General features: G+C 38.5%; 1 protein-coding gene across 6 annotated transcripts; it reads right to left on the reverse strand.

The window, feature by feature from the left end:
• Window positions 1–6,511: 6,511 nt before the first annotated feature.
• Window positions 6,512–46,678, reverse strand: CD200 (CD200 molecule). 6 transcript variants are annotated; one of them, XM_040224701.1, is made up of 7 exons: window positions 25,234–25,386; window positions 24,879–25,015; window positions 20,714–20,795; window positions 17,119–17,439; window positions 14,259–14,531; window positions 11,880–11,987; window positions 6,512–6,630 (listed from the first exon to the last, which is right to left on the reverse strand). In XM_040224701.1, the coding sequence occupies exons 3-7, from the start codon at window positions 20,730–20,732 to the stop codon at window positions 6,623–6,625; spliced, it is 729 nt and encodes a 242-aa protein (XP_040080635.1). In that variant the 5' UTR covers window positions 20,733–20,795; window positions 24,879–25,015; window positions 25,234–25,386; the 3' UTR covers window positions 6,512–6,622. The 6 variants fall into 6 exon arrangements, 5 of the variants coding, with proteins under 5 accessions (XP_040080635.1, XP_040080644.1, XP_040080626.1 ...); XM_040224710.1 differs by lacking the exon at window positions 24,879–25,015 and adding an exon at window positions 17,581–17,779 and having other exon boundaries at window positions 25,234–25,345; XR_005718401.1 differs by lacking the exon at window positions 24,879–25,015 and having other exon boundaries at window positions 14,259–14,526; window positions 25,234–25,377.
• Between the last annotated feature and the right edge of the window lie 25,411 nt (window positions 46,679–72,089).

A 72,089-nucleotide genomic window follows, 5' to 3' on the forward strand; every position in this document is an offset into this window, starting at 1 on the left:
TTGCCTCAGGCTGTGTAAGAGCCTTTAGTCTGTAATTATAGAAGGAGTTCCCGCTCCTGGTTCTTTCAGATGTCCCAGTAAAGGAGTGAAACTTAGTGGTTTTAGTGAATCAGGTGGCATTCTGAGGCCTGTTTCCTTATCCCCAAAAGCTCTTTTAATTCTGACTTTCCGTGATTGTCACACAGTTTCTTTCAATGCCTTTTGGCATGCATCAGGAAACGTCAGCTTACCCAGGGCATGCCAGTCAGTTCTTGAGGTCTCAGGAATGGTTGCTGACCTTTGTTTACACAAGATGGTGGCTACTCATGACACTTTGGGGATAGGAGCCTGTCAAATCAAATACAACTTGGTGGGCCTGGAGTTCCCTTGAGGAATACATTCTCTCTTTCCAAGGGATTTGTAGATTAAAGTTAGCTCTAACACAAAGTAGAGAAAAGTATCTCCTTCTCCCAAGTGGTTCCAACCAAGCCTGGGCAGCTGCAAAACTAGCTGGGACAGGGAAAAGGGAGATAAAATTTTAAGCCATCTTTGAGCTGTATGCTGTATTTCATGAACACTGGCCTGGGCCAATGCTACCCACCCCTAAAGATATCAATATGTTTCCACCCAACTGGTCACTGTTTCTGAAATTGTGGTGCTTCCTGATGTTTCTTAACTAGAAACCACATGTTTATTAATCAATATACTACTTAAAAGCACTTAATTAAACCCATTGATACTTACAATATTGTCAATATTTACAATATTACAATAAGAAGGGAAACCAAGGTGAATACAAGTTTAGGGGATTATTATATACAAAGCTAAATAGCAACAGCAGATCCAGAATCACATGGCATCTGAAGTGCATCATCAGGGCAGCTAGGCTTCACTGACTTTTGCCCTTGAATTACAAAGTGAAAGCTGCTTTCAGGAAAACACAACTCGCTTTTTGAGTTCCAACTCTTTGATTTGAGCACTCCCCTCTAGGCTCACATGATTTAGGTGAAAAGCATCTAAATATCTGTTGAATTCTCTGGAACCTTTCAAATCCTAGAAAGGTCTTTCCATCAAATCTGGTGAAGCAACATAATTCTATGGCGAGCTTTCAGGTGTATCAGTTTTTGCATCCTTTTTAAGTATTGGAGGGCTCTCTGCCATCTCTGATGGAAGATGGTGGCTGTTAATACTCTGGAGCAATGTGGCAAAACTATATCCAAAAAGCTGATGCCCAGTAGAAAAGATTTTAACTTTTGTGGGTTTTTATTCTTTTGGGTTTTGTTTTGTTTTAATAGAGTGCCAACATGATCAAGGGCTGGGAGGGCTTTCTCCTTGGCTTACAGAAAACCACCTTCTTACTGACCAGATGCACTTTGCCTGAAACGCAACAAGTCAAAATGCTAAGACACTGACTTTTGTGTGTTCTATTCTTTTGGTCTTATCCTCAGCACAAAGAAAGGCCACGTCATCCTGGATGATGTATTAGGGTCCCTGCTTCTTTTGAAACAAAGTCCAATAGGTTTTCTCTCTGCTCAGCCAGCTTCTACTGCCAGCACTCCAATCCAACCCCAGATCCACTTCCAGACAAGGGTGGAGCTGACTATGAGAAGGAACTAGGAGCAACTAAGGACATGAGACCTGTGGTGTTTTAGTGTGGGTTTTGAGGTCACAGAGCAGACATGCTTCAGCAGTAAGCTTGCATATGTTGAGAGCTATACTCCTTCTCACCTGAGCCTTTATAGATACTCCGTAAGACAAACTTGGTGCACTCTCAATTTATAGTTGAGGACATGTAAATTCAGAGATATTAAGTGACTGGTCAAAGATCACACATTATTGAATATCAGGGATGAAATTTAAACACCATCCTTTTGGTCCTAAATCCATTATACTTGTCTCTATGCTTCATGATCATCAATTTCTAAAAGTCCTCTTCTATTCTCTAGTTCAATTGTATTCTCTCATAGGGCAGGAGGGATGCTCCAGTGCCAAAGGTGTTTAAACTACTCCTCCCTCCCTCCCCTAATCTATTGTTACAAAATTGATTTGCTCAAGAAATATTCCTTGGCTGCTTATACTAAGTGCTAGGGAAAAGCAAGCCAACAGATTAAAACCTCTGCCCTCATGAAGCTTATGGTCTATTGGAAGGTGACAGATAATAAACAAAATAAATGAGAAAAGCAGATAGCATGCTAGATAGTGATGGGTGCAAGGGAGAAAAATGAAGCAGAAGAGGGAGAGAGAAAGGGTTTGCTGGGGAAAAGGCTTATGTGGCCACCTTCAGGAAGAACACTCTAGGCAGAGAGAAGAGTTAAGTGCCAAGGTTTTCCGGTGGAAATCTGTCTAAATATTGGTGAAATAGCAAGAAAAGGGTAGTGTGGCTGGCAGAGTATAAACAGGAGAAAGAGCAGTAGGAGGTGATTTTAGAATATCAGGGAGCCCAGTCGTGAAGGTCCATAAAGCCCATGTAAAGACTTTGTCTTCTTCTCTAAATAAGATGGGAAGCACTTGGAGATTTTATGCAGAAGAATGACAAGATCTGTCTTGACCTATATTTTAAGACAGATATGAGAATAGTCTAAAAGGGGAAGAAAGCAGAAGCAGGGAGATTAATTAGAAAGCTATGTCAATATATACACTACTATGTGTAAAATAGCTAGCTAGTAGGAAGCTGTTGTATAGCACAGCTCAGTGGTCTAGCATGACTGAGAGGGGTGGGATGTTGGGGGAGAGGAGTTGGGAGGGAGGCTTAAGAAGGAGGGGATATATGTATACTTATGGCTGAGTCACATTGTGGTACAACAGAAACCAACACAACAAAGCAGTTATCCTCCAATTAAAATAAATTTTAAATTGTTTAAAAATAAATTTTTAAAAAAGGAAAAAAAAAGCTATTAATATGTCAACAGTCTATGAGAACGAGAATGACACTTTGGGCCAGGTGGTAAGATTAGAGGTAAGCGTTAGATTCTAAATATACTGATAGAGCAAATAGGAATATACTGACAAATAGGATATCAGATGAATGAAAGTATAAGTGGAGGGAAGAGAGAGGGCACTGGGCAGGAAGTCTAGGATTCTGAGTTGGAGTTTTAGTCCCATCTTATGTCCATAGGGTCACAAAGAACTGGACATGATTTAGTGACTGAACAGCAATAATGTGTCTTCAGTGTTACCCAAAGAAAGTTACTGAAAAACTTAGGGCTTCATTTTTCACAGTTATAAAAATAGTCTTGAAAACCTTCCCCACTTCACACGGTTCAAATGTGTATGATGTCTATGCAAGAGTTGGCTTGCTTACAACTGAATCACAGCGCTATGTGACCTTATCCAAGTTCATTAGCCTAAGTGACTGTGGTGGGGAGACTGAAGTCAAATCTGGAGCATTTTGAGAGCAAATGAAAAAAAAAATTACAGTTGCCAGGAATTACTTTCAGTTCAGTTCAGTCGCTCAGTCGTGTCTGACTCTTTGCCATCCCATGAATTGCAGCATGCCAGGCCTCCCTGTCCATCACCAACTCCCAGAGTTCACTCAGACTCACATCCATCGTGATGCCATCCAGCCATCTCATCCTCTGTCATCCCCTTCTCCTCCTGCCCCCAGTCCCTCCCAGCATCAGGGTCTTTTCCAATGAGTCAACTCTTCGCATGAGGTGGCCAAAGTACTGGAGTTTCAGCTTTAGCATCAGTCCTTCCAAAGAAATCCCAGGGCTGATCTCCTTTAGGATGGACTGGTTGGATCTCCTTGCAGTCCAGGGGACTCTCAAGAGTCTTCTCCAACACCACAGTTCAAAAGCATCAATTCTTAGGAAGCTTCATTTTTAAAAAGTTAAATCTCTTTCTCGATGAGCTAAATAACCATAGAAGAAAGTTGGTCCAAGAAAACTCTTTTAGCCAAAGCCTCATAGTCCCTGGGCATCATGAGGATTTTGTATTTTTTGTATTCTTTGTATGAAATGTTATCTAGTTGGTAGTTAAAAAGTTCCAACCCCTCCCCCTACATTCTCATCTTGAGGTTTAGTTCTATTTAAGCACAGAAAAATTCTTTTGCTTTCCCTTATCTCTGAGCTCATTTTACCATCACCCTGGAAAGTTTATAAATTTTCACTGCCAAGAAAATTTTGTGATTGAGTTATTCTAAGTGACTCAAATGTTTACAACTTTCCCAACCTTGATTAAATATACAAAGCCCAAACTGTCTTTCTCTAATTCACAAATTCAGAAAAAGCTCTCCTAATTGAAAGAGTCAGGATGAGTTAAGGGGGACCTGGTGAGCCCCTCCTAAGAGCAAGAGGACAGCACCCACAGGGAAGCACTGGTACTCCACTCAGACCTGCCTTCTTGGACTCAGGCACTCTGAGCCAGGCCTTCCACTGTCTCTCTTCACTCTCTATGACCCTCCCAAGTCTTTCCCATCAAAGTCTATCAATTCCAAGTCCAAGTCTCTCAATATCCTCCAAGATAACTGATTAGCCATTTAATACATGAATTTAATTATTAGGAAGAAGGGTTAGACCAAGACTTCTTTGCAGGGGAATTCCCAGAAAGGTAATGGCCTAAATAAAATTATGGTGGAATGCTTGGGCACTGTGAAGATAGCTATTTCATGAAGGAGTGCCTTTGGGCACTCACGAAATCTCATAAGATAGTCTCCTTCTTTGCCTATCCTTTAAGTGAGCAGTTCTTAAAATTGCCCTTGATACCATTTCAGTGGCTCCACAAAGTCAAAACTACTGTCATAATCACATCAATTTCTTATTCTCGATTCTCTTACAAATGTGTTGTGGAGCTTTCCAGAAGTTACCTGATGTATAATGTTACTATCACTCTGATGACCCAATGAAAGGTATGCTTGTAGGTTTTTGTTTTATAGTAAATATCAACAGACAGAATTTGCTATATAAGAAAGCTCTTTGGGGTCCTCAATGATGTTTTTACATGTGTAAAGGGGCCCTGAGACCTTTAAATGTTTGGAGCTACTGCTTTAAGTTACACGATCTGATCTGGCAACTGAGATGCCAGAATATAGCAAAATCAGAAGCAGGATATTAAATCCTACCAAATTCAAAGCTGTGTGAGCTAATTCATTTGAAAAGGTTAGTATCTGAAAGCAAAATCAAAACAGCATATTATAAGGAAGTGCTCCCAAAATGACTGGGTCATATCACCAACATGAAGGAGCTCTCACTGGTCAGAAAAGGACATCTGACTTATGATGTGAGAAATTAGAAATGTCAACAGCATCTTTTAAAAGACTAAGAGAGAGAGGGGAGGGCTTCACACACAGAGGGAAAATATAAGTATTATCATTAATCTCCACATTTTCCACATTCCCCAAGAGAATATCATGAACCAAATAGTTAGAGTAGACACTTTTAATTATTTAGTATGTTAATACAAATATACGAAATAATACATAATTAAATAACATACAAAAAGCTTACTAAATATATAAATATTCAATACAACAATAAAGACAACTTAAGGTTTAGTTCCTAGGTCACTGGATACAGACAAGAAAGCAAAAGATACTGAAAAAGTCACCAGCTTGGTCCAATGATGATTTAAGAGTTCAAAACTGTTCCACTAGTTAGAACAATATGTTTATGACAAAGGAATTTGTACAGCCATACATGCTTCCTCTGCTATTGTGACAAGTTACCTTATGAGAAAAAAAGTTGGGGGAGGCAAAGCATTTGAATTAACTGACTGCTATTCAGAAAACTTTCTAAACACCTCTTTTCATAATATATTTCATTACACTAGGTTGAATTTAGAATGATTAAAGTAGGGCTGGGTCATATTATGAGACAAACGGATGAGAAATGCATGCTTTTTAAAAAATGCAAGCTGCTGTCTAAGACTAAAAATATTTAGTCTGCTATAAAAGCAGATAAGCAAAGTTAAGGTTGCCAATGTTACTTCACAATAAATTGAGTTCCACTTCCATTGTGGTAAACATCACAGAAGTACATGAAGAAGAGCAGTGAAACTGAGACTGCTAGAAAGACCAGTTAATAGCAAAAACAGTAAGCAGGCAGTGGACAAGATACCCAGTGATGAGGAAATAGACTTATGGACCAAACAAGAAGGGAAGAAGAGATGGCATATCCACAGAAAGGCAAAAGGCAGTCTCAGGAAAGTTCTTTGGTCCCTACCTTCCTGTATTCTTCTCTCTTTCATTTCTTTTCTCTTTATCATTTTTTTTCCCCTGGAATCGCATCTGTTTTTAGAGAAGAATGGAAAATTATTTGGTCCAACTTCTTAACTTTCTGGATGCGAATGTGAAAGTTCATTGAGATATGATTAACATAGAGTTGCCACCAGTTGGGGTCAAAGTCAACCTCCGAGCGGTGGCTCCTGGCTCCAAGTCCAGTATCCTTTCAACAGCACAACACTGCATCGTTTTACAAAACCAAGTCCTACAACAGACCTGAGGGGTAAAATGACTTCCTCTGGGAACTCACAGAAGCACTGGGTGGCCTACGTGGCAGTGGAAAGTCTTGAAATTCTTAGGCCTTTGACTCCCGTGTTTTTTTTGCTCTTTTAGGTTCCTTGGAGAATGACCCTCTTTCTTCTGCTTGCCTCCTGAGTCAGATTCAAGTAGACCAGGAAATAACTTTCAGGGTTCTGTGTGACTCCTCTAGGGCTCTGGGTAAAAGAAAGATCAAGATATGAACTTTGAACATCTATAATTTCTATTCTAATAGATTTTCAGAAGACAGAAAATAGAAGGATCAATAAGCACAGAATTCTCCAGTGCATATTTCATCAGCAAAGAGGAGGAAGTAGATACCGCTGACCCAGTGTGCTGTGAGGCACTCGGACTCTCTTTTAAAGGATATGAGCAGTTCTAGGAAATAATAGCTTATTATTCTTAGGCAATGGAGAAGGAAATGGCAATCCACTCCAGTATTCTTGCCTGGAGAATCCTGTGGACAGAGGACCCTGGTGGGCTGCCGTCTATGGGGTCGCACAAAGTCGGACACAACTAAAGCGACTTAGCATGCGTTCTTAAGCAAGACTGTATTTGCTTGATAATACATGTAAGACTATAAGTAAAAGAGCAGGCTCAAGAATTCCAAATGATCCACATGTATTTTATTTTTAAGACCTTGAGCTTTGTTTCCTGTGGATACTCACTTACTAGCCATCAAGGTGGGAATGGTCAGAAACTAGACAGATGAAGGCCCTTACAAGACTACTAGCTTTCTAGCCCTTAGGCTGGGAGAATGTGGGCCTCCCTACAAGGCAAGTAAACAGTGGAGTAAAAGATCTGGGATTTTATCTTGGCTCCAAATCTCACTCTCTGTGTAATCTTAAGTAATTTTTTCACCAGAACCTGAAGTTTTGCATGTTTTAACTGTATCAGCATTTCTAATACCAGTAATCTGTTCCATGGTGAAAGACACAGAACAGCTCAGGCAAGAATGCTCAGACTTGCAGGTCTGTTAACCACCTACATTATGACTGGATTTTGTTATGACATTTTGATATGATGGGGGCATTGGTACCTATTCAAGCATAAAATTTTATAGACAGATAACCTTGGGATGCAAGATTTCTCCCAGGAGTTCTAACCTAGGTTGTTCAATAATAACTGCTTCACACTTTTCTCATTTAAAGCGTCCCTTCTTCTGCTTGAAACTATAATTACACTGGGATGGGCTGAGAGTTACCACTCAGCCAGCCTTCATCTGGGAAGCTTAAGTACAATTATTAGTAAAGCAAAGATTTTTATTCCTTTGGAAACATGTATCTTTTATATTATTCTTGCAATTAATCTCCAATTTCAGCATCACCAATTATTTACTGAGTACTGCTGTTATTTGATAGAGTTCTAATCTTAAAATAGGAGAAAATGACTTGATTCCACCCAGGATATAGTGTTTTGCTAACATTGCCATTATCATCATTGCAGAGAACCCATTTATAAGGTTAGGTTATTGTGAAGCAAAGTGGGAAAAAAATCAAGGTAATTATATAGATATGAGTTTAAATAAATCACTTTTACCTGACATAGTTAAATATTTTGAAGAAAAATGAAGTTTGGAATATGCATTTCACATGATTGTCTAAGTCTTCTATTGGTTTCCAATTCAACCATGACCCAAACAATAGAAGACTGCTACTCACAATAAAAATTTCTAAAAAGTAGGTGATAATCCATGATAATATGCCCCAAAGTGAAGTTGTTTCTGAGAAGCTTGTAATCATTGGTGGTTTGGCTAATGAGAAATAAAATATTATTCTTAACCTCAAATTTAATATTTTTATAGTATATGTAAGTGGCAAATTTATGACATCAACTGGGCTTTAATAGAAAAAAATTATCAAGAAATTTCCCTGGGAAATTTTAATTTTTTTTCACTTTCTATTTAGTAATACAGTACTGATTCATAAAAGAAAAAAAAAGTTCTTTGAAAACCTATTAATCTATTATCATATTGTAGTCGTCTTATGAGAAGCAACTGTGATGATATCACTAGAAATGGTACAAAGAGAAACTGCCTCTAACTCATCACACCTTCCTCAGAGAACAGCTTTACTGCTGGAAAAAACCCAGCATAATACTCTCTGGCATTACACCAAATCACAAGAAAAGGGGCCTGACTTCTCTATGAAAATAACATCTGCCATTAGAGATTACCCCTCTGTCTACAACCTATAAATTTGCTAATGTTTTTGTGAGCAATAAATCAGTGATTTTAATCTACAATAAATACTTTGGTTATTTATATAACAACGATTTGAACTGAACTTAACAGACTTTTCTTACCAGATTTGTCTTACTACTGGCAGCTCCATGGAGATGATTCTTCGTCTACTCATATTCAATAAGCTCAAAAACTAATTCATCTCTACTTTTTCTTTCCCTACAAACTGATCTCTCTCTCTCTCTCTCACACACACACACTCACACACACACACACACAAACACACTCACTCACTCACTCACTCACTCATTCACTCTCAGTTCCCCTTCTCCACTTCCATTTCTGTTCACATGACCATTTTTTCAGGTCACTGAGGTCCAGAATCTTGGGGTCATTTTGACTGATCATGTTTCCCTGTCCATCCAAAAGTTTTATGTTTCAGAAGATAATAGAAAGAAAAAGAGAGGAAGAAAAAAACACAAAGTAAGGGTAAAGAAAGATATTTTGTAATAACCTAAATGGGAAAAGAATTTGAAAAAGAATAGATATATGTATAACTGAATCACTTTGCTATACACCTGAAACTAACACAACATTGTAAATCAACTATAATCCAATATTAAATAAAAATTAAAGATGACAAGCAAATGTAGTAGGACTACTCACTTTCATCACAAATTAATAATCAAAATTTTTTACTTAAAGAAATTTTAAAAAGTCACTATATTTGATGATTTTCTTCCTTTTCTCCAAATTTTTAGATTACTTAAGTTTTGGTCTTAACAAACCAGTATTTTCTCAGCCTTGAGAGTTTGTCTCCAGCATAGCTAACACTTGATTTTACTAGCTATTTAAGTATATGGGACCAAATAACCTTAAGCTGACTCTTCACTTCAGCAACTGAATAAGGTATTGAACAATTATATTTCCCAGAAAATAAGAGACTTAATAAACAAAGGACAATTATTTTGCAAAAGTACCTTTCTAGTGAAATTTACCTTGGGCTTGAATGGACTATATTATGAGATTCTTGTTCAAGGGGACATTTTAAAATGAATGTGAACATGTCATACTTTTCTGCTTATACATTTACAGAAGTATAGAGCAATATCAGCAAACACAGGTTGAAATAAACACAATTGACAACTGTGCCTTTCAAGTCAGGAAACTATAACTGGAAGAATATTCCAGCAGAGGTCAGAAGACAAGGATTCTAACTTTAGGCCTGCTGTTAACTGTGTTAGGGGAAGGAAGTCAACTTCAGTTCTTAACTGGAAAAGCAAAATGTCTGAAAAAAGTAGAGTCAACTGGCTTTCTGCCTTTGACATTTTGCAGAGAGCTAAGGGCTTTCCAGGTGGCTCAGTGGTAAAGAATCCGTCTGCCAATGCAGAAGCCTCAGGAGACTGGATTCAATCCCTGATCTCTGGGTTGGGAAGATCCCCAGGGGAAAGAAATGGTAATCTACTCCATTATTCTTGCCAGGATAATCCCATGGACAGAGGAGCCTGGCAGGCTACAGTCCATGGGGTCACAAAGAGTCAGACAGAGCTGAGTGACTGAGAACAGGGAGGTCTGTGGGCTTAAATTTATGTGCAATAAGATTATCTGATTCGCAATCTCCTGTTCCCTACAGGACAAATTCTTTTGTCTGCAAAAGGTCGTTGATGGTGGTGATCTGTTGTTTTTCTTACAAAATCACAAGAATTCATCTAGTGTTTACATAAGGCTTATGCAAAATTAAATGTTCTAAAAGCTTAGAACATGAAAGATATTCATCTATGAGATATAAAGAGAGGGAAAAAGGTAGCACATGAGTGATACTTTTAATAGAAATATAAATAACACTCAAAGTGAACATTTTTCCTCCCCTTTCTGTCAGTCATGTGAGCAAGAGAAAACTCTCACAGCACCACTTCATCCTAAAAAATTCCCACTACATACAACGTAAACTGCACCTTTTCATTAGCTTTAATAAATTATGCAGTGTCTTCGGAAACCAAAGAAATTTAATTCTTCCCCTCTGGCTGACTCCTCTTGTTTGATAGTGTCTCTTATTTTCTATTCTTTTACAATGTTTAGACTCAGCATCCATGAGGTACTGAATCTGCAGTTTAAAAAGTGGAATAGAAAAAATCCCTTTGAAAATCTACTCTCCCATTCAGTCATTCATTCTTTTAATGAACATTTAGTGAGTATACATAAGATACTGTGATAGATGTGGTAGGAGATGGAAAGAAATTAACAGTGTATAAGGGCAGGATGACATGACGCGGTTATTATCACCTGTGTATTGCCTAGAGTGTCTGAGCCATAGTGAGCATATAACATAGAAAACACTATTCAGTTGGTGATCACATTGGACAAGTTCACAGTCTCTTCAGTGGGATAGCTGACCTGTTGTTCAGTCGCTCAGTCATGTCTGACTCTTTGTGACCCCTTGGACTGCAGCACTCCAGGCTTCCCTATCCTTCATTGTCTCCTGGAGTTTGCTCAAACTCATATCCATTAAGTCAGTGATGCCAACCAACCATCTCATTCTCTTGTCCCCATCCCTTGCCCTTGATCTTTCCCAGAATCAGGTTCTTTTCCAGTGAGCTGACTCTTCACATTAGATGGCCAAAGTATTGGGTCTTCAGCTTCAACATCAGTCCTTGCAATGAATATTCAGGGTTGATTTCCTTTAGGAAATTGCCTGGTTTGATCTCCTTGCAATCCAAGGGACTCTCAAGTGTTTTCTCCAGCAGCACAGTTTGAAAGCATCAATTCTTTGGTGCTCAGCCTTCCTTATGGTCCAAATCTTATATCCATACATGGCTACTAGAAAAATCATAACTTTGACTATACAGACCTTTGTCAGCAAAGTGATATCTCTGCTTTTTAATACATTGTCTAGGTTCATCATAGTTTTTCTTCCAAGGAACATGTGTCTTTTAATTTCATGGTTATCACCCCTTATTTAGGAATTCCCTGGTGGCTCAGAAGGTAAAGAATCTGCTTGCAATGCAGGAGACCCAGGTTTAATCCCTGGGTTGGGAAGATGCCCTGGAGAAGGAAATGGCAACCCACTCTAGTATTCTTGCCTGGAGAATCCCACGGACAGAGGAGCCTGGCGGGCTACAATTCACAGGGTCACAAAGAGTCAGACATGACTAAGCAATCATCCCTTATTTATATCTTCATTTGAACCCCAGATTGTCATTAAACAATAATTTTTTCCTTCTTTTTACTTCCCACGGGACTCACCTCGATCTTGGTTCCGACGACGTTTCCAGTAGAGTAGAATTGAGATTAAGACCAGAAGAATTACCAAGGAGACGATGCTTAACAGCAGTGGAACTGAAAACCAAAAGCCTGTGGATATTGATAGGAGAAATGGAAAAACTAGTGATAAGTGGAAGCTGTAGAGGTAAAAAGTAATAAACAGATAGTTGTAATGAGTTTTTACTAGAGTTGTGCTTTTGATGGAAATTATTCTTACGTATATAAAGGTCTACATTCATGACCTTATATTATTTTAATAGCATTTAAATAATAATAACAACATGTTTTATGTGGTTACTATGTAGTAAGAACTTTGAATGTGTTACCTCCTTTAATCTTCAAAATAGCTTGAGTTAGGTATTATTATTACTATCATATAACAGATTAAAAAAATAATTGAGGCTCAGAGAAGTTGGGTAAGCCCCAAATCAGTGTAGTAATTGGTAGAACAAGGCTTGGTCAGAGATCTGTTTGCCTTCAAAGCAAATAATCTTTGCCATACTGTCCATTAAAGTAATGTGTTTATTTAGGAATTTTTGGAAAATATAGAAAAATATAAAGGAAAAATAATGAATCTCATGATTCTAGCCTCCAGGAATAATTCATCTCCATGTTTTAATTGTGTTCCTTCTAATCAATGTCTTTGTTATTAAACTTCTTTCTAGTAGTCAGTAAATGCAACTTAGCCTAAATATCAGTTCCTCAGTGTCACTGCGTAATACAAAGTCAGAAAAAGCACTGATTTGGGAGTCTCTGGCATCTTCTCCATACCTTTATAATGGGATTTGTCATATCAAATTTAACTGAGCACCTTCAGATTGGTCTCACTAGTGTTAGACACTAGTTAAGAGTTCAGATTTGTCTTCAATAGATCTAGTACTTGACATAATGGTTTAACTGTGAAAGATTTTTAGTAAATGCTTGCAGAATAAACAAATATCATACAAATGATATATAAATGTTATAAATGATAAGAAGTCAATTTTGGCACTCTTGGAAAAGAAGACATGTTCCTTTTCAGATTCTTGCTTTTCAGGGAAATTTACCCTTCAACTTCACGAAATCTGAGGATCTTGTCATAAATGTCCAAATCTAACACCACAAACATCTTGACCAAATTTACTTAAAGTTGACTTTTTGATTAGTTTGCTCTTTCAAGGACCCCAGAAATGACTACAGGACATGTTCATTAGAGACTATCTGGGCTTCCCAGGTGGCGCAGTGGTAAAGAATCCTCCTGCCAATGCAAGAGACATGGGTTTGATCCCTGAGTTGGAAAGATCCCCTGTGGTAGGAAATGACAACCTGCGCCAATATTCTTGGCTGGAAAATTCCATGGACAGAGGACCCTGGTGGGCTACAGTCCATGGGGTCGCAAAGAGCTGGACATGACTGAGCAACTGAGCACGTGACAATGAGGCATGAACTTTTTGGGGTTCACAATGTACCCTGAAAAAAGCAGCAATATCTTTTTATAGGAGGCTTGTTAACGGAGCGCCTCATTCAGAGTCAGTGCTTCAAAACTACACAGAGAAAGGCAACTACGGCTGCTGTCACTGAAGTGTCTTGCCTCTAAGACCACTGCTTTTCTTATTCTCTCTCCCATCATCTTACCTCTTGTATCAGTGAGACTCAGAGATAGCAGTTTAGATGGAAATACAAGACAGCAAAAGAGGTCCTGAGCAGGAGGCAATTTATTTTAAAATGGGGTTGGGAAAATTCAGATTGGCCTCTTTCCTGAAAGATCTATTGCCCCTTTCCCATAGCGTAGATTATGCCAAGGTTTCGCCCCAGATGTGACTGCTTCCCAGAAAACATTGTAATCCCTCTAGACTGAGCTGATGCTCCTTCTCTGCATTCTCAATCTTCCCATGTTATACCACAGAATTCTTTTTTTTTTTTCCCTTTTATCAGTGAATGGTTTGTTGCAGGGTCAAGCGAGGAGAATGGGTGGCTCCTGCTCAAAACCCCCAAACTCCTACCATAGCTTTCTTATTGAAGCATTTAACCCGCATTTTTACAACTACCCAGCTCCTTCTGCATTCCTTCCTGGACTAGAAGCTCCCTGTGTTTGGGGACTGAGTCCTTGCTGTCACATTTCTGGCATAACAAATATTCAGAAGCACAGAGAATAAATCAATGGATGGATCTCAGTAAAAGCATTCAGTGTGTGAGCAACAGACCACAATTGCCAAAGCAATAAAATAGGCTATACTAGCTTCCTCAACTCCGTTTTTCTTTCCCTACTTATCCAATTCTCTGCCTTATCAGCTTCTCTGCTAAGAGGCCAACAAGCTCTGCAGAGCTTTCACCACCTTGCAGGTGTATGTCCACAAACGTACCACAGAAAACCTCTCTTACCTTTGTTCACAGTTTCCCTGTAGTCGGTCACAGTCCCCAGGTGTAGCACCTGGCAGATCACATCCTTCCCCACCTGTCCCTTGGGGTCTTTGATCTGGAGGATGCTGATGACAGATGTTGTTCCGTTGGGGTGTGAGACGATCTCGGTACTGTTCTCAATCCCTGACCCAGGGACCTTCCAGGAGATCATAGGGGCTGGGCGAGCATTGGCAGAGCAAGTGATATTTAGGTGATCTTCAGATAATTTATAGTGAAGGAATACTGTGGGCTGTACTGGGACAAAAAAAAAAAAGATCTGCCATCAGTTATAAAATCCGGGGTGAGTCCCACACTCTCCTCGGAGAGATGAGAGAAAGATCTTTAAAGAAAGACAGTGGGAGCTAGAGAGCTAATGTGGCACATCCAGTCCAAACTAGGGCCTTCTCTTCCCATCTGATTCTCTGAACAGCAGGGTGGAGACTGGCCGATACAACCCTGTGACAAGAATGATCCTCTATGGAGTCTGTCTCTAAGAGAATTAGCTAGATGGACAAAGGGTACCTTTCCTCCCAAACAGTGCAGAGAACAATTTTCTTTTCGCTTTCATGGGCAATGCAGTATCTCTGCCTTCTTCTGAGTATCCCTCTCAAGTAGCTGGACAACATCTATCAATCAGCACCTCCACCCAGGTGGTCTGCACTTCTCAGAAAAGCAGAGCAGTTTCAGAACAGAGAGCCTGTAGAGGGGCTGCCACTTAGAAAAAGCCTTTTTCTGTTTGGAACTGGGCCTTAGAGATGATCTATGTCACACTTATGGTGCAGATATATAAACTCTGGTACACCATGGACAGGACTCTTCCAGGGTCACGTGACTCCTAATGGCAATGTCAGGTCTGAACCATGGCTCTGCTTAGGGAGAATTTATCCTCACTATGGTCCTTAGTTTACTTTTGATAACAACAGTATTCTTCAGGGCAAAGATAAGAATAAGAGGCATATATAGTATTGTAAAGTAAAATAATGTAAAAATTAAAATTAAAAAAAGAATAAGAGGCATGGAGAAGACTTAGAAAGTCCCTGTTTGAAATACCTATACAAAATGCAAATTGTATATTCACAGTCAGTAGTCAGAAAAATCACAGAATGACAGTTGTAAGGACCTTGGAGATCACCTTATGGAGTTAACAGAAAATAAACAGCTTATGAAAAAAGGACATTTTTAGGTCAGCTGTACCCTGTTCCCTTTCAAAAGTCCCTTGACTAATGAGTTCATTTTCTTGGAATATACAGTTTATCTCTGCTGAGCAAATGCAAACGTCTTTCTATGGTTGGCTTTGGAGCCCACAACATAATTAAAGGGCAGTGCTAAATAAAAGCTTGTCTGTGTTTAGAAGTTCAAGAGGTGGGTGGGTGGGAGTAGGCTGGAGGAAATGAGCCTATAGGAGGACTGTGGCTCTGTCCAAAGTGCCCAGATTACTAACATCAGTGAGCCCTGGGGGAAGAGAAATAAAAGTAAAAGAGGGCCAGTATGGCTGAAATGGCTAGCCTGGCTAGCAGGGTTCTCTGGTGTATCAAAGAATCACTTGGATGAAAGCTATTCCTTATGGTGAGAAAGTGTCATTGTGGAAAAGAACTACAGAATTACCAGCTAGAAGACACAGAGGAGTCTGTGTTTCAGGCATACAAATTATTCAAAGATCAATGAGTAAAGAAAGGGAACAAGAGAGAAAGATGAACAAAAAAGAGAAAGGAAACAACAGAAATGAGAAAAATATGACACAAGAAGGAAAAGGAAGAAAATGATGGAAAGAAGGAAATAAGGGAGGGTGAAAGGAAATGAGGGAGGGAGGGAGGGAAGGAAAAAGAACAAAAGAGGAAAAAAAACGAAGAGGGAGGAAGGATTGGAGAAGGGAAGAGACACTGAAAAACAGGGAGACAGGAGACAAAGGAATGAGAGAAATAGAAGTCAAGAAGAAAAGCCTGATGCAAGATCCTGCAGAGATGACTCCTGGACAAAATAAGTGAAAGACACGTGTTATCTGGTGTCGTCCTACCGCCTTTGCATTCTTATTCACTGAGCCTCTCCTTATCCCTTGTCCAATATTCTTGGTGTGTTCAAACTCTCCTTTTAACACTCCCAATAACCTTAAGTTTGGCTTTTCCCTTCTAAAGCCACCACCAAGTGTGCATCCCCCAAAGCTACCTCTTATTCCTAGTTCTCAGTTCTTGATCCCAGCTGAGCATCAGTTAACAGGAAAGGAATCCTGTCAAACTAAGCCTCTTAGCTTTTAGAAGAATGCTTATTTTTCAGTTAAATCGCTAGCAGGCATTGGGTATGAAGAACCTCTCTGCTACTTGGCTGCTTATCAATTTTGCGAAAGCTCCGCTGAAGCAAAATGAGAGGGACTCCCATAACTGGCTCCAGTTTAGCCCGATCTGGCTTTGTCCTTAGGTTAAAAAATATGAAAGCTCTTAGGGACCTTAGAGATGATCTATTTCACACTTATGGTGCAGATAAATAAACTCTAGTACACCATGGACAGGACTCTTCCAGGGTCATATGACTCCTAATGGCAATGCCAGGTCTGAACCATGGCACTGCTTAGGGAGAATTTATCCTCACTATGGTCCTTAGTTTACTCTTGATGACAACAGTATTCTACAGGGCAAAGATAACTTCAGGCAAAGGTTCAACATAATTCTATGAACTCTCCAAATAACCATAACCACAGTTACATAATAGGCATGAATGGCCAAGAGTCCTCCAATGAACCTTTCTGGGGCTAGGATCCTGAAAGACTAGGTACTACTACCACTACATTTCAAACATTCTTCAAAATAACATTTCAAGCTAGAGACAATGTATTCTCAGAGACTCTCACCAAAGAGAGTGAGGCAGGCTATTCCTGAGATCTTTCCAGAACCAAAGGTATTAAAGAGGCACTTGTAACATGCCTCATCTTCCAAGGTGGTATTCCAGAAGGTAATGGTTGAGTTCATGAGTCCCAGCTGGGTGATGTTTATCTTGTCCTTGTAGGCAGGCTGGACTACAACCCCATGGTTCTCGCTGTAGGTGATCATGTTTTCTGGGCTTACAGCCTTGATTTTTTGCCATGTCACAATCAAAACTTCCTGGGGATTTTGCAGAGAGCATCTTAAAGAAGCAGGTGTGTTCAGCAGCCCTCTTACATCCTGGGTCACCACTTTCATCATGGAATCATAAAAGAATATTTATGTTTTATATTTTAATACATACACAAATATACATTTTTGATTAAAAAAATGCATGTTCAAAGTCAAATTTAGAAAGAAAGAAAAAGACAAAAAATAAAACATTTACCTACCTTCCTGATGTTGCTAGAGAAATATAAGTTCAAATATGTTTGTTCAGTCTTTAAGAGTAGCAGAGTAGAAAAATAAGAAAGCAAACTCCCAGTGACCAGAATTTACATGAAGAATCCCTGTAGGCTGGAAATTAGGTGAAATAGGTTTGAAGATGGAAACTGCCAGATAGGATAGAAGTATCACCAAGTGAGTTTATGCCTGGAACAGTAACAGCTAGGAATAAGAAAGGGCCAGTGGACAATACGCAGTGATTAGTTTAAGTGAAGAAGTTACAGCAGCCCTATACATTCCACACACACATCTGAAAAGGAAGGGGCAACAGTAGTGATGTCTGCTGTCTGCCGTCTGCCGTCAGGAAGCAGTGGTAAATATAGGCACGTGGACAGAGAGATGTACAAGACAATGCTCCAGGAGGCTGATAGTACCAGAGAGCTTTGACAACCAAATTAGAATCTATACAGTCCCCCATTTTTACTGAATGTAGTACAGAATATAAGGTATGGCAATAATTTCTTCCTCCTCCAATGCTGGCTACTCATATTGATAACGATAGATGACTCAATGGGAAATCTCAGTATGATAATAGACAAACACTTGAGTAAGCTAACACAATGATAGAGGAATAACAAATTCTACAAATGAATAAATAAACATTTTTACATGAACAAATGTGATATCTTAAATGTGAAAAGGAACCAGCACTGTAAATAGTAGAATCCCAGGGGCGGCGGAGCCTGGTGGGCTGCCGTCTATGGGGTCACACAGAGTCGGACACGACTGAAGCAACTTAGCAGCAACAGCAGCAGAGATGTATAAAATGAGAAATATAAACTCTTTTCACAATCTGGCTGCCTTAGAAGAATGAGTATCACTGAAGACTAAATGAGTAAGTAGGAAGACCAGATCATAGAATTCTTCCAGAATTGGAAGGGTTAAAAATACAGAAAAGATTAAAGAAATATTGAAAGACTGATATTTCAATATTAGTCCAAGTAAGATTTTTAAAAGGAAAGAGAAGGGGAAATGGAAGACAAAAACACTGTAAGAAACAAAAATGTATTTTTCAAAATGATAAAAGGAGGAATCTGGAATAAGATATATCCCTCATGAACCTTCATGTGCCTAACAACATAACTCTGAAATATATCAAAAGCTAATAGAACTACAAAGGAAAATGCATAAATCTATAATCATAATGGGAGAATTTTTCATTGTTCTCTCAGAATTTTCACTTCCATCTATTAAAAAAATAAGAAATAAAATCAAATACAAGGATATAGAAGACTTTAAAAACAAATATTTGTACATGCAATATGTGCATATGAGTATATATTTATAAAACTTTACCCAAATGAAAACATACATGCTTTTCAAACCACGTGTGAAACATACCCTCAAATTAAACTTGAAGTAGTATACCAAAAAAATGACCTTGAACTCAGTCCATAATGCAATAAAATTAGAAATTTACATACTTTTGTCTCCTTAATTACACCAGAAATCATAACAAAAGTTATAAATCACTATAAATGATAATAAGAATATAATATATTAAAATCTGTAGAGGCTTATAAAGCAGTTCTCAGGGGGAAATATTTACTCCTAACTTATTTGTTGGGAAACAGGAAAGATTGAAAAATGAATACCTACATGCATTCAAAATTCCCACACACCAAAAGTTGATAAAAGGAGTGAATTAATAAAGTTAAAAGCACAAATTAATAGTACACAAAATACTGACTTAATCAAAACACCAAAATCTTGTTTTTTTTTAAGACTAATAACACCGATAAAATGACTAGAGTAATTAGAAAAAAAGAAGATATGCTCTACAACATCAAGAATGAAAAGATGGGCATAGCAACAAATACAAACTGAAACTGCCAAGTGTTGCAAAATTCCAATTTTAATGAGGTACACTCTTGATAGTTACAAAAAATTCTAGGGGAATAGCTGTTGTTATGTGGGATTTCCTAAAGGTTTGCTAAGTGCAGAGCATAGATTTGAATAAATTGCTGCTTTTAGAATAGAGGGTAAAAAAGGGATCAAATATAGAGTTTTAACTTCTAGGGTGATTTTTCTCCTTGACTATGCAAGAAATAATTTAATGGAAAGTTTACAATTATTTGCTGCTTATATGAAATTCCATTTAGGGTACCCCAGTTGGTAAATCCTGAGCTATACATGGTGTGAAGCATCCCTTTTGTACCCCTGTGAAGGCTGATGACTATAGTACACACCACATTGTTGTGAAAGTTGCTCAGTCATATCCGACTCTTTGCAACCCCATGGAATATACAGTTCATGGAATTCTCCAGGCCTGAATACCGGAGTGGGTAGCCTTTCCCTTCTCCAGAGGATCTTCCCAGCCCAGGGATTGAACCCAGGTCTCCCACATTGCAGGCGGATTCTTTACCAGCTGAGTCACGAGGGAAGTCCAAGAATACTGGAGTGGGTAGCCTATCCCTTCTGCAGCGGATCTTCCCAACCCAGGAGCTGAACTGGGGTCTCCTGCATTGCAGGCGGATTCTTTACCAACTGAGCTATCAGAGAAGCCCATAGTACACACCACACAAAAGGTAATAAAAGGCCAGCAGTAAGTGAGGTATGGTCTCCTATGGAACCAAGGAGAAAGGTCTGGCAGAAGTAGGAAATTCAGCAGATAAGTGGACAGCACAGGTGTGTTTTATATAATAGACTATGTGAACCCATGTATTTCACTATTTTTAATATTTTGCTGTAAGAGGGATACACCCAGTTTTAAGGCTTATTGCCAGATTACTTGCCCTAGAGGCCAAGTTCATTCTTGCTCCACCACGCATTCCCATGTCTTCACACACATAAGGAATTATTATTTTAAACATTATGCGCTTTAATAGGTGAAAAATGATGTCTTAATTCAGAAAGATTTTTTTTTCATGTCTGGTTTTATCTATGAAAAGTTTCTTAATATTAAAGTTTTTGAAAACAAAAATTTGGAAAGCAGAAAGAACCACTCCCAGTCTTCCAAACAAATTACACAGTTAAATAATTCATGCAGACAAATGAACACAGCATAGACAAGAGTGGTCAGGTGTCCACTCCAGAAACTGTGTTTCCTGGATTCCACGCAGGGGAATTGAGTATCTTTACCTTGTGCCCTGCATAACATCAGTGCTGCCAAGAACCAAATCAGTTGGAAGGTAGACAGATGACAGACGAGCCTTCTGAACACCTGAAGACAGAGAGCAAGTACAGAAATGGGCATTTGAATGTGGACAAGCTAAGGGGGCTTCAATCTAATTGCTGTATCAGGAAAAATAGCAGCTCAAGTTTTAACCACTGGAAGCCTTTGGTTTTGTGGAAGCAGAACCAGGGACTATAAATAGAAGAAATAACAGAGGGTGCTTAGGATGGGACGGGAAAAGCAGCCATGTGGTTCTTTCATTATGGCCATTCCTAGCAATTTGAGGCTGTGCTCCCAAAGCCACCACTGTCAAGACTGCTGAGAAAACAAACTGCCAAAAATATCCCCAGAAAACACAGACTGCAAATGTTGAAGAACATTTACTCCCCAAATAATCCAAATAATATTAAAAATGTAACTCTGGTGTAACCACTTTGTAGGACATGCCTTGATATTTGCTGAGGGAGATTTTCCTGCAAATTCTGCACAATTTCTGTAAATTGTACCTTTTAAAACCAGTATTTGGCTTTTTTTCTTCCCCCTTGCTTTATTTTCATGTGCCTGGGCAGAAATCCTTGGCCTTGTGTGTGTGTTTTAACAAATCATTGTAGTATTTAAGAGAGCATTACTCTGGGAATCATTTTGCTATGAAATGAAGAGTGGAATGGAGACAGATTACTCCGCAGCAGTCCCACAGTCTTGGTCTACATTAGCGTGTTCATTGTAAGGTAAATTTTCCCTATATTTCTATATTTTTTTATAACTGAGGTGTTTAAGAAATGTAGATTTCCCTGTATCTTTCTTTAACTGAACTTCAATTTTATTTCATGTTGCTATTCTACTAGAGATGGAGACTAAAGTTCAGTGAATGTTACATAATCTCTGTCTGATAGTTCAGTTCACTGTCACTTCAGAATTGTCCCAGTCTCTGGCACTGCATCCAGTCTTGGGACAGGACTATTAACCTTTGGTTACAACATCTATCCATCTTGGTATTGTGCTCCCTTCAAGTCATCCTCCGGATCATCAGTTTGTGCAATTAAATCCTGTGCTTACAGGGTGTTCTCTCATGCTTCCCAATTCTCTGGATTCTGTGCTCCTGGATCCTTCCTATGCTGAACAAAGGAGAATTAGGGTCTCCGCCTAGACTCCCATGTATCTATCCATCTCTGTTTTACTGTTCCCTTGCCATGGTGGGTAGGCTTGCCTCTTCCCACAGTTGCCTCTAGGAAAGCAAGGAACAGCTGTTTTCTGTTCTTTGATTTCAACACCTACCTGTAAGTTCTATTCACCATCCTCCTAAACTCCCCACTCCTGGGGCCAGGCACAGAGCATCCTTCTCAGGACACAAACCAATGCTAATCAGTCTCTCTCTGCTCTCCCAGCCTAGGGTCAGAAAAGCTGCTTCCTCCATCACCTTGTATTCTTCGCATCAGCTTTTTCTTGGATGAATGCCTGTCCTTGGTCTTTCATCATTTAGGCTTTTAAAACTCAAATGCTTAGGCTCTTGTTATTTCAAAACTTTGGCTTCTGAAACCAGAAGTTTTCTTTGGCATTCTGATTCCACACCATCACGCCACATGGAAATCCAGGCTCTAGTAAAGGCTGTGATGAGGAATGCAAATAGTTTAGCTCTCAGAGTAAAAATCTGTATTTTAGGATAAGAGAAAAGGCAGACACACACCAAAACACAAGATGTGGGAACTGGGAGACAGTAACATTTAAGAAACAGAAGGACAGTGATTGAGGTGAAAAGAATTAGAAAGAAAGCCTTGCTATTAATTAGGCACACATTTCTTCTGGCTAATTTGAATTCAGGCTAGCACACATACTAGGTGTGTAAGCTTAGACAAATCATTTTACCTCTTGGAGACACAGAAAAAAAATAGTACCAATCTTCTCTGTTAACAAGGTTAAATGAGATGGTATATGTAAAGCTCCTATAAAGTGACTGATACAAATAAACACTAAATCAGTGTAGCTGTTATCTCATTAGGTTATTGTCTGTATCTCACTATTTGCTAAACCCAGGGTAGGCAAGACGTGAGTGGGTAAGCTGGAAGAAGATACAAAGACCATAGGAACTGGAGACATTCTTTATTCAGCGTGGCAAGGCAGACAGACTTTACTCTCTAATGGCTGACACAGCAGCACAATGACCATGCAGCTCAATGCAACTCGCTTCAACTTGATTCTCCTCGAGCTTTTTAGGTGGTACTTATATAGGGCCACACCATGACGCCTGAGTGCAGTGCCACAAATAATCCCAGCTGTAGGATTTGAGTGGAGTGAGGCGAGAGCCTGATCACTGCCACTTGGCCAATTGTTCACTCCCTACATTCCACCCCTTCAGGGTCTCTCGCCACACAATCTACGTGCCCATCTTCCACGATATTCCCTTGGCGAGTAACCTCCACAGGGGCAACTCTACCCCTGAGGAGCCTCTCATTTAGGACCCACAAAACCCCCCAACAGGTGCTGGGCCCACCCCTTCAAAGAGGGCATCTTTGGGGTGTTCACTGCCCACCAACATGATTACACTTTTCTAAATCTGAGGACATAGCCTTTACAGTATGCTGTTAGCACATCATAGGACACAGCCTTTATAGTACACTGTTCTCTGTATCTCAGGGTCATAAGCCATATCATCAGCTCATGTGACCACCCATATCTCTTGCTATCGGTGCTTAAACTGCTGCTCTGGTTTCAGTTGCCAATGGGCCTTGCTAGTAAGTGGGGATAGGCAGTCTCATCAAGGCCACGCATCTCTTACTCCAGCGTATGCAGACACTGCTCTAGCTCTTCTCCTCTCTTTGAAACTTACACACTTGCACGGCATCATGGCACTATCCATATTCTCCTTCGGGGCAGTCAGGAAAAGGCACCCCACGGTGCCAGCAGCAGACCATGCCACCTTGTCTGGCAAGTGGGAACTCATCTCCTGCAACACCTTTTCAGTGCTAGCAGGTGAACCATCCACCGCTTCCCTGCTGACTCTCCTGTGGAGCCTCAGGCTCCTCTACCTGCCAGGTATCCTGCCAACTATGCCAGTTGTCTCACTGTATCTCACTATTCATTGAACCCCGGGTAGGCAAGGCATAAGTGCAGAAGCTGGAAGAAGCTGCAAGGAGTCATAGGAACTGCAGACGTTCTTTATTCACCATGGCAAGGCAGACACGCTTTACTCTCTGATGGCTGACACAGCAGCAACAACCAACATTTGACTCAACTTGACTCTGCCAGAGCTTTTTAGGCGGTGCTTATATAGGACCACACTATGAGGTGTGTGTGCGGTACCACAAATGATGCCAGCTGTAGGACGTGAGTGGAGTGGGATGAGAGAGCCTGACCACCACCACCTGGCCAATTGCTCTCTCCCTAAAGCTACTCTGAGAATTAATTAAGCATTTAAAGTACTTAATACAGTGCTTAAGATATGGTAAATGCCAGGATGTGTTACATAGCTTAAAAAATTCATTAATCAGATCACATGATAATGGAAGTAGAGAAGTCCACTTATAACCCTTGACAAGAAGGCCAGAGTCCAGAGACCTGGGTCTTACCTGACAGCTGTCCATCTGGCAGCTACACTGCCCCTCCCCTGAAAATTTGTAGGTTCAAATCCTGAAGCTGCCACAGTCATATTGACTTGGAAAAATTCACCTGTCTGCCTGTTTATTTGTAAAACTGGGTAATAACTCCCCTGAAGGACAGTGGTGAAGATTAAGAGTACCTGGCACTCAGTAAACACTAGCTTAGAGGCCACCATTCTTCTTTGTTAAGGAAGACAATAACTGTGTAGTCTAGCCAATAAACCATATGCAAAAAAATTACCTTGAGGCATTACTTGTATTTAGATTTTTTAATTATTATTTTATATCAGTTACCAATGTAAATGAAAATCCTCCCCTTCCTTCATTTTGTCATATACCTAGATCCTGGATAACAAAATGCCTGTTTCTCACGGATACCCTGGGTTTTAACTCTGATTTATCCGATCCTTTTGACTTCCCACGGCAAAGGCCCAGAGGATGCAGAAAGAGGCTGAAGCATCACAGAGAAGCCAGCCTGATCCTGAAATTCTGCAACCGCACCCCAGATTTCAGGACCAAAATGGAGCCAAAACAGCACCCTCTATCCACGCAGCCAGCGTCCGCCTCCAGGCCCATTTCCTCTCCAAGGATGTCAGCGATCGATCGGAGAAAGCGTCTCCGGAGCCTGCACCTGGCAGCATCCTGTTTCCAGTTTACCGCGACAGAATCGCAACCCTAGGAATGGAGGTATGGCCTATAAAGCCCGCTTTGGAAGGCAAGATCCGCTTCTCTGCAAGGTTCAGAACTGAGAGGAAAGCGCAAGCGGGAATCCCAGCTTTGAATCAGAGAGGGGAAAGCCGAAACCTAGAGTTCGCAGCCGAACATCGCCCCCAGGGCCACCGGAGAGGAGTCGCCCACCCTGCTCCCTGTTTCCCACGCCTGGCCCAGCTCACCAGACACTCCATCCTCGCTCCTGGCCGCGCAGGTTATTTGGTAGCTGCTGGGAAGCCTGGAGGGATCTCACACCGGACCAGGCAGAGCCCCTCCACTTTCGCGGAGCGACGATGCCTTACTCCCCACGGTTTCGCTGCTTAACTCCTACTCCTCCGCCCCGGCTCCGGCCCCGGCCCCGGCCCCGGCCCCGCCCCCGGCCCCGGCCCCGCCCCCGGCCCCGCCTCCGCCCCCGCCTCCGCCCCCGCCCCCGCCGCTACACCTAAGCGCCCACCCCAACTCCATCGCGCCCACCCCTAGCCCCCAACACAGAGGTATAAAGGGGGATTAAATAGTACTCATCTTTTCCCGTCTTCAAACCATTTCGCTGTTTTCAGAGGTTGCAACTGGTAAGACTGAGCAAGTGTTTGGAAAAAGATAGTTTCCATTTTCATTATACAGACAAAGAAAGGGAAAGGAGGGGGTGGGAAGACATGAATTGCCTCACTGCGTGGTGCTTGAAGGAATGACAGGCTGCATTGTGGACCACGCAAGTATGAAATGATTTTTGAGAAATGTTACAGTTTCCCCAGTTACCATCTCGGAAAACTCAAATATTTTGAAGCTAAATTTAACCAATAGAAAATTTGCAAAGCAAATGTGTATTTTTTTGTATCCAGAATCAAATTATGTATTTAAACCATCAATGCTGTAATGATCTCTCCTTTATTAATGTGACTGTTTTTTTTCCCCCTCGGCTGTGAGAAACTTTCTTCCACTTGCATTGATGATGAGGATTTTTCTTATTTTAACAAGCTCCGGAGTTCTTGGCTCTTAAACAAAAGACAGATCAATGAAGTATTCAATTCTTATAGCCTTTTCTGTGTTCCCTACCACCACTCGTGACCACCACACCTACGACAAGGTATTGGGACAGAGCTTCTATTATACTTAAGCCTGCAAATTCCAGGGCAGTAAATAAAATAATAACTGATTTTTTTTCCAGAAAAACAAACACTGAAAGGACTAAAATATTCTTGGAGTGGCAAACAAGATACATAAGAGAAAGGTAATTTATATAGCGAAATTAAAGGTCAAATTAAGGAAACTAAAAGAAAACTCTTAAAGCTTCAAACATGACAAGTAGAGACATCAAGAAAAAGAATCAAAGTGACTTTAAATGTCACAAAGCAGCGCTGGATGCAAGAAGGCAATGAGTTAACTTTCAAAATATGGAAGAAAAAATAACTTTGAACTCTACTTTGTCTTTTATAACAACTACTACAAAAGTATTATTTTTTTAATACTTAAATTTTTTTATTAAATGTGTCGTTCACAAGGTGAAATGCATACATCATGAGCACCCAATATTTGTCATAGAGTGAATATACGTGCATAGCCAGAAGCAGATAAAAACTTACCATTCCCTGTTCATCAGAGCCTGCCCTCTCTTTGACTACCCTTTTTATCACTGCCACCTTTCCACCACTCTATTACTTTCAACATCATAGGCTAGACCTCCCTGTTTGTGAACTTCATATAAATAGCATCATAGACAATGTCCTCATTTGTATCTTCGATCTTTTACTCAACAGTGGATTTGAACATTTTATCCATGTTATTGCATGTAATTGTGGCTCACTCATTCTCATTGCTGTATATGATCCCATTCTTTAAATGCCACATTTATTTATCTATACTATTGTTACTAGACATTTGTTTGTTTTCCATTTTAGGGAGGGTTATTTTTAATAGTGTGCTATAAACACTCTTATATGTGACTTTTCCTAAACATATGTACACCATTGTTAGATTATTCTTTGACATTGCCAGTTTTATCTTTTTCTATCACTTTATTTTTAAACTTTATTTATTCTTTTTTCCTCCCAAGTACATAGATGATATTTTGTGGGTGATATTTTGCTGGACCTCAATTCTTAAAATCTACTGAAGAACTCTGTCCTAAATTTTATTAGCAAAATATTATAAAATGACAGGATGAAACAACATTTTGTTAAGCATAGAAATTTCAGAAATTATATTGAGATTCTCCTTTAAAATATTTTCAAAAGAAGTATTCTATAAAAAAGAAAAAATTAGTCCAGGCAGACGCTATATGGAAAGATAAGCAGAAAGGATAACTCATCAAAACTTATAAGTATAACTGCCTAAAACTTATAACTGCCTAAAAAAAAAAGCAAATTCCCCAAAATTGTATGTTTATAATTAGATAATTTAATAATTCACATCTTAATGGAAGGGATTAAGAAGATAATGAGATTTTGAAAGATAGGTGAGAATTTTGCCAAGATGTATATGTTTAGGAAATAGACATAAAAATGTAATACAAGATGGAAAAAATTCTGAAAATGACAGATTGGTCATAAGAATTTTAAAATTGACATTGTAACAATGTAAAGCCTTCAATTCACAAACATGGAATGTTGTTCCATTTGTTGTGTTTTCTCTAATTTCTTTCGTTAATGTTTTATAGTTTTCACTTTAACTTTCAACTAATGAAGACCTACCATATAGCACATGGAGCTACATTCAGTGTTCTGTAATGAACTATGCGTATGTGCTAAGTCACTTCAGTTGTACCTGACTCTCTGTGACCTCATAGACTATAGCCCACCAGGCTCCTCTGTCCACAGGATTCTTCAGGCAAGAATACTGGAGTGGGTTGTCATGCCCTCCTCCAGTAATGACCTATATGAAAATCTAAAAATGAGTGGGTATGTGTATATTATAACTTATCCACTTTGCTGTACAGCCAAAACTAATACAACAGTATAAATCAACTACACTCCAATAAATTTTTTTAAAAATTGAAGTGTAGTTAATTTACAATGTTGTGTTAGTTCAGGTGTCCAGCAAAGTGATTCATTTATATATACTATACTATACATACATACATACATACATATGTGTGGGCGTTCATAGTGGCTCAGATGGTAAAGGATCTGCCTGCATTGCAGACCAGGGTTGGATCCCTGGGTTGAGACGATCTCCTGGAGAAGGGAATGGCAACTCACTCCAGTATCTTGCCTGGAGAATTACAAGGACAGAGAAGCCTGGAGGGCTATAGACAATGAGGGTCACAAAAAGTTGGACACAACTGAGTAACTAACATTTTCAACTTTCATACATATATGTGTGTGTGTATTTATATATACTTTTTCACATTCTTCTCCATTATAGGTTATTACAAGATTCTGAATACAGTTCCCTGAGTTACACAGTAGGTCCTTATTGTTAATCTATTTTAAACATAGTAGTGAATATATGTTAACCCCAAACTTCTAGTTTATCTCTCCCCCCCTGTCCCCGCCATTCCCTTTGGTAACCATAAGTTTATTTTCCATGTCTGTGAGTCTAACTCTGTTTTGTAAATAAATTTACTTATATTACTTTTTTAGATTCCACATATAAGTGATCTTATATAATACCTGTTTTTCTCTGACTTGATTCACTTAATATGATAACCTACAATTCTTTAACCTCTTTAGTTAGATATATTTCTAAGAATTTTATTCCTTTTGATGCTATTGTAAATGGGCTTGTTTTTCCTAATTTTCTTTTTTGGAAAATAAAATAATTTGTTGTATAAATTATATGTAGAAACACCAAATTTTTGTCTATTAATTTTATATCCTATAACTATTGAATTTGTTTGTTCCAACAGGTTTTTTTTAGGCGGGGGTGGTTTCTATATGTAAGATCATGCCATCTGCAAAAGGGACAGTTTTACTTCTTCCTTATTGATTGTTATGCTTTTTATTTCTTGCCTAACTGCTCTGGCTAGGACTTCCAGTACTATAGAAGAGACATGCATGGGTCTCCTTGCTTTGTTCCTTATCTTGGAGGTAAATATTTCATTTTTTCATTGTTGAGTGGGATGTTATCTATGGACCTTTCATATATGCCCTTAATTATGTTGAAATACTTTCCTTCTATTCCTAGTTTGTTAAGAGTTTTTATCATGAAAGGATGATGAATTTTGTCAAATGTTTTTTCTAGTGTATGGAGAGGATCCTGTGATTTTTATCCTTTATTCTGTTAATGTGAAGTATCACATTATGGTATGTATTACATCCCTGTTATTTATCTTCTACCTGAAAATTTATACCTTTTGACCAGCTTCATCTAATTCCCTCTTCCCACCTTCTTGCTGGTGGCAACCACAAATCTGATCTCTTTCACTATGAACTTGTTTGTTTGTTTCTGAAGTGTAATAGACTTACAACACTCTGCCAGTTCCTAGTGTGCGACAGACTGATTCAATATTTCTATGCATTACAAAATGTTCACCACAGTAAGTTTAATTACCATCTAGACCATAAAAAGATTTTACAGAATTATTGACTATATTCTCTACACTATACCTTTCATACCTGTGATTCATTTATTGTGTAACTGGAAGTTTGTACTTCCAGTTGTGTTTTCTCTAATTTGTTGTGTTCCTTATCTCCCTAATCTATTTCTTTCATCCTCCCACTCCAGCCCCTCTGGCAACCTTCTGTATCTATCACTATTTTTATTTTGTTATGTTTGTTCCTTTGTTTTGTTTTTCAGATTTCACATATAAACGAAATCAGGTGGTATTGATATTTCTCTGTCTGACATGTCATTTAGCATAATACTATCTAAATTCACTCATGTTGTCACAGATGGAAATATTTAATTCTTTTTATGGTTGAGTAATAAATGGCAACCCACTCCAGTATTCTTGCCTGGAGAATTCAATCCAGGTTCCAGAGGAACCTGGCAGGGTAGGTCCATTGGGTTGCAAAGAGTCAGACATGACTGAAGTGACTTAGCAATAGTGCATCTGTACAAATAGTACAGATCTGTCCATAGTACAAAATCTGTTTTATCCATTCATCTCTTAATGGGACCTTAGGTTGCTTTCATATCTTGGCTATTGCAAATAATGATGTAATTAATGATGCAATGAACATAGGGGCACATATCTTTTCAAATTTCTGTTTTCATTTTTTTTATGTATACCCATGAGTAAAATTTATGGATCATATGGTAGTTCTATTTTTAATATTTTGAGAGGAGCCTACACACTATTTTCTATAGTGGCTGTACATCTCCACAAGTGTTCTCTGCTACCTACATCCTCACCAACATTTTTTTTTGTTGTTATTTTTTCATAATAGCCGTTCTACTGAGCCATTCTCAAGTGTGAGGTGATATTTTACTGTGGTCGTGAGTTGCATTTCCCTGATGATTAGCAATATTGATCCCGATGTCATGGCCTGTTGGCCATCTGTATGTCTTCTTTGGAAAAAATGTCTATTCTGGTCCTATTCTCAGTTTTAATTAGGTTGTTTTTGATGGTGAGTTACATGAGTTCTTTGTGTATTTTGGATATTTACCTCTTATCAGATATATTGTTTGAAAAGTCTTCTCCCAAACAGTAGAGAGCCTTTTCATTTTGTTAGTGTCCTTCACTGTACAAAAGCTTTTTAGTTTGATGTAGTTCCATTTGTTCATTTTTGGTTTTGTTTCTCTTGCCTGAAGAGACAGAGTCAAAAAAACATTGCTAAGACTGATGTCAAAGACTTACTGCCTACATTTTCTTCTAGGAGTTTTATGCTGTCCAGTTTTATATTTACATCTTTAATTCACTTTGAGCTTATTTTTATATGTGGTGTGAGAAAGTAGTCCAGTATGATTCTTTTGAATATAGCTGTCTAGCTTTTACCAGCATAATTTACTGAAGATGCTGCCTTTTTTGCTATTGTATATTCTTGCCTCCTATGTTGTAGATTCACTGACCATAAAAGTGTGAGCTCATTTCTGGATTTTGATTCTGTTCCATTAATCTATGCATCTGTTTGTGCAGTAGTACCATATTGCATTCATGACTGTAGCTTCATAGTACTGTTTGAAATAAGGGAGTATGATACTTCCAGCTTTGTTCTACTTTTTTAAGATAGATGTGGCTATTTGGGGTTTTTTTGTGTGTTTTCATATGAATTTTAGGAACATTTGTTCTAATTCTGTGAAAATGCCATTGGTATTTTGTTAGGGATTGTACTGAAACTATAGCACACCTTGGGTAGTATGGTCATCTTAACAATTTTAATTCTTCCAATCCATGAACACGGTATATCTTTCCATTTGTGTTGTTACCAATTTCTTTATCATTGTCTTGTAGTTTTCCAAGTACAGGTGTTTTGCCTCCTTCAGTTTAGTTCAGTCGCTCAGTCATGTCCAACTCTTTGCGATCCCATGGACTGCAGCATGCCAGGCCTCCCTGTCCATCACCAACTCCCGGAGTTTACCCAGACTCATGTCCATTGAGTTGGTGATCCCATCCAACCATCTCATCCTCTGTTGTCCCGTTCTCCTCCTGCCTTCAATCTTTCCCAGCATCAGGGTCTTTTCAAATGAGTCAGCTCTTCGCATCAGGTGGCCAAAGTATTGGAGTTTCAGCTTCACCATCAGTCCTTCCAATGAACACTTAGGACTGATCTCCTTTAGGATGGACTGGTTGGATCTCCTTGCAATCCAAGGGACTCTCAAGAGTCTTCTCCAACACCACAGTTCAAAAGCATCAATTTGTCGACCCTCAGCATTCTTTATACTCCAGCTCTCACATCCATACATGATTACTGGAAAAACCATAGCTTTGACTAGACAGACCTTTGTTAGCAAAGTAATGTCTCTACTTTTTAATATGTTGTCTAGGTTGGTCATAACTTTCCTTCCAAGGAGTAAGCGTCTTTTAATTTCATGGCTACAGTCACCACCTGTAGTGATTTTGGAGCTCAAAAAAATAGTCAGCTACTGTTTCCACTGTTTCCTCACCTATTTGCCATGAAGTGATGGGACCAGATGCCATGATCTTTGTTTTTTGAATGTTGAGCTTTAAGCCAATTTTTTCACTCTCCTCTTTCACTTTTGTCAAGAGGCTTTTTAGTTCTTCTTCACTTTCTGCCATAAGGGTGATGCCATCTGCATAACTGAGATTATTGATATTTCTCCTGGCAATCTTGATTCCAGCTTGTGCTTCCTCCAGCCCAGCATTTCTCATGCACTCTTTATGTACTCTGCATATAAATTAAATAAACAGGGTGACAGGATATAGCCTTGATGTACTCCTTTTCCTATTTGGAACCAGTCTGTTGTTCCATGTCCTGTTCTAACTGTTGCTTCCTGACCTGCATACAGATTTCTCAAGAGGCAGGTCAGGTGGTCTGGTATTCCCAGCTATTTCAGAACTTTCCACAGTTCATTTGTGATCCACACAGTCAAAGGCTTTGGCGTAGTCAATAAAGCAGAAATAGATGTTTTTCTGGAACTCTCTTGTTTTTTTGATAATCCAGTGGATGTTGGCAATTTGATCTCTGGTTCCTCTGCCTTTTCTAAAACCAGCTTGAACATAGGAAGTTCATGGTTCACGTATTGCTGAAGCCTGGCTTGGAGAATTTTGAGCATTACTTTACTAACGTGTGAGATGAGTGCAATTGTGTGGTAGTTTGAGCATTCTTTGGCATTGCCTTCCTTTGGGACTGGAATGAAAACTGACCTTTTCTATTCCTGTGGCCATTGCTGTGTTTTCCAAATTTGCCAGGATATTGAATACAGCACTTTCATAGCATCATCTTTTAGGATTTGAAATAGCAAACTGAAATTCCATCACCTCCACTAGCTTTTCTTCGTAGTGATGCTTCCTAAGGCCCACTTGCCTTCACATTCCAGGATGTCTGGCTCTAGGTCTGGCCTCCTTAATTAGATTTATTTCTATGTATTGTATCCTTTCTAATGCAATTGTAAATAGGATTATGTCCTTAATTTTCTTTCCAATAATCCATTTTTAATGTATAGAAAAGGAACAGACTTCTATATATTAACTTTGTATACTGAAACTTTACTGAATTCATTAATGAGTTCTAATAGTTTGTTGATGGCATCCTTAGCATTTTCTATATAGTATCATGTCATCTGCAAACAGTGACAAGTTTCCTACTTCCTTTCCAATCCAGATCTCTTTTTATGTCTTTTCTTATTTGGTTGCTGTGGCTAGGACTTTCAATAATGTGTTGAATACCAGTGACAAGAGTGGTCTTTCTTGTCTTGTTCCTCATCTTATAGAAAATGTTTTTAGCCTTTTATCATTAAGTATGATGTTAGCTGTGGGTTTGTCATATATGACCTTTATTATTTGAGGTATATTCTCTCTTTACTCACTTTGTTGAGAGTTTTTATCATAAAGGAATGTTGAATTTTGTAAAAGCTTTTCTGCATCTATGAGATAATCACCTGATCTTTATTTTTCAATCTGTTAATGTGATGTATCGCATTTGATTGATTTGCAGATATTGTACCATCCTTATCTCCCTGGGATAAATCCCACTTGATCATGTTATATGATCCTTTTAATGTATTGTTGAATTAGTTTGCTAATATTTTGTTGGGGAAATTTGCATCTATGTTCATCAATGATATTGACATAATTTCTTTTTTATGATGCTTTTGTATGCTTTAAGTATCCAAATGATGCTAGCTTCATAAATGAATTTAGAAGCATTTCTTCCTCTGAATTTTTTTGAAATAATTTGAGAAAGATATATGTTAACTATTCTCTGAATGTTTGTTAGAATTCACCTGTGATGCTATCTAGTTCTGGTCTTTTTTTGGCTGGGATTTTCTTTAATTACTGGTTTAATTTCATGATTGGTAAATGGTCTGTTTATATTTTCAATTTCTTGTTTCAGTCTTAGGAGATTGTATTGATGCAGTGTCAGCTATAACTTCTCTTTCATTTCTGATTTTATTCATTTGAACCCATCCTGTTCTTCTTATCAGTCTAATGGTTTAGAGATTTATCTTTTCAAAGAACCAGCTCTTAGTTTCATTGATCTTTTCTGTTATTTTTTAAATCTCTGTTTCATTTATTTCTGCTCTAATCTTTATGATTTCTTTCCTCCTATTAACTTTGGCATTTATTTGTTCTTCTTTTTCTAGTTCCATTAAGTGTAAAGTTAGATTGTTACCTGAGATTTTTTTTTTGCTTCCTGAGGTAGACTTTTATCATGTAAATTTCCCTTTTAGAACAGATTTTGCTATGTCACATATATTTTTGGATTGTGTTTTTTGCCTCGGGTATTTTTTATTTCTTCTTTAACTTTTTCTGTGATTCATTTGTTATCTAGTGACATATTGTTCAGCCTCCACATGTTTGTGGCTTTTGCAGCTTTTTCTTATAGTTGATTTCTAGTCTCATAGCCTTGTGGATGGAAAAGTTGCTTGATAAACTTTCAATCTTCTTAAATTTACTGAGATTTATTTTGTAGCCTAGCATGTGATCTATCCTGGAGAATGCTCTATGTGTATATGAAAAGAATGTGTATTCTGCTGCTTTAAATGGAATATTGTATATAGATCTATTAAGTCCAATGTGTTGTTTAAGGCAATTGTTTCCTTGATGTTTTTGTCTGGATAATCTGTCCATTGATATAAATGAGGTGTTAAAGTTCCTTACTATTATTATGTAATTATTATTGTATTATTGTCAATTCCTCTGTTTATGTTTGTTAATATTTGTTTTATATATTTAGGTATTCCTATGTTGAATGTGTATGTTTACAATTGTTGTATGTTCTTGCTGTTTGATCTCTTTATTATTTTGTAATGTCTTTCTTTGTCTGTTATTATATCTTGGTTTTAAAATCTATTTTCTCTGATGTAAGTATTGCCTCCCCAGCTTTTTTTCTTTTGATTACCATTTGTATGGGATGCTATTTCTCTCCCCTTACTCTGAAGCTAGTGTAGATTTGAATTTGAAGTGAGTCTCTTATGGAGAGAATATATATAGGTCTTGTTTTCTTGTTTATTCAGTTACTCTTTATCTTTTGATTGGAGCATTTACTCCATTTACATTTAAAGTAATTATTGATAGGAGGGCATGGAAACCCACTCCACTACTCTTGCCTGGAGAACCTCGTGGAAAGAGAAGCCTGGCAGGCTACAGTCCATAGGGTCACAAAGAGTTGGACATGACTGAAGTGACTTAGCACAGACATAGACATGTGCTTACTGGGCTTCCCAGGTGACACTTGTGATAAAGAACCCACCTGCTAATGCAGGAAATGTAAGAGACATGGGTTTGATCCATGGGTCAGGAAGATCCCCTAGAAGAAGGCATGGCAACCCACTCCAGTATGCTTGTCCAGTATGCATAGACAGAGGAGCCTGGCAGGCTATACCCCATAGGGTCACAAAGAGCTAGACATGACTGAAGTGACTGAGCATGCACACATGCTCATGTACTTATTATCATTTTGTTATTTGTTTTCAGGTTCTTTTATGGTCCTTTTTTATTCCTTTCTCTTTTTTGCTCTGTTCCCTTGAGATATGGTAACTCTCTTTAGTTTTATATTTGGATTCCTTTCTCCATTCTGTGAGTGTATCTATCATAAATTTTGGTTTTTGCTTACCATGAAGTTTATATATATATATGAATCTATATATAGATTATTTATATATACACGATTATTTTAGGTTGCTGATCTCTTACGTTCAAATGCATTTTAACAACCTTGTATTTTTACTCCTCCAAGTTTACTGTTTTGACATTATATCATTTATCTTTGTCTTTTGTGTATCCCTTTACAATTTATTGTGAATATAGTTGATTTTAGCCTTTCTACTAAGTTTATAGTTGATCTACTCCCTTTACTGTATATTTGCCTTTACGAATGAGAGTTTTCCTTTTGTAATTTTTGAGCCTCTAGTTTTTGTTCCTTTCTTTTCTGCTTAGAAAAATTCCTGTTACATTTCTTGTGAAGCTGCTTTGGTGGTGAACTCTTTTAGCTTTTGCTTACATATAAAACTTTTGCTTTCTCCATCAAATCTGAATGAAAGCCTTGCCAGATAAAGTGTTCTTGTTTGTATATAGTAGCACTCCCTCTGGCTTGCAGAGTTTTTTCTGAATAGTGAGCTGACAGTCTTTTGGGAGTTCCCTTGTGCATAACTTGTTACTTTCTCCTTGATGCTTTTAATATTCTCTTTATTTTTATCATTTTAATTACAATATATCTCTTTGTGTTTCTATTTGGGTTGATTCTATTTTGGACTCTGTTCCTCCTGGACCTATATGTCTGTTTTCTTTCTCAACTTAGGAAAGTTTTCAGCCAATATGTATTTGGGACTCTGTTCCCCCTGGACCTAGATGTCTGTTTTCTTTCTCAACTTAGGGAAGTTTTCAGCCAATATGTCTTCAAATATGTTCTCTGTCTTTTTCTCTCTTCTCCTTCTAGACCCTTATAATGACATTAGTGTACTTGATGTTGTCCCAGAAGTCTCTTAAACTGTCCTTATTTATTAAAATGCCTTTTTTCTGTTTAGCTTGAGTGATTTCCACACTCTTTTAAATTACTGCTTCTTCCCCAGGTCTCTGTTGAGTGAAATTTTGTGTGTACCTTTAGCAATGAAGTCTCTACTTCCTACAGCCCTTAGGCTCTCCTGAAAGCACATCACACTGGCCTTCAAATCCAGATTTTCTAGGGCTCATCTTCCTGGTGCAGGACCCTCAGGGTGGATTGTTCGATATGGAACTTGTACCACTCACTCTTGGGGGGAACCTCTGCAACTGTGAGTCTCCTGCTGTTTGTGGGTCATCTACCTGGGGTATGGGTCTTGATTATAGTGAGTCTCTACTTCCCCATCCATCTTCTTGTGGTTCCATTTTTATATCTTCAGCTGTAGAAGATCTTCTCTGCTAGTCTTTGGGTTGTCCTCATTGATAGTTGCTCTGAAGATTATAATTTTGGTGTGCTTATTGGAGGAGGTGAGCTCAGGGCCTTTCTCCTCTACTATATTGGCCAAGTTCAAGCCTGTGTGAGCCTTTTAATGAGCCATTGAATTTAATTTTCTGGTATTTTATCAAGGCCTTTTCCATATATTTCTGCTGTTACTGCTCAGCTGTTCAGTCATGTCTGACTCTTTGCGACCTGATGGACTGTAGCCCACAAGGCTTTTCTGTCTATGGGATTCTCCAGGCAAAATACTGGATTGAGTTGCCATTCCCTTCTCCAGGGGATCTTCCCTACCCAGGAATCAAACCCTGGTCTCCCACATTGTAGGCAGATTCTTTACCATCTGAGCCACCAGGGAAGCCCTTCCATATATTATGTTGGTGTAAAAGTAATTGTGGTTTTGCAATATTGAACTTTGCTATTTGATATGGGAATACATTCTTAAATAAATGTGGTTATGTTACATATCATTTTAATGCACATTTCTCACTTTATGCTTTTTTTTTTGCTAATGACATTACTTGCTGTGTATTGTATATTTATCTTAGAGTAGGGAAATGATGTTTTTTAGACAAACAGCAAATTTAAGTGATTTTCATACTCAAGTTCAAAATGGGTTGTAAAGCAGCAGAGACAACTCACAACATCAACAATGCATTTGTTCCAGAAACTGCTGGAGATAAGGACCTCGAAGGTGATGAATGCAGTGGCTGGCCATTGGAAGTTGATAACAACAAATTGAGAGTGGTCATTGAAGCTGATCCTCTTACAACTACATGAGAAGCTGCTGCACAATTCAACATCAACCATTCTATGGTCATTTGGCATTTGAAGCAAATTGGAAAGTTCAATAAGCGGGTGCCTCATGAGCCCACTGAAAATAAAAGAAACTGTTGTTTTTGAAGTGTGATTATATGCAACAACAACAAAACATTTCTCAATCGGATTGTGATGTGCAATGAACAGTGGACTTTATATGACAACTGGATGGCCAGCTCGGTGTTTGGATCGAGAAGAAGCTCCAAAGCACTTTCCAACACCAAACTTGCACCAAAAACTGGTCATGGTCACCGTTGGGCAGTCTGCTGTCCGTCTGATCCACTACAGCTTTCTGAATTCCAGTGGAAACTTTCCATCTGAGAAGTGTGATCAGAAAATCAATGAGATGCACCAAAACTGCAATGTGTGCAGCTGGCATTGGTCAACAGAAAGGGTGCAATTCTTCTGTAGGACAGCACTCAACCACATGTCTCACAACCAATGCTTCAAAAGTTGAACGAACTGGGCTATGAAGTTTTGCCTTATCTGCCATCTTCACCTATCTCTCGCCAGCCGACTATCATTTCTTCAAGCATCTTGACAACTTTTTGCAGAGAAAACAGTTCCACAAACCAGCAGGAGGCAGAAAATGTTTTCCAAGAATTCACTGAATCCTGAAGAACGGATTGAATATTGGCTAAAATGTGTTGATTTTAATGGTTCCTATTTTGATTAATAAAGATATGTTTGAGCCTAGTTATAATGATTTAAAATTTGCAGTCCAAAACCATAATTACATTTCACCAACCTAATATATTTCTTATATAATACATTTCTGTTCTTGTGTTGTCTTTACCTTTGGTATCAAGTAAATCTGGTCTAATAAAATGAGATTGGAACTGTTTCCTCCTTTTTAATTTCTTGAAAGAGTTTAAGAAACATTGGCATTGATTCTTGTCTGGTAGAATTTGGTGCCTGTTTGGTAGAATTTAAATGTTTGGTAGACTGAAGTCATTTCAGTCGTGTTCAACTCTTTGCAACCCTATGGACCATGGCCTGCCAGGCTCCTATATCCATGGGATTCTCCACGCATGAATGCTGGAATGGGTTGCTATGCCCTCCTCCTGGGAATCTTCCCAACCCAGGGATCAAACCGATGTCTCTTTCCTCTCCTGCATTGGCAGGTGAGTTCTTTGCCACTAGCACCACCTGGGAAGCCCCAGGGAATGTGCTGGAGTGGGTAGCTGGTCCCTTCTCCAGGGGATCTTCCTGACCCAGGGACTAAACCTGGGTCTTTCGCATAGCAGGCAGATTCTTTACCATCTGAGCCACCAGGGAAGTAGTGAAGCCGTCTTATCCTGAACTTTTCTTCATTAGAAAGTTTTTGGTTACTGATTCAACCTACATACTAGTTATAGATCTGTTCAGACTTTCTATTTCTTCTTAGTTTTGATAAGGTTGTGTTTTTAGGAATTTATGTCTTCTAGATTATCTAGTTTGTGGTGTATAATATCTCACAGTGGTCTCTTATGATCCTTTTTATTTCTTTCATCAATCAAAATGTTTCTGATTTTATTTATTTGTCTTCTTTCTGTTTTTCTTAGTCTAGTTAATGGCTTGTCAATATTTTTATCTCTTCAAAAACCAACTTATAGTTTTGTTGTTTTTTTTTTTAATTTTTTTTCTATTTCTTCAGTCTTTGTAACTTCCTTCCTTGTGCTAACTTTAGGCTCAGTTTTTTCTTCTTTTCTAGCTCCTTAAGGAGTAGAATTAGATTTTTTACATAATGACTATGAGAATTCCCATAGCATTTTTTACATAAACAGAAAAAAACAAATCTATAATTCATATGGAATACAAAAAGCCATAATAGCCAAATCAATCTTGAGAAAGAAGAATGAACTTGGATGTATAGTATTTCCTGATTTTAGAGTATAGTACCAAAGTTACAGTAATTAAAACTGTGGTAATGACAGACATATGAATAAATGAAATAGAGAACTCAGATATAAATCCATATATACCACACAGTTGATTGATTTTTGACAAGGGTACCAAGCATGCACACTAGGGAAAGAATTGTCTCTTGAACCAACAATAATGTTAAAACTGGAGCTTCACAGGCAAAAGACTGAAATTGAATCTTTACTTTATACTATATAGAAAAGTCAACTCAAAATCAACAACAGACTTAAATGTAAGACTTGAAACTTAAAATCCTAGAAAAAATATAGGTGAAAGACTTCATGACATTGGTCTTAGCAATGATTTCAAGTACGTACACCAAAAGCACAGGCCACAAAAGCAAAGGTAGGCACAAAAGCAAAAGTTCAGTTCAGTTCAGTTCAGTCGCTCAGTCGTGTCCAGCTCTTTGAGACCCCATGAATCACAGCACGCCAGGCCTCCCTGTCCATCACCAACTCCAGGAGTTCACTCAGACTCGCGTCCATCAAGTCAGTGATGCCATGCTACCATCTCATCCTCGATTGTCCCCTTTTCCTCCTGCCCCCAATCCCTCCCAGCATCAAAGTCTTTTCCAATGAGTCAGCTCTTTGCACGAGGTGGCCAAAGTAATGGAGTTTCAGCTTTAGTATCATTCCTTCCAAAGAAAACTCAGGGTTGGCACATGAAACTATATCAAGCTAAAAAGCTTTTGCACAACAATGGAAACAATGAACAGTGTGAAAGTGCAACCTAAAGAACCTGAGAAATACTTCCAGTAGTCTTTAACAGTCACAGAACCATCACAAGCATGCAAAGGTTTTCTGCATCATTAACGACTTTTAAAACCATCACCCATCAATGTACATTCCGGGCGTGGAAGAGGAAACAATTACTCAGATACACAAGCAAGTAGTTCCAGAATCAGTTCTGTTAAGTACAGTCACTCAGTCGTGTCTGACTCTTTGCGACCCCATGAATTACAGCACACCAGACCTCCCTGTCCATCACCAACTCCCGGAGTTCACTCAGACTCAGGTCCATCAAGTCGATGATGCCGTCCAAATATCTCATCCTCCGCTGTCCCCTGCTGCCCCCAATCCCTCCCAGCATCAGAGTCTTTTCCAATGAGTCAACTCTTCACATTGAGGTGGCCAAAATATTGGAGTTTCAGCTTCAGCATCAGTCCCTCCAAAGAACACCCAGGACTAATCTCCTTTAGAATGGATTGGTTGGATTTCCTTGCAGTCCAAGGGACTCTCAAGAGTCTTCTCCAACACCACAGTTCAAAAGCATCAGTTCTTCAGCACTCAGCTTTCTTCACAGTCCAACTCTCACATCCATACATGACCACTGGAAAAACCATAGCCTTGACTAGACAGATCTTTGTTGGCAAAGTAATGTCTCTGCTCTTGAATATGCTATCTAGGTTGGTCACAACTTTCCTTCGAAGGAGTTCAGTTCAGTCACTCAGTCGTGTCCAACTCTTTGCGACCCCATGAATTGCAGCATGCCAGGCCTCCCTGTCCATCACCAACTCCTGGAGTTCACTCAGACTCATGTCCATCGAGTCAGTGATGCCATCCAGCCATCTCATCCTCTGTCATCCCCTTCCCCGACTGCCCCAATCCCTCCCAGCATCAGAGTCTTTTCCAATGAATCAACTCTTCACATGAGGTGGCCAAAGTACTGGAGCTTCAGCTTTACCATCATTCCTTCCAAAGAAATCCCAGGGCTGATCTCCTTCAGAATGGACTGGTTGGATCTCCTTACAGTCCAAGGGACTCTCAAGAGTCTTCTCCAACACCACAGATCAAAAGCATCAATTCTTCGGTGCTCAGCCTTCTTCACAGTCCAACTCTCACATCCATACATGACCACAGGAAAAACCATAGCCTTGACTAGACGGACCTTAGTTGGCAAAGTAATGTCTCTGCTTTTGAATATGCTATCTAGGTTGGTCATAACTTTTCTTCCAAGGAGTAAGCGTCTTTTAATTTCATGGCTGCAATCACCATCTGCAGTGGTTTTGGAGCCCCAAAAAATAAAGTCTGACACTGTTTCCCCTGTTTCCCCATCTATTTCCCATGAAGTGATGGGACTGAATGCCATGATCTTCGTTTTCCTAATGTTGAGCTTTAAGCCAACTTTTTCGCTCTCCTCTTTCACTTTCATCAAGAGGCTTTTTAGTTCCTCTTCACTTTTTGCCATAAGGGTGGTATCATCTGCATATCTGAGGTTATTGATATTTCTCCCGGCAATCTTGATTCCAGCTTGTGCTTCTTCCAGCCCAGAATTTCTCATGATGTACTCTGCATAGAAGTTAAATAAGCAGGGTGACAATATACAGCCTTGATGTATTCCTTTTCCTATTGGGAACCAGTCTGTTGTTCCATGTCCAGTTCTAACTGTTGCTTCCTGACCTGCATACAGGTTTCTCAAGAGGCAGGTCAGGTGGTCTGGTATTCCCATCTCTTTCAGAATTTTCCACAGTTTATTGTGATCCACACAGTCAAAGGCTTTGGCATAGTCAATAAAGCAGAAATAGATGTTTTTCTGGAACTCTCTTGCTTTTTGATGATCCAGCAGATGTTGGCAATTTGATCTCTGATTCCTCTGCCTTTTCTAAAACCAGCTTGAACATCAGGAAGTTCACGGTTCACGTATTGCTGAAGCCTAGCTTGGAGAATTTTGAGCATTACTTTGCTAGCATGTGAGATGAGTGCAATTGTGTGGTAGTTTGAGCATTCTTTGGCATTTCCCTTCTTTGGGATTGGAATGAAAACTGACCTTTTCCAGTCCTGTGGCCACTGCTGAGTTTTCCAAATTTGCTGGCATATTGAGTGCAGCACTTTCACAGCATCATCTTTCAGGATTTGAAACAGCTCAACTGGAATAAGCATTGCTTATCAACAGGATAAGCATTGACATTTGCTCAGTGTCAGGGATTGTCATCCATTTCAATCTTAAAGCTCTTGCCTCAGAGCCAAAGTGCTTGTATAGGAAACTATCCTGAGCTTCTGCACCTTATTTCTTCCATTTATTGTCATATCATCTGGCCTAATGAGCTTCTAAAATTTGTTTTCACTTTATTTGGGATGTGTTTCCAAATGTGTTTTTAATTAATCAGTGCTAGTCATAAAAGATAACATAACCCTGGAAAAAAATTTTGCAGACAATATATCCAACAAAGTTAATCTCCAAAATGTTTAAAGAGCTCCTACAACTCATAGCAACACACAACAACAATAACAAAAACCCCTTGTAACCCAATGGATAAATAGGCTGAGAATTTGAATAGATATTTCTCCAAAGAAGATACAAATGCCCAACAGGTATATGAAAAAATAGTCAGTATCACAAATTATCAGGGAAATGCAAATCAGTACCACAAATATCACCTGACATCTGTCAGGAGGGCTATTCTCAAAAAACAAAAGACAACACATGTTGGTGAGAATATGGTGAAGCTGCACCCTTGCTTGTTATTAATAGGAATGCAACATGATGCAACTGTTCTGGAAAACAGTAAAGAGGTTTCTCCAAAAATGTAAAATAGAACCATATATGATCCAGTCTCACTTCTGGGTTTTTATCTAAAACAATGGAAATCAGGATCTCAAAGTGATATTAGCACTGAAATATCAATAACCTCAGATATGCAGATGACACCACCCTTATGGCAGAAAGTGAAGAGGAACTAAAGAGCCTCTTGATGAAAGTGAAAGAGGAGAGTTGAAAAGTTGGCTTAAAGCTCAACATTCAGAAAACAAAGATCATGGCATCTGGTCCCATAACTTAATGGCAAATAGATAGGGAAACAGTGGAAATAGTGTCAGACTTTATTTTGGGGGCTCCAAAACCACTGCAGATGGTGATTGCAGCCATGAAATTAAAAGATGCTTACTCCTTGGAAGGAAAGTTGTGACCAACCTAGATAGTATATTCAAAAGTAGAGACATTACTTTGCCAACAAAGATCTGTCTAGTCAAGGCTATGGTTTTTCCAGTGGTCATGTATGGATGTGAGAGTTGGACTGTGAAGAAGGCTGAGCACCGAAGAATTGATGTTTTTGATCTGTGGTGTTGGAGAAGACTCTTGAGAGTCCCTTGGACTGCAAGGAGATTCAACCAGTCCATTCTAAAGGAGATCAGTCCTGGGAGTTCTTTGGAAGGAATGATGCTGAAGCTGAAACTCCAATACTTTGGCCACCTCATGTGAAGAGTTGACTCATTGGAAAAGACTCTGATGCTGGGAGGGATTGGGGGCAGGAAGGGAAGGGGATGACAGAGGATGAGATGGCTGGATGGCATTACCAACTCGAAGGACATGAGTTTGGGTAAACTCCAGGAGTTGGTGATGGACAGGGAGGCCTGGCGTGCTGCGATTCATGGGGTCACAAAGAGTCGGACATGACTGAGTGACTGAACTGAACTGAACTGATATTAATTGTAGCATGATGCACATTAGCCAAGGTTCAGAAACAACCTAAATATTCATCTGCAAATCAATAGATAATGAAAATGTGTTATATATAGTGGAATACTATTCAGCCTTAAAAAGAAAAATTCTGCAATATATGACAATGTGGATGACCATCATGGGCATTATTCTAAGGGAAATAAGCCAGTCACAAAAGATAAATCCTGTATAAGTCCACTTATGTGAGTGATCTAAAATAGTCAAATTCATAGAATCAGAGTGAAATGGTTGTTGCCAGGGGCTGGGGGGAAAGAAATGGGAAGTTACTGGTTAATTAGTCTAAGTTAACCAACATGAATTAGTTCTAGAGATCTGCTCTACAACATTGTAGTATTATATTGTATGCTTATAATTTTTATTAAGAGAGTAGATGTCATGTTAAATGTTCTTACCACAATGAAGTAAAATGTAAAAATAGAAATGAATTTATATACATTATAAGAAATTTAAAATTGAATAATCCAGCAACTTTGAAAGGAATTCAACTGAAATCAAATAATTCCCCTGCCAAAAAAAATCTATAAATCCAGATGGCTGTTAAGGAATAGAAATCTCTATCTTATACATGTTTTTAAAAGGAGAAATACTATATAACTAAGCTTTCTTTGAGTGTCAATTTCAAAACCTCAATTTGAAATTTTATTTCAAAGAAAGGAAAGATGATTCAAAGAAATAAAAGTATAGTCCAGCTTCATTTATAAAGCAGACAAAATTCCCCAAATGGTTTAGCATTTCAAAATCTGTCAATGGAATTTATTGTATTCATGAACTACTTTGGAAAGTTCATGTCACTATCTCAGCAAGTACAAAAACAATTACTTAAGTTCAACAACTTATATATGATAAAACCACATAAAATGGAAATAATGAAACTTCTCCTTAAGTTGATAATATACTTAAAGGTCAAACACTGCAGCAGATAGTGTAGAGAAATTTTAGACGTTTTTAAATTCAGAAGTGTTTTAAAGCAAAAATGTCATTACAGGCAAGCAAGATGGTGATCTATGTGAAAAATCATTAGATCAACAGAAAAACTTTGAATAAATAAACAGTTTAGCAAGGTTTCCAGCTACAGGTTAACTCACAAAATCAATAACTGTTCCTAAACCACTAATAACAAGCTAGAAATTTTCATTTAAAAATAGGTTACTATTCATTATAGCAAACAAATGTAAAGTATCAAAGAATTAACTTAGAAAAGATCCACAAAACCTACTGAGAGAAAAATTCTAAACTTTCTTAAATAACATTCAGAAAGACTTGAATAAAGGGATAACATATTTGTAGATTGAGCAAATTACACCGTAAAGATACCAATACTTCCAAAAGTAATTAGTCTATAAATTCAATGTAGGACTAACCAAAATTCAAGCTGTATTTTTTAAAGAATTTAAACATTTCATGATACATTTATATGTTTGTGTATCCTTCAATTGAAATATCAAGTTTGAAAAGAAAAAAGGGAAACCTCTCCCTACCACATTTTAACACATAACAAAAGACCATAGTAATAAAAAGCAAGCACTCATGAAAAAAAACAGTGGAACAAAAGTTCCACCAGAGAGAGCTGAAAATAAAGCTTATATGTAAGGAAAGAAAAGATCATGTAGTAGATGATGTCAGGAAATATGGATCATTATATGATGAAAATTAACACTATATTATCGAGTCTACATTAGGTATAAGTGTTTAAAGACCTAAATAGAAAATAGAAAAATAGAAAGCTAGTAAATACGATTATATTTGTGTGAGTTTAGGTAGATGAGGACTTCTTAAATAAGATTCCAAACTCAAGCTATTAGGTTAAAAAGTTATGAATTTAACAGCATTAAAGCATTAAATATCTTTTATTTTAATTTGAGTGATGCCAAATAGGGAAAAGTAATCAATATCTTGTATGGACAGAATCTAGGATATAAGGAATATCTATAGATGTAGACAACAAACCCGATGTCATATGAAGATGTAGACAATAACTTCTCAGATGGGGAAACCTATATAAAGCATGTTCATACTTATTAATACTCAGGAAAAAAGAAAACCCAAAATCAGATAAGCCATTCAATTGGTGACAGTGGGAGGTGGGAATAGACTGTGAATCAGGGAATGAATTGAAACATTCAAAGACATGATTATTACTATAACCTAATTTGAAATTACTAATTCATGAAACTATATATAAACAATTTTTTTCCATTTATTTGTAAGATAACAATTGCTGCAACTAAAGGCATGATTTAATATGGAAGGTTAAGTCTTAAATTTGAAGTATACACAATGACAGCAAAAGCCACACATTCGCCAATTACCTGTGTTCGTTAAGGAGTGTGGTTCATTAGGGGTGTCTCAGTTGGAGTGTGCCTGGAGAATCTCAGGGATGGAGGAGCCTGGTGGACTGCCATCTATGGGGTCGCACAGAGTCGGACACGACTGAGGCGACTTAGCAGCAGCAGCAGCAGCAGCTGGAGTGTGGTTTCAAGCACATTCTCAGACCTACAGATACAGACTGTGATAATACATAAGATGAATACAACCCAAACACTCCCCCTGGTGGAGTGGTAAAGCATGCTATGAAAACAAACCTGCTGCTGCTGCTAAGTCGCTTCAGTCGTGTCCGACTCTGTGCGATCCCATAGACGGCAGCCCACCAGGCTCCCCCATCCCTGGAATTCTCCAGGCAAGAACACTGGAGTGGGTTGCCATTCCCTTCGCTATTCAAACTCTCTTGACAGATCAAAATATCTTTTCAATAATATTTTTGATCATTGATTTTTAATAATATATTGATATGATTTGTCTCCTTGGAGAACATGTCCTGGATACTACCAAATTTATACCTCTGGTCTTACATGCTCTGTAAATTCCAGATTCATAAATCTAGATCCTTCTACTCTTTTAACTACTTTAATGGATTGTTACTGCAGACACTTAAAAGCTCAAATGCCTTTCCAGGCCTGTGGGTCTCACCTGTTCTGACCCTCACTTCTATTTCGAAGTCATTGTTCTAGTCACACTGACCTTCTCATTATTCTTTGAACACTTCGAACTCATTCCCACCTGAAGACCTATACTAATTCTTCCTTTTTTGTCTGGAACATTCTTTGCTAGAACTTTACTCACCTTTTTTCTTACCCAGTTCTCAGGTTAAAAGTCACCTCCTCAAAGAGACCACTCAACATAAACTGGCCCCATGATTTCTTTCAATTTTATCATTCTGTTTATTTTCTAAATAGTACTTATCACTACCCAGTATTTTCTTATTTCCTTGTATCTTTCCTTGACTCCCTCTCTCCACTGGAAAACGAGCTTCTGAAAGGCAAAGAACTTGTAGGTTTTAGCTGTGACTCTGTCTCCCACACTGAGAACAATGCATAGCAATATATAGGCATTGAGGAAGTATTTGTTGAATAACTGAATCAATATTTTATTATATTAGTCTTGTAAAGCCACACCACTCTCACCTTACTTTGTCAGGTAGACTTATCTCAAGTTTCGTGTCCTCACCATTTTTACCACCCAGCGGCCATCCTCCCATCAGATGTCTGAAGTCCATATGATTCTCTCCCGTCAAAATCTGTCCGCAAGAATCTTAAACTCAATTTACCGTGTGTGCCAAGTCACTTCAGCTGGGTCTGACTCTTTGCAACTCCATGGACTATAGCCCACCAGACTCCTCTGTCCATGGGATTCTCCAGACAAGAATCCTGGAGTAGGTTGCCGTGGGGATCTTCCCAACCCAGGGACTGAACTCCATCTCTTGTGTCTCCTGCATTGGCAGATGGGTTCTTTACCACTAGCGCCACCTGGGAAACCTTCTATTTACTGTAAGCATGAAAGATACTAACAGCCTGCCCCTGTAACAATCCCAAGTAGCATGTCATTTTAATAAGGATAAATCCTTTGACTGCAAAATATTACCAAGAATATACAAAAGTTTTCCATGATGATTCTTTCCATGATTAATTTTCCCAGAGCAATTGGAATTTTTTTTCAGATTTAAAACTAACCCTTATTTAATCCACCTTTTCTATGAAAACAGGTGGTAATAATACAACTTACTTTTTCTTTCTCTGAGCAATACAGAAGATGAAAAATAAAATACATGAAACAGAAAAGAATATACCAAATGTATGTAGCCAATTATAAGAAAAACCAGCAGTACCTGGAAAACACAAACCAGAAACATGTTCTTTGGGACTCTACTTCTTTTTATATACTATACTGACATTTTGGTACCTTTAATTTGTAATGCTCTTTTGGTTTACCATTGTTTGTTGACATTCAAATTGATACTATAAGATTGTCACATTTCATTTTGTAAAATAATATACTAATAGTATTCAAATTGAAGAGAGACAATATTTACTATCATTCTATCACTCTCAAGAATTAAAAATATATATATAGCCACCTAAATATCCACTTAGGTATAACCACTTTAAAAATTATTAAGCAAAATATAATATAGTCACTTAATGAAATATTATCCTGTTACTAAAATTGAATTTCCAAAGATTCTGTAATAACCTTAGAAAATAAATTTACAAGGATAATTAGTATTTAAATTAATGTACTTAGTGATGCAATAGACACTTTATAAGGATTATGTAAAGTAGTAGTATTTGCCACCCTGAAATACATCTCTTTCACATAAGGGTTATCTCAGGCTGATTTTTTAAGAAGCTGAAAACACAGGATATACAACTGAAAACCAAGTAGAAGTTACTCTTTGATAAGAAAGATGTTTATAAGAAAAATAAATCTATAAGACAATCTGTAAGAGAAATCTTCATTTGTACTGGGAAGAAGAAGATGATGCTAAATGTGTAGATTCTTATCAATTGAGAAAGCAACAACTTAAATCTGCATAACAACCTTACCCATGTTTACAGTGCCTTTTCTGGTAACCTCCCATAACTGACTCCCCACCCCTAACATCTTTTTTCTTAAAAAAGCTGAAGATAGTGCTTAAGGTGATGGTGTCAGTCCTTTCAAAGGCTCTGTTTTCTTGGTTCTCTCCCATGTATACATACACTGAAATTTGTTTGTTTTTTCTCCTGTTAATTTGTAATATCATTTTTTTTTTTTACTAGACTAGCCAAAGAGCCTAAAAGGGAAGAAGGGAAAACTTTTCCATTCCTATAATTATTTACATCAACTGCTGCTGCTGCTGCTGCTGCTAAGTCACTTCAGTCGTGTCCGACTCTGTGCGACCCCATAGATGGCAGCCCACCAGCTCCCCTGTCCCTGGGATTCTCCAGGAGAGAACACTGGAGTGGGTTGCCATTTCCCTCTCCAATGCATGAAAATGAAAAGTGAAAGTGAATTCCCTCAGTCCTGTCTGACTCTTAGCGACCCCATGGACTTCAACCTACCAGGTTCCTCCATCCATGGGATTCTCCAGGCAAGAGTACTGGGGTGGGGTGCCATTGCCTTCTCCTTACATCAACTAGGTGAGCAAAATTATTTGGTAAAAAACGGAAAATGGAGGCCCTAAGATGTAATAAAATTGTCCAAAACTACACACTGATTAGGTGGCAAAACTGAGAAGCAAGTGTAGTTCTCTGTCTGACTCCAGGGCCTGCATACTTAAGAAAAACACAAATGGTAAAACTTTGAGTATCAACGCTTTCTACAATAGCTGTTTTGACTACAAAGTACATAAGTTGCATTATAGACTTTCCTTCTTTCTATATAGCCTTCTGCATATAATTTATATTTTATATTACAACTTCAGTTTAACAAAAGACCATCATTACGATTATCAATAATAGTTGTTAGGTGTAGCATAAAAATGAACTTGTACCTCAAGGTGGATGGATCTTAAGGAAATTTTCACTTAAGTGGGATGAACTACTGTGTATTTCACATCTTTGTTTCTGTCCTCTTCCTGTTTGTCAGATTGATGTCATTTGTCTGCTTATTGTGACCTCTCATTCCTTTTTAATTTGCTGCTTTAGTTTTTTATTATCATTGAAAAAAAGATAAATTCTTGTTAGCAATTACTTCTTCCCTGAGATACTATTAGCAAATCATAGATTTTAGTTGAAAATCTTTGTGCCATTTGTTTTTGGTTGGTCAAATATCACTCTGCCTCAGTTTCTATTTTTAACTCTGTTGTTGTTGTTGTTGTTGTTTCAGTGAGATACTGCATAGCTCATTCAAATGGGCTGAGGAAGCTGAATGGAAATAATCTGGCACAAAAATTTGAACACAGACCTGAAGTCAATGGCAACAAAAATGGGGTTGGGGGAGGAAACTCTTAATAAGATTTCAGCAAAATCAGGGATTTATATCCCAGATACGTTCTATAAAGCTAGTGCTACATCGCTTCAGTCATGTCCAACTCTTTGTGACCCCATGGACTGTAGCTCACCAGGCTCCTCTGTCCATGGGATTCTCCAAGAAAAAATACTAGAGTGGGTTGGCATGCCCTCCTCCAGGGGATCTTCCTGACTCAGGGATCAAATCTGAGTCTCTTACATCTCCAGCATTGGCAGGTGGGTTCTTTTCCACTAGCCTCACCTTAAAGATAAACATGGAAAAATCCTCTTCTGAACTGACGTTATATCTTTGAAGACATTTATATCTCAGTACAGTTCAGTTCAGTTGCTTAGTCGTGTCTGACTCTTTGCGACCCCATGAATCGCGGCACGCCAGGCCTCCCTGTCCATCACCAGCTCCCAGAGTTCACTCAGACTCATGTCTGTCGAGTCAGTGATGCCATCCAGCCATCTCATCCTCTGTTGTCCCCTTCTCCTCCTGCCCCTAATCCCTCCCAGCATCAGAGTCTTTTCCAATGAGTCAACTCTTCGCATGGGGTGGCCAAATACTGGAGTTTCAGCTTTAGCATCATTCCTTCCAAAGAACAGTTAGAAATAATTTTTAAAAAAAAAGTGAAATTAACCATAATAACCTACTCAATAGATTGATGGGACATACATATGCCATTTAGTTGCCATATCTCAATCTCACGATTTGGGGAAAATTACCAGGAGAAAAAGGCTGATTGACTTCTGTTTGAAAGGATACATGTAACAGAAATACTTATCTCTACTCTTTCCTGAGACTTCATTAAAATAATAGTAACAAAACTAAAATGATTAAATGAAAAATAACAAGTAGACAGAAGAGAGACCTCATTAACAAGAAGTGTAAACAAGCATGTGAAAGATGTAAAAAGTACAAAATGGCCTATGAAGGTGCAGGATGAAAGAAGCTGCAGGCTCATGTATGTACAAAGCAGACTATTCCTGCACAGAGAGCCCTGCAGGACTTGCGGGGAGGGGCTCAGGATTCAGATGACAAAGGAAGGAATAGTGAATCACAGAATAAAGGTTAGAGTCAAAAGCATCACTTCCATATCCCAAAGCACAACTTTGGACAGCCAAGTGCTTACTCCTCAGGCAAAAAACATGGAGGTTCAAGTAATCATTAAACATGCAGAAATAGCCAAGGTAGAGGGGATCAGAGCAGCAAAGTAAAGGCTCTCCATTCTGGCTTTCAGAGTCTTCTGGTTAATTGCTGCCTGCTCTCTACAAATAAAAATTTAGCTCTTCACAAGACGCAAAAAACCAAATGAAGATACTTTAAACTCCCAGTCAAGAATCTGTAAACTTTGAAGAAAGCCTGTAATCAAAGTAGAAATCACTGAGTAAAAATAACATAAAATCATGGTAGTGGAGGTGAGGCAGGGACTGGTAGAGATAATTAAAGACAATTAAAGCACCCCTAAATTATTATTCTTAGATAGATTTGAGAAGATATTATTTCCGTAAAGTAGGAAGATAATTTGTAAAATTAATTTTAAATTATAAAAGCAATTCAGAAGTATAAACTTGATTATCAAAAGAAGGAAACAGTTAATAAAGAGTTTGAAGACAAATTTTAGAAACTTTCTCAGTCTGAAGAAAAGCAAAAGAGACATGAATGCTAAAGAAAAAATAAAATCCAAACTAAATATTTAATGGCTGCTTAATAAAGTTTATCAAAAGAGAATGTTATATGAATGGGAAAGTCTCAAAGATAAGAGAAGGTTGTCAGAGTTGAAGGATTTGAGTCTCTGGATTGAATGAACCTACCAAATAAATGCCCATCACATTAAAGGATTTTTAAAAAGACAACTGTTAAAAAAATAGCACTAGAAAGTTTCAAAAGTCTAATAGTAGAAGAGCCTATGTTACCAATGAGAAGTAATATTTACTATCACAATTATCAGATTGACATTTGGCTTCTTATCAATAACAATTGATAATCTGCCTGCAATGCAGGCAGACCCTGGTTCAAATCCTGAGTCAGGAAGATCCCCTGGAGAAGGGATAGGCTACCCACTCCAGTATTCTTGGGCTTCCCTTGTGGCTCAGCTGGTAAAGAATCTGCCTGCAGTGCGGGAGACCTGGGTTCAATCCCTGTTTAATGGAGAAGACAATTGCACCCCACTCCAGTACTCTTTCCTGGAAAATCCCATGGATGGAGGAACCATGGGGTTGCTAAGAGTTGGACACGGCTGAGCAACTTCACTTTCACTTTTCACTTTCATGCATTGGAGAAGGAAATGGCAACCCATTCCAGTGTTCTCGCCTGGAGAATCCCAGGGATGGGGGAGCCTGGTGGGCTGCCGTCTATGGGGTTGCACAGAGTTGGACACTACTGAAGCAACTTAGCAGCAGCAGCAGCAATAACAATAGATGGTCAAGGTAACAGAGAAATACTCTGTTCTGAGGCCAGAACAATGCTTAAAGTTGTATAACAAGCAATATATCACATATAAAAGCATTCTAAGACCATAGAATAGATCCTGTGGTCTTTTAGCATGACCACCAGAGTCACTAGGAAAACAGCTCTTTGTTCTAATCTACAGCATTGAGTTTTGAACTCAATTCTAGACTAGTATTCTAGCCTAGAATACTAGAGTAGGTTGCCATTTCCTTCTCCAGGGGATATTCCTGACCCAGGGGTTGAACCCACATCTCCTGAATTGGCAGGTGGATTCTTTACCACTGAGCTACCTGGGGAGCCCTGAGTTTCTTTTTAATTCAGAGATTGATGAGATTTCCTGGGCCTAAATGAGGTTATATTTAGCTTGTCTGGACTGCTTACTAGACTACTCATTTCAATACTTTTACAGTTGGTTATATACAAAACTGTTAGATTTCCAAAAGATATGATGTCTCCTTCACTCATTCAAAATTTATGATTCAACATCACCGAAGGCTAGTGATGCTTTTGTTTCTTGGGTGGATGTGACAAATTATATGTAGATTCTTTACCCTTTTCATCATTTTCTTACATTTATAAAAACCAAAAATATAGATTATGTTAAAGATATCTCAATAAAATAGAATAAGTAGGCTAGCTAATGTGACTTACTCAATACTGTCACCAACTCTGAATATAGCATTAAGTTATACTGCAAGCTGTCCAGTCAAATAAGATTTTGGAAAAGTTATTAGCTTGTGCTTTCTGCAAATGATATGCGGAGGTGCTATAGTTTTTTTCCTAAAATAATCTGTAATAAATGACTTGCCTTCTCCATGTGTATTTTGAAGAAAGAAAATATTTCACTCATTGTAAAGCCTAGGCTTTGAAGTACTACTCTCTGAACAGTAAACAGTTAATAGTAGATTTCTCCTGTGAACTCTAGTTGGCAGATAAGTGAAGAGCCCTTCTCCTTCTGTTAAAAATATTTAAGGTTATGCAGTGAGGGCAGGAAACTCCTTTTTTGAATTTCTGGAAACTTGAATCAAAGCATATTAATTCTTGAATGTGGTGACAAGAGCCCTGTGGAAATGCAGCTACAAAAGAAGAATAAATGATGGCCAGTGTAAAGCTTGATAGTAAGAGATTTCAAGGATATATGTTACAATCTCCAAGTCAACCATTTAAAGGGTAGAGAAGGGTATAGGAATGTATAATTAACAAAGAGGGGGGAAATGAAATAAAAACAAATAATCTAAAAAAATTCAGGAAGAGAGAAAAAGAGACATAAAACTGGTCAGATAGTAAATAATTCGATGGTAGATTAAAATATCAATATATCAGTACTTACACCAAATTTAAAGAGTTTAAAGATTTTAGTTTTAAAAGACTATCAGGTGGAACTTGAAAACAATTATTTAAAGTCTATAGAAAATTGTTATTTTAATATTTAGAGAAGATTGCAGAGGAATAGGACAGGGAGACCACTTTCTCCCCCACAAATTCATCGAAAGAACATTTGGACGTTGAGCAAATTTCACAAAACAACTTCTGAATGCTGGCAGAGGACATCAGGCACCCAGAAAGGCAGTCCATTGCCTTCAAAAGTAGGTAGGACAAAATATAAAAGATAAAAAGAGAGACAAAAGAGGTAGGGATGGAGATCTGTTCCAGAAAGGGAGTCTTAAAAGAGAAGTTTCCAAACATTAGGAAACACTCTCACCTGTGGGTCTGTGGGGAATCTTGGAATCTCAGAGGGCAACATAACGAGGAGGAAAAATAAATAAATACATAATTAAAACCCATAGATTACATGCTTAACGGAAACTCCCAGCGCTCGCAGCTGCCACCAGCAAGCAGGGGCTGAACATTGCTTAGGGTAAGGACCGGGCCAAATGCCCTGAGGGCAATCTGAGGGAACTAACCTGAGACAGCAGCCCAAACTGTGGTATAGCCGGAGAGAGAGAGAGAGAGAGAGAGAGAGAGAAAGAACTATCCTGCGAAAAGCCCTAACTTGAGGCACTGCCAGGCCTGCTCACAGAACAAATGACTGAGCAAACATCAGAGGAGAGCTAGCAGGCTGTGGACCAGCCCATCTCCCACCGGAGACAAGCAGGCGTTGGGGGGTGGGGGAGGAGAGGGTAGAGCCAGAGCTGGAAAGGGGCAATCATGGCCCCAGAGAGACATCCTCTACCAAACTAAAAAACAGGCTCCATTGCTTACCAAGAGTTCCTGGGATTCTGGACAGTTGACATCTTCCGGGAGGGTCGCAGCCAGAGATCAGCTCCCCAGAAGAGACACACGGCACACCTGAGAAGGCATGCCTGTTGTGCACCCAGAAAAATGAATGGCTGGGATGCGGGAGGCGATAAGACGCACTGCCCACCTGGGGATGACTGTGCTTACCAAGCACCTGGTCCCCTGAGCTGCTCAGACCTGGGAAGGGCACAAAACGCAGGCCCAACCGAGTCTGCGCCTTTGGGGAGTACTCAAGAACCTGAACCTGAGCAGCTTAGACCTGGAAAGTGCGCACAACCCAGGGCCCACCTCAGACAGTTCCCGGAAGAGCAACCTAGAGCCTGAGAAGTGTAGACCATGAAAGTACACACGCAGTGAGCGGGGGAAACCCAGTGAGGCTGGAACACTGTGAGTACCCCCCACACACACCAGTGATATTTGTTTGCACTGTTCCCCCCTCTTCACAGCACAACTGAACAAGTGAGCCTAAATAAGTGACCACCTTCACCCCCTTGTGTCAGGGCAGAAGTTAAACACTGAGAAGACCAGCAAACAGAAGAAGCTAAAATAACTAGAGGGAACCACTTTGGAAGTTGCACCTGTCACTATAGTTAGCACTGACTACATTGGAAGGGGCGTATAGAAATTGAGAAGTATAAGCCAGATCTGAAACTGAGGTGACCCCACACTGTCTGCAACAGCTCCAGAGAAATTCCTAGATATATTTTTACTATTCTAATTTTTTAAATTAAAAACTTTTCTTTTCATTTTTAAGTCCTCTATTACTCCTTTAATTTTCATTTTTATAGTCTACTATTACCTTGCAAAAAAAAAAGACCCTATTTTTAAAGCACACTTTATATATATTTTTTATAATTTTTGTGACTTTTTTTTTTAATATTGTATTTTTGAGAGTCTAACTTCTGCTCTAGATTTTTAATCTTTGCTTTTTGGTATTTGTTATCAATTTTGTACCTTTAAGAACCCAATCTTCAGTACCCATTTTTACTTGGGAGTGTGATTAATGGCTTGATTGCTCTCTTCCCATTTTGACTCTCTTTCTTCTCCACCAGGTCACCTCTATCTCCTCTCTCTCCTTTCTCTTCTCTACCCAACTCTGTGAATCTCTTTGCATATTCCAGGCTGTAGGGAACTGATTACTGGCTGAATCTCTCTCTTTCTTTTTGATTCTCCCTTTTCTCCTCCTGGTCGTCTCTGTCTCCTTCCTCCCTCCTCTCTTCTCTGTGTAACTCTGTGACCATCTCTGAGGGGTCCAGACTGTGGAGAGCACATAGAGAATTGATTACTAGCTAGCTTGCTCTCTCCCCTTTTGATTCCCCCTCGTCTCCTCCTGATCACCTCTATCTCTCTCCTCCCTCGTCTCTTCTCCATGTAACTCTGTGAACCTCTCCAGGTGTTCCTCACTGCTGAGAAACTTTTTATCATTAACCTAGATATTTTGTGCTGTATAGATGGAGAAGTCTTGAGGCTACTGTAAGAATAATTATGAAATCCAGAGGCAGGAGGCTTAAGTTCAAAACCTGAGAACACCAAAGAACTCCTGACTCCAGGGAACATTAATTGATAAGAGCTCATCCAAAAACCTCCATCAGTTCAGTTCAGTTCAGTCGCTCAGTTGTGTCTGACTCTTTGTGACCCCATGAATCGCAGCACGCCAGGCCTCCCTGTCCATCACCAACTCCCAGAGTTCACTCAGACTCACGTCCATCGAGTCTGTGATGCCATCCATCCATCTCATCCTCTGTCATCCCCTTCTCCTCCTGCCCCCAATCCCTCCCAGCATCAGAGTCTTTTCCAATGAATCAAGTCTTCACATGAGGTGGCCAAAGTACTGGAGTTTCAGCCTTAGCATTATTCCTTCCAAAGAAATCCCAGGGCTGATCTCCTTCAGAATGGACTGGTTGGATCTCCTCGCAGTCCAAGGGACTCTCAAGAGTCTTCTCCAACACCACAGTTCAAAAGCATCAATTCTTCGGTGCTCAGCCTTCTTCACAGTCCAACTTTCACATCCATACATGACCACAGGAAAAACCATAGCCTTGACTAAACGGACCTTAGTAGGCAGAGTAATGTCTCTGCTTTTGAATATACTATCTAAGTTGGTCATAACTTTTCTTCCAAGGAGTAAGCATCTTTTAATTTCATGGCTGCAGTCACCATCTGCAGTGAGTTTGGAGCCTAAAAAAATAAAGTCTGCCACTGTTTCCACTGTTTCCCCATCTATTTCCCATGAAGTGATGGGACCGGATGCCAAAGCCTCCATACCTACACTGAAACCAAGCATCACGCAAGAGCCAACAAGTTCCAGAGCAAGACACACCATGTAAATTCTCCAGCAACACAGGAACATAGCCCTGAGCTGCAATACACAGGCCGCCCAGTCACACCAAACCCATTGATATCTCAAAACTCACTACTGGACACTTGATTGCATTCCAGAGAGAAGAAATCCAGCTCCACCCACCAGAACACTGACACAAGCTTCCCTAACCAGGAAACCTTGACAAGCCACCCATCCAACCCAACCCACAGTGAGGAACCTCCACAATAAAGAGGAACCACAAACTGCCAAAATACGGAAAGGACACTCCAAACACAGCAATCTAAACAAGATGAAAAAGCAGAGAAATACTCAGCAGGTAAAGGAACAGGATAAATGCCCACCAAACCAAACAAAAGAGGAAGAGATGGGGAATCTACCTGAAAAAGAATTCAGAATAATGATAATGCAAACGATCCAAAATCTTGAAAACAAAATGGACTTACAGATAAATAGCCTGGAGACAAGGATTGAGAAGATGCAAGAAATGTTTAACAAGGACCTAGAAGAAATTAAAAAGAGTCCATATATAATGAATAATGCAATAAACAAGATAAAACACTCTTGAGGGAACCAGCAGTAGAATAATGGAGGCAGAAGATAGGATAGTGAGGTAGAAGACAGAATCGTAGAAATAAATGAAACAGAGGAAAAAAGAAAAAAAGAATTAAAAGAAATGAGGACAACCTCAGAGACCTCTGGGACAATGTTAAACACCCCAACAATAGAATCATAGGAGTCCCAAAAGAAGACAAAAAAGAAAGACCATGAGAAAATACTTGAGGAGATAATAGTTGAAAAGTTCCTAAAATAGGGAAGGAAAGAGCCACCCAAGTCCAAGACCCAGAGAGTCCCAAACAGGATAAACCCAAGGTGAAACACCCGAGACACATATTAATCAAATTAACAAAGATCAAACACAAAGAACTAATATTAAAAGCAGCAAGGGAAAAACAACAAATAACACACAAAGGGATTCCCATAAGGATAACAGCTGATCTTTCAATAGAAACTCTTCAGGCCAGAAGGGAATGGCAGGACATAACTGAATTGATGAAAGAGAAAAACCTACAGCCCAGATTACTGTACTCAGCAAGGATCTCATTCAGATATGAAGGAGAAATCAAAAGCTGTACAGACAAGCTAAAGCTGAGAGAATTCAGCACCACCAAACCAGCTCTCCAACAAATGCTAAAGGACCTTCTCTAGATAGGAAACAGAAAGGGAGTATAAACTCGAACCCAAAACAACAAAGTAAAGGGCAATGGGACCATACTTATCAATAATTACCTTAAATGTAAGTGGGTTGAATGCCCCAACCAAAAGACATAGACTGGCTGAATGGATACAAAAAACAAGACCCCTATATGTGTTGTCTACAAGAGACCCACCTCAAAACAAGGGACACATACAGACTGAAAGTGAAGGGCTGGAAAAAGATATTCCATGCAAATAGAGACCAAAAGAAAGCAGGACTAGCAATACTCATATCAGATAAAATAGTCTTTGAAATAAAGGCTGTGAAAAGAGACAAAGAAGGATACTACATAATGATCAAAGGATCAAGAAGAAGATATAACAATTATAAATATATATGCACCCAACAAAGGAGTACCACAATATGTAAGGCAGATGCTAACAAGTAAGAAAGGGGAAATTAACAATAACACAATAATAGTGGGAGACTTTAATACCCCACTCACACCTATGGATAGATCAACTAAACAGAAAATTAACAAGGAAACACAAACTTTAGATGATAGAATAGACCAGTTAGACCTAATTGATATCTATAGGACATTTCACCACAAAACAATGATTTTCACCTTTTTCTCAAGCACACATGGAACATTCTCCAGGATAGATCACATCCTGGGCCGTAAATCTAGCCTTGGTAAATTCAAAAAAATTGAAATCATTCCAAGCATCTTTTCTGAGCACAATGCAGTAAGATTAGATGTCAGTTATGGGAGAAAAACTAATAAAAATTCTAACATATGGAGGCTGAAGAACACACTGCTGAATAACCAACAAATCACAAAAGAAATCGAAAAAAAAAAACCAAAACATGCATAGAAATGAATGAAAATGAAAACACAACAACCCAAAACCTATGGGACACTGTAAAAGCAGTGCTAAGGGGAAGGTTCATAGCAATACAGACTTACCTCAAGAAACAAGAAAAAAGTTAAATAAATAACCTAACTCTACACCTAAAGCAACTAGAAAAGGAAGAAATGGAGAACCCCAGAGTTAGTAGAAGGAAAGAAATCTCAAAAATTAGGGCAGAAATAAGTGCAAAAGAAACAAAAGAGACCATAGCAAAAATCAACAAAGCTAAAAGCTGGTTCTTTGAGAAGATAAATAAAATTGACAAACCATTAGCCAGACTCATCAAGAAACAAGGGAAGAAGAATCAAATCAACAAAAATTAGAAATGAAAATGGAGAAATCACAACAGACAACACAAAAATTCAAAGGATCATAAGGGACTACTATCAGCAACTATATGCCAATAAAATGGACAACGTGGAAGAAATGGACAAATTCTTAGAAAAGTACAACTTTCTAAAACTGAACCAGGAAGAAATAGAAAATCTTATCAGACCCATCAGAAGCACAGAAATTGAAACTGTAATCAAAAACTTCCAGCAAACAAAAGCCCAGGACCAGACGGCTTCACAGCAGAACTCTAGAAAAATTTAGAGAAGAGCTAACACCTATCCTACTCAAACTCTTCCAGAAAATTGAAGAGGAAGGTAAAATTCCAAACTCATTCTATGAGGCCACCATCACCCTAATACCAAAACCTGACAAAGATGCTACAAAAAAAACAAAACTCCAGGCCAATATCACTGATGAACATAGATGCAAAAATCCTTAAAAAAATTATAGCAAACAGAATCCAGCAACATATCAAAAAGATTATACATCATGACCAAGTGGGCTTTATCCCAGGGATGCAAGGATTCTTTCTTCAATATCCACAAATCAATCAATATAATACATCATATTAACAAATTGAAAGATGAAAACCATATGATTATCTCAATAGATGCAGAGAAAGCCTTTGGCAAAATTCAACATCCATTTATGATAAAAAAAAAAAAACCTACACAAAGCAGGAATAGAAGGAACATACCTCAACATAATAAAAGCTATATATGACAAACCCTCAGCAAACATTATCCTCAATGGTGAAAAATTGAAAGCATTTCCCCTAAAGTCAGGAACAAGGCAAGGGTGCCTACTCTCATCACTACTATTGAACATAGTTCTGGAAATTTTGTCCACAGCAATCAGAGAAGAAAAAGAAATAAAAGGAATCCAGATTGGAAAAGAAGAAAAACTCACTGTTTGCAGATGACATGATCCTCTACATAGAAAACCCTAAAGACTCCACCAGAAAATTACTAGAGCTAATCAATGAATATAGTAAAGTTGCAAGATATAAAATTAACACACAGAAATCCTTTGCATTCCTATACACTAACAATGAGAAAACAGAAAGAGAAATTAAGGAAACAATTCCATTCACCATTGCAACAAAAAGAATAAAATACTTAGGACTATATCTACCTAAAGAAACAAAAGATCTGTATATAGAAAATTATAAAACACTGATGAAAGAAATCAAAAAGGACACAAACAGAGGGAGAAATACACCATGTTCATGGATTGAAAGAATCAATATAGTGAAAATGAGTATGCTACCCCCAAAGCAATCTATAGATTCAATGAAATCCCTATCAAGCTACCAATGGTATTTTTCACAGAACTAGAACAAATAATTTCACAATTTATATGGAAATGCAAAAAACCTCCAAATAGCCAAAGCAATCTTGAGAAAGAAGAATGGAACTGGAGGAATCAACCTGCTTGACTTCAGGCTATACTACAAAGCTACAGTCATCAAGACAGTATGATACCGGCACAAAAAACAGAAATATAAATCAATGGGACAAAATAGAAAGCCCACAGATAAATCCATGCACCTATGGAAACCTTATCTTTGACAAAGGAGGCAAGAATATACAATGGAGAAAAGACAATCTCTTGAACAAGTGGTGCTGGGAAAACTGGTCAACCACTTGTAAAAGAATGAAACTAGAACACTTTCTAACACCATACACAGAAATAAATTCAAAGTGGATTAAAGATCTAAATGTAAGACCAGAAACTATAAAACTCCTAGAGGAAAACATAGGCAAAACACTCTCCAACATACATCACAGCAGGATCCTCTATGACCCACCTCCCAGAGTAATGGAAATAAAAGCAAAAATTAAAAAATGGGACCTAATTAAACTTAAAAGCTTTTGCACAACGAAGGAAACTATAAGCAAGGTGAAGACAGCCTTTGGAATGGGAGAAAATAATAGCAAATGAAGCAACTGACAAACAACTAATCTCAAAAATATACAAGCAACTCGTGCGGCTCAATTCCAGAAAAATAAATGACCCAATCAAAAATGGGCCAAAGAACTAAATAGACATTTCTCCAAAGAAGACATACAGATGGCTTACAAACACATGAAAAGATGCTCAACATCACTCATTATCAGAGAAATGCAAATCAAAACTACAATGAGGTACCATTTCATGCCAGTCAGAATGGCTGCTATCCAAAAGTCTACAAACAATAAATGCTGGAGAGGGTGTGGAGAAAAGGAAACCCTCTTACACTGCTGGTGAGAATGCAAACTAGTACAGCCACTATGGAGAACAGTGTGAAAATTCCTTTCAAAATGAAATAAAACTGCTATACGACCCACAATCCCACTGCTGGGCATACACACCAAGGAAACCAGAATTGAAAGAGACATGTGTACCCCAATGTTCATCGCAGCACTGTTTATAAAAGCCAGGACATGGAAGCAACCTAGATGTCCATCAGCAGATGAATGGATAAGAAAGCCATTGTACATGTACACAATGGAGTATTACTCAGCCATTAAAAAGAATACATTTGAATCGGTTCTAATGAGGTGGATAAAACTGGAGCCGATTATACAGAGTGAAGTAAGCCAGAAAGAAAAACACCAATATAGTATACTAAGGCATATATATGGGATTTAGAAAGATAGTATGGGCTTCCCTGGTGGCTCAGAGGTTAAAGCGTCTGGAATGCAGAAGACCTGGGTTTGATCCCTGGGTTGGGAAGATCCCCTGGAGAAGGAAATGGCAACCCACTCCAGTATTCTTGCCTGGAGAATCCCATGGAGGGAGGAGCCTGGTAGGCTACAGTCCATGGGATCACAAAGAGTTGGACACGACTGAGCGACTTCACTTCACTTCACTTAGAAAGATAGTAAAAATAACCCTATATTAGTCAGTGAGTCAGTCAGTTCAGTCACTCAGTCATGTCCAACTCTTTGCAACCCCATGAATCACAGCATGCCAGGCCTCCCTGTCCATCACCAACTCCCGGAGTTCACTCAGACTCACGTCCAACAAGTCAGTGATGCCATCCAGCCATCTCATCCTCTGTTGTCCCCTTCTCCTCCTGCCCCCAATCCCTCCCAGCATCAGAGTCTTTTCCAATGAGTCAACACTTCACATGAGGTGGCCACAGTACTGGAGCTTCAGCTTTAGCATCATTCCTCCCAAAGAAATCTCAGGGCTGATTTCCTTCAGAATGGACTGGTTGGATCTCCTTGCAGTCCAAGGGACTCTCAAGAGTCTTCTCCAACACCACAGTTCAAAAGCATCAATTCTTCGGTGCTCAGCTTTCTTCACAGTCCAACTCTCACATCCATACATGACCACCATAAAAACCAGAGCCTTGACTAGACGGACCTTTATTGGCAAAGTAATGTCTCTGCTTTTCAATATGCTATCTAGGTTGGTCATAACTTTTCTTCCAAGGAGTAAGCATCTTTTAATTTCAAGGCTGCAGTTACCATCTGCAGTGATTTTGGAGCCCCAAAAAATAGTCTGCCACTGTTTCCACTGTTTCCCCATCTATTTCCCATGAAGTGATGGGACCAAATGCCATGATCTTCGTTTTCTGAATGTTGAGCTTTAAGCCAACTTTTTCACTCTCCACTCTCAGTTTCATCAAGAAGCTTTTTAGTTTCTCTTCACTTTCTGCCATAAGGGTGGTGTCATCTGCATATCTGAGGTTATTGATATTTCTCCTGGCAATCTTGATTCCAGCTTGTGCTTCTTCCAGTCCAGCGTTTCTCATGATGTACTCTGCATATAAGTTAAATAAGCAGGGTGACAATATACAGCCTTGACGTACTTTTCCTATTTGGACTCCTTTTCCTATTTGGAACCAGTCTGTTGTTCCATGTCCAGTTCTAACTGTTGCTTCCTCACCTGCATATCAGTTTCTCAAGAGGCACCTATTCTCGCGATCAATGCAAAGAAATAGAGGAAAACAACAGAATGGGAAAGACTAGAGATCTCCTCAAGAAAATGAGAGATACCAAGGGAACATTTCATGCAAAGATGGGCTCGATAAAGGACAGAAATGGTATGGACCTAACAGAAGCAGAAGATATTAAGAAGAGGTGGCAAGAATACACAGAAGAACTGTACAAAAAGGATCTTCATGACCCAGATAATCACAATGGTGTGATCACTCACCAAGAGCCAGACATCCTGGAATGTGAAGTCAAGTGGGCCTTAGAAAGCATCACTACGAACAAAGCTAGTGGAGGTGATGGAATTCCAGTTGAGCCATTTCAAATCCTGAAAGATGATGCTGTCAAAGTGCTACACTCAATATGCCAGCAAATTTGGAAAACTCAGCAGTGGCCACAGGACTGGAAAAGGTCAGTTTTCATTCCAATCCCAAAGAAAGGCAATGCCAAAGAATGCTCAGACTACTACACAATTGCATTCATCTCACATGCTAGTAAAGTAATGCTCAAAATTCTCCAAGCCAGGCTTCAGCAATACGTAAACCGTGAACTTCCAGATGTTCAAGCTGCTTTTAGAAAAGGCAGAGGAACCAGAGATCAAATTGCCAACATCTGCTGTATCATGGAAAAAGCAAGAGAGTTCCAGAAAAACATCTATTTCTGCTTAATTGACTATGCCAAAGCCTTTGACTGTGTGGATCACAATAATCCTATATGTGAGACAGCAAAAGAGACACAGATGTATAGAACAGTCTTTTGGATTCTGTGGGAGAGGGCGAGGGTGGGATGATTTGGGAGAATGGCATTGAAACATGTATATTATCATATGTGAAATGGATCACCAGTCCAGGTTCGATGCATGGGACAGGGTGCTCAGGGCTAGTGCACTGGGATGACCTAGAGGGATGGGATGGGGAGAGAGGTGGGAGAGGGGTTCAGGATGGGGAACACATGTGCACCCGTGGCAGATTCATGTCAATGTATGGCAAAACCACTACAATATTTTAAAGCAATTAGCCTTCAATTATAATGAATAAATTTACAGAAAAAATTTAGATATATTTAAATCATTATTTGAATTCTTTAGGAATATTATGCTCTGTTTAACTATGGCTTTGAAACAAAAGATACAGTTGACAAAGCTTGAAACAAAGGTGGGTGGAGAGAAGTGTAGCTAAGAAAGAATTTCTATGGTACATGAAACAAACAAACAAACAAAAAACAGGTTTAACCATGTTGCTAAAGTTTGCAGAGGTAAGCAGCAAAAGAATTGTACTGTGAGGAAATGAACTATATTGGGAGGAACAAAAGTTGAAGGAGCCTAATCTTCATCAACTGTGGCAGAAATTCAATGGAACACATGTAAGAGAGATCAATTAAAAATTGGCCACATAAGAGCAGTTTCCCCTGTAAGCAGGGCTGGGTAGATCATTGCTTCATTATTTGATTCTTTTAACCATGTGCATGTGTATATGATCCTGATTTAGATTTTTTTAGAAACTAATGACTATGCAAACACTTCTGAGAGTGGATTTTTAAAGGTAATAGTCCCCCTTGCTGATTATTACTTTTACTTACATTTCTTGTTCAACTGATAAAGGGATGATTTTCTCTTCATTCCTTAGAGGATGATCCATGTGCATGATCAGGTGCTGGAGTCTTAACGACCTCACAATCTCCAAGGAAACATTATACATTTTAGTGATAGTAACTGTGCCATTGGGATTCAGAGCAAGGGATTCCTCTGGAGCATTGATCAAGACTTGCAATGGGAAAAAGAGATATTTGAGGAGCAGGTTTTCCTACAGCTGAGTAAATAAATCTCATAAAATTTTCAGAGTCAAGATTGGACTGGAGTTCAGTTCTTAATTCAGATACAGCTGAGGCAAAAAGAGAGAGAAACAAAATTAAATATAAAAAAGTCACCCTAGATTTCTGTGGTGTTAAAGATGGACTTCCCCAAAATTTTTTATAGAAAACAAAATGTTGAAAAGATGTCCCCCTCTCTCTCTCACAAATAGCTCTCCTCACATATTACAAAACCTCCCGATTCCATCTCTTATATCCACTATCCTTCAATCTGAGAGGAACAATTGGATCTTCACTTCCAGTCAATCTTAAAATTACATTCTGAATACTTAAATTTAAAATTAATTAGAATTTTATTGTTAGCATTTTTAATAGTCAAATGTTAAAGTTTTGACACTATAATGTAGGAATTAATAATATCTTCATTTGCTCATTGCTTAATCTCCTCTGCAGTCTTTATCTTTATTTGTGATGCTAAGTAGATTCTCATTTTCAAAGAGCATATTTAATATTTGATCAACTTTTGCACAAAACAAAACAGAATTTTTTAAGAACAATTTTTAGTAGCATTTTCTGGGAGAAACTTCTACCAATGTTTCATAACTTGGGCAAAATATTTTTAAAAATCATTCTTCCACTATAAAAAATTACATTATATAAACCCCTAATACTTTAAATTTATAGTAACATAATGAAGTAACACTATGACACTATTACTATTCCTTCAATGTTTTGTCAGTTTGAAGATTGGGAAATTCTTATTCTCTTAGCATCGTCTTTCTCCTTTCTTCTTCTCTACTATTTCTTTTTCTTTTTGTCTCTTTCCCAGTGAAAACCCTCATGCCATTCATGAGATTTATTCAATGGATTGAAGCCAGTGCAATCTAGTACAAAAAAAAAAAAAGTTAGATGAGAGGGCAGACCTAAATGCTATGCCTGGTCTTGCACTGTGTGAAAATGGGCAAATTATGTAGTCATCACTGACTTCTGTTTTTTCTTCCATATAATAAAAGACTTAACCTGAATGGCTCTATTATAGTCTTTTCTTCTCTAAAATTCTTTCTCTGGGTCTTAATCATCAAAAACCAAATCCCCACAATTTTGACCCCACATAAACATTTATATACTTATAATATTAAGGCAGATTTGTCCTCCATGGCTTCCATTTGGGAACACATTAAATAAACATTTATAGCAGGCCTCATCTTCAAATGTCACCTCTTGGATAGTTACGAATGAGGAATTGGGTTCAATGGCCTTGCAGTGCAGCCAATCTGTGTATGGTGGAAGATCTTTTCTCCATATTTATGGCTATATGTGCCAATATTTTGTGGCAAAGAACCTTGGATCTTCTGCCAGGTAATTTGGACAACATCTTCTGGAGTTGTTAAATTGCAGAAAATTGTCACATTTTCTCCCAATACAGCTGTCTCATTATTTTTGTGCTTTATCCTATGTGGATAATCTGAAAATAAAACCCAGTATGAATCAAGCAAAATGTACTTTCATACTACCCTATACATGGCTGCTCAGTCACTTCAGTCCTGTCCTATTCTTTGCAAAGCTATGGACTGGAGCCTGCCAGACTCCTCCATCCATGGGATTCTCCAGGCAAGAATACTGGAGTTGATTGCTATAACCTCTTCCAGGGGATCTTTCCAACCCTGAGGTCGAACCCACATCTCCTGCATTGCAGGCAGATTCTTCATCATTGAGCCACTGGAGAAGCCCTCATACTACCCTAGACTTACCCTTATCATAGCACTTCTCTCTCTGTTTTATAATTATCTTTTTATTTCCCTCTCTTCCCCCATTATAAAATGAACCCTCCTATCTTATTCACCATTGATAAATAGTTTCTGCTGTATAATACCTAATCAACAAATATTTATCAAATTCAAAAGTTACAATATAAATTAACCAACTAAAATGAGTAATGATAACTTCAATAAATTTCTGGAGGCTGAGTGTGACCTCGGTAGGTGACAAACTCCTCAGGGCCCCAGTCTTAGGGAAGACCACCATGTTCCATAGGTTTCACCAGCAGAAATTCCACCAGGTTCTCATGATGAAGAGCCAAAAAAATCACCTCCTAATCTTTGGCAAGAAAAGAAGAAGATCTCCATTTTTAAATAAGCCCAGTGCATTTTCCATAAAAAGACCTTCTGTCCAGAGGAAAAGACTTTACCAGAGGCCTAGCTCATGTGGGTAGAAGGACAATGACCTAATTCCAGTTTCCTTTAGCTTCATACAAAGACAATTCAAAAAAGAAAAAAGTCTTTTTAACAAATGAGGTCATTGTGACACTTGGATGTCTAGTTACTTTCCTAGGGATGCCACAAGAAACTATTACACACTTGATTGATTAAAATGATAGAATATTTTTACATCTAGAAGTTGTTATTGTTATTGTTCCGTTGCTAAGTCGTGTCCAACTCTCTAACCCCATGGACTGTGGAACACCAGGCTTCTGTGTTCTCCATTGTTTCCCATAGTTTGCTCAAATTCCTGTCCATTGAGTCAGTGACACTATCTTACCATTTCATTCTCTGTTGCCCTCTTCTTCTGCCTCCAATCTTTCCCAGCATCAGGATCTTTTTCAATAGTCGGCTCTTTGGGTCAGGTGACCAAAATATTGGAGCTTCAGCTTCAGCATCAGTTCTTCCAAAGAATATTCGAAGTTGATTTCCTTTAGGATTGACTGGTTTGATCTCTTCGCAGTTCAAGCAACTCTCAAGAGTCTTCTCCAACACCCCAGCTCTAAAGCATCAGTTCTTAAGTGCTCAGCCTTCTTTATGGGCCAACTCTCACGGCCACGGATGACTAGTGGATAAACCATAGCTTTGACTGTACAGACCCTTGTTAGCAAAGTGATGTCTCTCCTTTTAGTATGCTGTCTCGGTTTGTCATAGCTTTCCTTCTGAGAAGCAAGTGTCTTTTAACTTCATGGCTGAAGTCACCATCTACAGTGATTTTGGAGCCCAAGAAAAGAAAATCTGTCACTGCTTCCACTTTTTCCTTTGGAGCCCAAGAAAAGAAAATCTGTAACTTCTTCCACTTTTCCCCCTACTCATTTGAAAAGACCCTGATGTTGGGAAAGATTGAAGGCAGGAGGAGAAGGGGACGACAGAGGATGTGATGGTTGTTTGGGATCACTGACTCAATGGACATGAGTTTGAGTAAACTCTGGGAGTTGGTGATAGACAGCAAGGCCTGGTGTGCTGCAGTCCATGGGGTCACAAAGATTTGGACACGACTGAGCCACTGAACTGAACTGAATCTTCTGTGAAGTGATGGAACCAGATGCCATGATTTTAGTTTGTTAAATATTGAGTCTTAAGCCAGCTTTTTCACTCTCCTCTTTCACCCTCATTAAGAGGCTCTTTACATACTCTTCACTTGCTACCATTAGAGTGGTATCATCTGCATATCTGAGGTTTTTGATATTTCTCCCAGCAATCTTGATTCTAGCTTGTGATTCATCCAAGCTAGCATTTCACATGATGTACTCTGCATATAAGTTAAATAAGGAGGGTGAGAGTATACACCCTTGTCATACTCTTTTCCCAATTTTGAACCAGTCCGTTTCATGTCTCGTTCTGTTATTTCTTGACCTGTATACAAGTTTCTCCTAAGTCAAGGTGACAGCAGTGTTGGTTCCTTCTCTCCAAGCTTCTAATGGTTTCCAGTAAATCTTGGCAGTCCTTGATTTGTAGATGCATCACTGTAATATCTGCCTCCATTTTCATATGCTGTTCTACTCTGTCTGTGTGTGTCCTATTCTGTTCTTTAAGGACATCAGTTACTGGTGTCCTTAACCCTAACCCAGGATGATTGCATCCTGAGATTCTTATCTGCAAAGACCCTATTTCTAAGTAAGATCACGTCTGAGGTTCCAGGTAGATATAAATGTGGGAGTAAGGGGGTTGTTATTAATCTTTCAAAACATCAATATGCTCAAAAAATTAACAGACATCTAACTTTCACAGAATTAACTCAAATGGATTTACAGATCAGTAAAAAATGCAAAGCTGTAAAACTTCTAGAAAAAACAAGAGGAAATCTAGGTAATCTTGGGGTTGGTGATGAGCCATTAGATACAATATCAAAAGTACAATCCATGAATGCAAAAAAATTTGAAGAGTTGGACATCATTAAAATTAAAAACTTTTGTTCTGGGAAAGACAATGTTTAAAGACTATAAGGACAAGCCACAGATTAGAAGAACATATTTGTAAAATATGTATGTAAGGTAGGACTTTTTCTTAGTTCTTTCAGGCTGCTTTAACAAAATATCACATACTGGGTGGCTTATAAACAACTGAAATATATTTCTCACAGTTCTGAAAGTGGAAGTGCAAGATTAGGGTGCCAGCATGATTGGGTGAGGGCCTCTTGTGGTTTCTTGACTTCTCATTGTATTTTCACATGGTGATAGGGGCCAAATTCTCTGTGGATCTTTCTTTAGTGTACTAATCCCATGCATCAGAGATCTACCCTCATGACCTGAACACCTCCCAAAGTCCCCATCTGCTCACACCATAACCTTTGGGAGTTAGGATTTTAATATATGAATTTGGAGGGGGTCATGAACATTTAGACCAAAGAAAATTTTTATCCAAAACGTTTTTTTTTAATGAGAAAAAAGACAACTTAATTAAAAATTAGGCTAAAGTCTAAACAGACACCTCACTGAAAAAAATATATTAATACAAATGGTAAATGAGCACAGGAAAAAATGCACAAAATCTCTTGTAATCTGGAAACTGAAAATTAAAATAATAATGAAATTCTATTACAGAATTATTGGAGTAGTTTTAAAAAATTACAGTACTAAAATGCTGGTGAGAATGTGGCCAAAAACAGGCACTCTCGTTCATTGCTGATGGTAATGTAAAATGGTGTAGTTACTTTGCATGACAGTTTCTTACAAAACTAAATGTATGCTTACCATATAATCCAACATTTGTGTTCCTAGGTATTCGCCCAACTTATTATAAAACATATATCGACACAGAAATGTGCATGAAAATGTTTATAACCTCCTTACTTGTAATCACAAAAAATTGAAAACAACCAAGATGTCTTTGGTAGGTAAATGTTTAAAAAAAAAAATGACATTTATACCACAATATTTTTCAGCCATAAAAAAAATTGAGCTACTAAACCACAAAAGGACATGGATAAACTTTTGAAAAACCTAGACAGTGTGTTAAAAAGCAGAGACATCACTTTGCTCACAAAGGTCCACATAGTCAAAGCTATGGTTTTTCCAGTAGTCATGTAGAGATGTGAGAGTTGGACCATAAAGTAGGCTGAGCACCAAAGAACTGATGCTTTCAAGCTGCAGTGCTGAAGGACTCTTGAGGGTCCTTTGGATAGGAAGGAGGTCAAACCAGTCAATCCTAAAGGAAATCAACCCTGAATATTCATTGGAAGGACTGATGCTGAAGCTGAAGCTCCAATACTTTGGCCACCTGATGTGAAGAGCAAAATCATTGGGAAAGACCTTGATGCTGGGAAAGATTGAGGGCAGGAGAAGGGGGGAGAGAGAGGATAAGATGGTTGGATGGCATCATTGACTCAATGAACATAAGTTTGAGCTAACTCTGGGAGATAGTGAAAGACAGGGAAGCCTGGTGTGCTGCAGTCCATGGGGTCACAAAGAGTTGGAAAGGACTTAGCAACTGAACAACAACAAACTTTAAATGCACATTGCTAAGTGAAAGTAACCAGTCTAAAAGTGATACATACAGTATGATTTTAATTATGCCATTCTGGGAAAGTCAAAACTATGGAGACAGTAAAATTATCAATAGTGGCCTGGGGGTCAAAGGTAGGGAGTAGGGCTGAATGGATGAGGTACAGGGAAGTTTTAGGGTAATAAAACAATTCTGTGTGATACTACAGTGGGTAATAAGAGACATTATGCAGTTGTCAAGATACATTCAGCATTGCAGCACATGAACCTCAATGTACACAATTTAAAAGTTAATGAGAAAATTGAGAATCTCAAGGAGTAAAGATTGTAACCTGAAAATCTAACTTTATTGCAAATGTATCCTATGTGAACATAAGTTGATACTATATATACTTAACATGATATAATTAAAATGACATTTTACCTCTGTGATCTTCCTCCCCAGAATTCATAACCCCAGTCTAATCATGAGAAAAACATCAGACAAATTTTGATTGAGGGTAATTCTATGAAATACTCGACCAACACACCTCAAGATTATCAAGACCATCAGAAACAAGTAAATTCTGAGAAGCTGCCAGTTGATAGAAGCCTAAGAAGAAACAACAAAGAAATGTAATGTATGTTGGATGGGATACTTGAGCAGAAAAAGACTTTAAATAAAAACTAAGCAAATCTGAATAAACTGTATTTCAGTTATGAACCATGTATCAAATTTGATTTAATAATTATTACAAATGTACCATACTAATGCAAGATGTTA

This window comes from Oryx dammah, unplaced genomic scaffold, assembly GCF_014754425.2.
Source record: "Oryx dammah isolate SB20612 unplaced genomic scaffold, SCBI_Odam_1.1 HiC_scaffold_2, whole genome shotgun sequence".
In the NCBI taxonomy this organism is placed as follows: Eukaryota; Metazoa; Chordata; class Mammalia; order Artiodactyla; family Bovidae; genus Oryx; species Oryx dammah.

What these genes read in the sequence shown, in the direction of transcription:
- CD200 (XM_040224692.1), bottom strand. An exon ending in AGCCTGCCTCACTCTCTTTG is followed by an intron (nt 14,532 to 17,118) that starts GTGAGAGTCTCT and finishes TTTTTGTCCCAG; the next exon opens with TACAGCCCACAGTATTCCTT. An exon ending in CAGGGAAACTGTGAACAAAG is followed by an intron (nt 11,988 to 14,258) that starts GTAAGAGAGGTT and finishes CAATATCCACAG; the next exon opens with GCTTTTGGTTTTCAGTTCCA.